Source organism: Engraulis encrasicolus, chromosome 3 (genome assembly GCF_034702125.1).
Source record: "Engraulis encrasicolus isolate BLACKSEA-1 chromosome 3, IST_EnEncr_1.0, whole genome shotgun sequence".
In the NCBI taxonomy this organism is placed as follows: domain Eukaryota; kingdom Metazoa; phylum Chordata; class Actinopteri; order Clupeiformes; family Engraulidae; genus Engraulis; species Engraulis encrasicolus.
Window position 1 is genome coordinate 36,751,675 of NC_085859.1, and position 70,000 is coordinate 36,821,674.

At 44.1% G+C, this 70,000-nt stretch overlaps 6 protein-coding genes across 25 annotated transcripts in view; 3 read left to right on the forward strand and 3 right to left on the reverse strand.

The window, feature by feature from the left end:
* Positions 1-3,778: 3,778 nt before the first annotated feature.
* fam78aa (family with sequence similarity 78 member Aa) lies at positions 3,779-10,564 on the reverse strand. Its single transcript, XM_063195319.1, has 3 exons — positions 9,484-10,564; positions 5,516-5,864; positions 3,779-4,639 (listed from the first exon to the last, which is right to left on the reverse strand). Exons 1-3 carry the CDS (start codon positions 9,741-9,743, stop codon positions 4,445-4,447), a joined length of 804 nt encoding a protein of 267 aa, XP_063051389.1. The 5' UTR covers positions 9,744-10,564; the 3' UTR covers positions 3,779-4,444.
* A 371-nt stretch (positions 10,565-10,935) lies between these two features.
* Positions 10,936-20,314, forward strand: plpp7a (phospholipid phosphatase 7a (inactive)). The gene is made up of 2 exons (XM_063195318.1): positions 10,936-11,555; positions 16,947-20,314. The coding sequence occupies exons 1-2, from the start codon at positions 11,081-11,083 to the stop codon at positions 17,327-17,329; spliced, it is 858 nt and encodes a 285-aa protein (XP_063051388.1). The 5' UTR covers positions 10,936-11,080; the 3' UTR covers positions 17,330-20,314.
* A 2,048-nt stretch (positions 20,315-22,362) lies between these two features.
* On the forward strand, positions 22,363-25,944 carry edf1 (endothelial differentiation-related factor 1). Its single transcript, XM_063195326.1, has 5 exons — positions 22,363-22,633; positions 23,197-23,248; positions 23,927-24,087; positions 25,058-25,151; positions 25,461-25,944. The coding sequence occupies exons 1-5, from the start codon at positions 22,559-22,561 to the stop codon at positions 25,520-25,522; spliced, it is 444 nt and encodes a 147-aa protein (XP_063051396.1). The 5' UTR covers positions 22,363-22,558; the 3' UTR covers positions 25,523-25,944.
* A 1,262-nt stretch (positions 25,945-27,206) lies between these two features.
* Positions 27,207-28,236, forward strand: LOC134446071 (putative uncharacterized protein BRD3OS). The gene has a single exon (XM_063195328.1). It carries the CDS (start codon positions 27,810-27,812, stop codon positions 28,062-28,064), a length of 255 nt encoding a protein of 84 aa, XP_063051398.1. The 5' UTR covers positions 27,207-27,809; the 3' UTR covers positions 28,065-28,236.
* Positions 28,237-28,242: 6 nt separating this feature from the next.
* brd3b (bromodomain containing 3b) lies at positions 28,243-52,970 on the reverse strand. Of its 19 annotated transcripts, none has more exons than XM_063195297.1 (14): positions 52,637-52,970; positions 51,028-51,443; positions 50,483-50,620; positions 48,195-48,354; positions 47,566-47,762; positions 46,765-47,046; positions 45,302-45,427; positions 44,546-44,674; positions 44,033-44,251; positions 40,515-40,583; positions 38,018-38,274; positions 36,816-37,093; positions 34,230-34,358; positions 28,243-31,498 (listed from the first exon to the last, which is right to left on the reverse strand). In XM_063195297.1, exons 2-14 carry the CDS (start codon positions 51,226-51,228, stop codon positions 31,383-31,385), a joined length of 2,301 nt encoding a protein of 766 aa, XP_063051367.1. In that variant the 5' UTR covers positions 51,229-51,443; positions 52,637-52,970; the 3' UTR covers positions 28,243-31,382. The 19 variants fall into 19 exon arrangements, with proteins under 19 accessions (XP_063051367.1, XP_063051381.1, XP_063051375.1 ...); XM_063195311.1 differs by having other exon boundaries at positions 34,230-34,355; positions 47,566-47,759; positions 48,210-48,354; positions 52,629-52,970; XM_063195305.1 differs by having other exon boundaries at positions 47,566-47,759; positions 48,210-48,354; positions 52,629-52,970.
* A 6,017-nt stretch (positions 52,971-58,987) lies between these two features.
* The window catches only part of LOC134446073 (retinoic acid receptor RXR-alpha-B-like), a 116,213-nt gene continuing 105,200 nt past the window's right edge, over positions 58,988-70,000 (reverse strand). For both annotated transcript variants that reach the window (XM_063195330.1, XM_063195329.1), the window contains exons 8-10: positions 67,859-67,950; positions 63,319-63,424; positions 58,988-62,595 (exon numbers count right to left, since the gene is read on the reverse strand). In XM_063195330.1, coding sequence (XP_063051400.1) covers positions 62,448-62,595; positions 63,319-63,424; positions 67,859-67,950 — 346 coding nt within the window. In that variant the 3' untranslated portion in view covers positions 58,988-62,447. The remainder of the gene's footprint in view (positions 62,596-63,318; positions 63,425-67,858; positions 67,951-70,000) is intronic.

Consider the following 70,000-nt stretch of genomic DNA (forward strand, 5'->3'; position numbering starts at 1 on the left):
AGCATAGCAGGCATTTCCCGGTGGGCCCCACACCCTTGTGGGTCCCTATTTTCAGATATGTGAAAAAATGATATATTTTTGTTATATTTCTGAAAATAGGGACCCACGAGGGTGCGGGGCCCAGCAGTGAGTCAGTTCTGTGCCACTATTTACGAGGGGCCCCTTTAAGTCAAAAGTGCCCGGGCCCCATTTCTCCCCCTGTCCAGCCCTGATAGTGTTGCCCTACCCTCATCCGACAACCCTATGCCAGCCTCTGGTCCCGTGCTGGCCCGGGCAGGTGCGTTTGATATGACACGCACCGATCAATACATGGGGGGTATAAGGTGGCATTCGCTCTATGCGAGTCGGCAGGTTTGGATTTCTTGGTCCTTGGTATTTATTTTTTCATCCTTAGACTCGGGTTGCCCAAGCCTGGCAAATACAAAATGCCTCTCTATTTATCATGCCGGTAAGGCAGCAGCTCATTGGAAAGCAAAGCAGCGAAAAACTGGGGAGTGAATTGAACTGAATTGAAATGGATACCCTTGAGTGTCTCAGCACATCACAAAAACTATTTAGCACAGGCAGCTAAATTCAGTGAAGTCATCTCAGAGTTTTGACTGCGTATGTGACTTTGGTTTTAATCAGAGCAACTTGATAGCTATGAATGTGGTAAATTACTAATTGTACTTATGGGATTGCCATCCTCCTCCATGACTGAGGTACACTGAGCATGGCACCATCCCGAAGCACTGCTCCCTTGGGGCGCCATTAGGGGCTGCCACCTTTCACGGGGGAGGCATAAATGCACTTTTGTTGTGTGCAGTGTGCAGTAAACACTTGTGTGCTGTGGAGTGCTGTGTCACAATGACAATGGGAGTTGGAGTTTCCCAGTTGGGCTTTCACTTTCACTTCACTTTCACATGATGCCATGCTATATGCGTTTCTGCATGAAATCTTAAATTGCTGGCCAATCTGCCAACACAAGCAAAGCCTGTTAAAACAAATTGATTTTAGTTGAATTCACCCAAAGTACACAAGTGACAGGGATCTTGGCTTTTAACTAAGCCTACTGACAATGTATTTAGCACAGAAAATTGAATGCAGTCAAGTCACGTAATTGCTTTCAGGGGTTGCACTGGTGGTAACATCAGCTTTTTTTGCAACTAGTAATAACTTGTCAAAATGTTTCACGCTTAGAATCAAACTGAATATAACCCAAAAAAACGAGAGGCATATTAGCAAAGACTGTTATAAACTTGACATTTTATATTTTATTCCATATCTTCTTGCAGCGTTCCATGTAACACATACACAAAGTAATTGGATCCTATGAGGAAAAACTTCCTTGTGAGTCACCCACTCGTACCACACACTGTACACACAGTTAAACTCAAACTGCAGTCACTGCATAATTGTCTAGCCACTTTTAGCTCACAGACACAGACAGACGCATGGAGCCCCATTGGCACTCAGTGACACTGCTAAATGTGAGCTCCCAGTCCTCCATTTGTCACTGTGTATGAACCATGTCCAGGCTGACTGGCTACAAATAAGTGGTGAATTTGTAAGGTGTGTGTGTGTGTCAGTGTTTGTGTGTGTGTGTGTGTGTGTGTGTGTGTGTGTGTGTGTGTGTGTGTGTGTGTGTGTGTGTGTGTGTGTGTGTGTGTGTGTGTGTGTGTGTGTGCGTGTGTGTGTGTGTGTGTGTGCGTGTGTGTTTGTGTTTGAGAGAGAGAGAGAGAGAGAGAGAGAGAGAGAGAGACATGCAGAGAGAGAAGGAGAGAGAGAGAGACGTGCAGAGAGAGAGAGAGAGAGAGAGAGAGAGAGAGAGAGAGAGAGAGAGAGAGAGAGAGAGAGAGAGAGAGAGAGAGAGAGAGAGAGAGAGAGAGAGAGAGAGAGAGAGAGAGAGAGAGAGAGAGAGAAAGTGCTGACAGGTGCAGGAACGGAAAGCACCTCTTGAGGTAAAAAGTGGAGCGGTGCGGTGCGGAGCGGGCTATTTCAGAAGCAGGCCATTGTGCTCCCCAGTGTGGCATGGGTGGGGATGAGGATGAGGATGGGGATGCAAGTGAGCATGACCAGGGTCTACCTTGTATGATTTCTATTCCCCGTATAGCTCAGATGTCTAAAAAGGCAAACAACAGAGATGCCAGCTAGGGGGAGTATATACAGTATATGCATGTTTAATGTACCTTTCTTATGCCCCCGTTAACTTACTATGTATGAAAAAAATGCATGTGTTTCCGTGGTAAGAATATTTTGCTATTCAAGCAACACTGTGTAATCTCTTAAAACTACAAGAATCATTTCCCAAAACAGTTTCAATGGTTCTTCATATTTCAAGATGGTAAAAGGCTCTTCTGAATTTACTTTGCTGACATCTTTCAGCCATACTAAGTAAGTTTGGAACTTGGAATAAGAGGCATTTCCGCCTACAACCTTTAGAGCGAAGAAAATAACTTCTTAGCTTTGCCGCATTAAAAACAATCTCCAGAGAAGCCCACATCTAGGTGCACACAGAGACTAATGCCATGGCATTATCAGTGTACAATGAATTTCAGCATGATTTGTTTTCTGTGTTATGTCTTCAGCAAGTGAGTGGCTTTGTGAGTAGACATAATTACTTTGTTGTGTGCACAGTCCTGTGATGTCCTGCCTCTTATCTCACCAGACAAAACAAATGACGGAGAAAGTAAATTAACACAGTATTTATTAAACAAAGACATGAAGATCACTCATTCACATGAACAAATTTCCCCAGGCAAGAAAACATCATAATGGGGGGGGGGGGGTTGTAACACTTTCAGACTCCAGGATGTTCTGGAGTTGCGTGACAAATCTGATGGACTTGTTGCAGCATTGCTTCTCATTAGGAAGATGCAACACTGACCCATCCAAAAGTCAAACACATCTGCGATAGGCCTGAGGCAGTTTTGGGAAAGACTATAGGCTGAATCTCAATTGGTGCACTTGTGCACTTCAGTGTCCATGTTTCAGTGTGTATGCCGTATTAGTTACGCACTGAAACATAGTGCCTGAAGTGCACAAGTGCGCCATTTGAGATCCAGCCATAGTCATATTTGAGCATTCTCAGCTGCATCTTTTTGTTAGAAATCAAATAATAAATAGTGTAAATTACGTTGTAGTAGAATACTGTATTTGCATTTTTCAAGTAGTCTGAACCAGACATAGATTATGATTTCACAGTTTTCTTTGCGAGGGTTGTTTTTGTTTAGCATGGTTTAGCGTCTGAAATGTAAACACTGGTTTAGTCTTCAAGAATTCTGCAGCACCATCTTGTTTCATTGCATGTATGCGTACATGGTTGACAGTGCTGTTGCATAGGTTACAGTAATACTGAACAGATATAAGGCAGACATATCTTTAGTGAGATTAATTCCAGGCATTTAGGTTCCAAAATACTTTGTTCAAGGCTCATTCAAGGCTTGCATTTAAATAATGTACAATGTACAAAAAAAATAAATTACAGGAAAAAAATAATCTAGGTCCTTCAGTTGACATAGTTGTTGCAAAGGACTTGCAAATAAACCTGTTTCATGACAAACCATAACATTTGAGGTACTCTTCATGATATACTAAAGGTAAGTATTATAAAACTCTTATAAACAGTCTTAATATCGTATGCACTTTTTCTTATACATTTCAACAGCTGCCTCTGTCTATGTGCAAAAGTGAAACATCACTCACACACACACACACACAGACACAACGCACGCACACAAACACAAACACACACACACACACACACACACACACACACACACACACACACACACACACACACACACACACACACACACACACACACACACACACACACACACATGTACAGCTGCAGTGAAAAGCAGTACAGCTGCAGACATTATTGCAATCAGGTACAAAGAACCTCAGAAGGGGCAATGTCCTCCACAGTTCACATTTGGCTTTCAAACTGAAAATGAAATAGTAAACATGATGACAGCAACCACTGAAATGGTGATGTAATTGGCAGGGCATATTTCTGTAGTCTGTAAGGAGAATGTGTACTTGCATTTTGTACCTTTCTTTAGTCCAGGGGTAGGGAACCTTTTCCATTCGAAGGACCACTTCAAATTCCTCCAAGGGCCATATAAGTCCTCCAAGGGCCGTACTATGACCACAAACCAGAATTTCTCCCTACAATTTAGGCCTATATTGTAGGTGGCCACCTTTACAACAGACCCCACCACCTTCTCTAGGTCCCCTGAAATATAACTAAATTGTATTGCAAATTTCCATTCCATTTGAAGCTGCACTGAAATTATATCGGGGGCCGGATGAGACGGCCCTCGAGTTATAGGTTTCCCACCCCGGCAGTAGGATGAGCCATGGCTGGTTAAGGAGCTGGCATGTGCCTGGCCGGCATGAAGAGTCTTCATTGGCTAAGGACCAGGCATGTAGTACGTCCAGTATGATGAGCCAGGATTGGCTAAGGAGTGGGCGTGTACTTGGGCGGTATGACCATGATAGGCTGGGCGTTGCTGGGCCTCCAGATGAGCATCTGTGCGTCGTTGGCGTTGGGCTTGTCCAGGGCGGTGGGAGGGATGGCCACTTCGTTCTTGGGCAGCACCTGAGGCTGCTCCTGAAGCAGGGGCTCCAGCAGCGTGGCTCTCCGACCCAGCGGCTGTGGCCATGGCAGAGGAGGACATTAAATAACATTCAACTCTATTGTCATTACACAAGTAACTTACTGTAAGTATTCAGAGTGATAAAACACAATGTGAGTCCGTTCATTTCTAGTAGCCTCTTACTGCAGATGGGGTCGCCGGCGGGCCTACTCACACCTATACCAACATTGCTATGACATTACTGAGAGCCTGAAGTAACATATTAAGACGTAGCCGGTACAATTTTGGTGACAGTAAGGTTATAACATAGGCTCTGCACTAAGGACCATGTCCTATTTCACTCTGTGACCTTTGACCTCTACCACAACACAAGGGTTTAGCACCAAATTTTGAGACCTATGTACAACCAGCTCTATGGGATATGAATAATAGTAGAATATTTGTGCAAATGGGTTCGCCAGGCCTGTCACCCGCCCAATCACTCTTTGCTAAAAGGACTCAACTACATCATAACAACGTAGAATGCAATTGCATTCCTTAGAGAGCCTTAAGGAACAGAGTGAGACTTGATCACAAAATTTTTGGTGACAAGAAGGTTATAATAGATGCTCTCCGCAAAGGGGTTAATATGATTTTAAAAAGCTGACTCCCCGGCTCATATGTGAGGCCCCCTTTTCACGTATGGAAAGTGCGAATTCCCCAGTCATAATGAATACTTAGAATTTGATGGTGGTGGTGAGTATTCATGAAAAAGGTAACATTTGTGAATGGTCAGTATGGATTCTGGAAATAAACAACTAAAAATATTACACAGTGCACCTTCAACATAAAGTCTAACCAATGTTTGCTGTAGCTGTGCGCTAAGTAACACATGTGCCTCCATCCATACTGTATATTGGAAACACACAACAGCATGCAAGGGTGTAGACTACCTGAAAGGGGTCGACGTCGATGCGGACGCGCATCCTCCAGTGCAGCGTGCGCAGCAGCGTGACCTCGCCCGTGCCCTCGTTACGCGCCACCAGCCAGGTGGTGAAGCGCTGGTCCCGTCGGATGCCCGTCAGCTGGGCGGGGCTGCCCACCGTGGCGATGGGCACACTCCAGGTCACGCTGGGGTGGAAGTTGTCGTTCATGGAGACGGTGAGCCGCGTCTCGCGCCGGGTGGGGCCCACCACCGTGAAGATCTCGCTGGTGCTGCCGTACCACGGGTAGCTGACGCCGTCCGAGTCACTCATGGCGGTCACGCGGCCCGCACGCAGGTCGGCGAGCTCCCAGCTGGACCTGGTGAGAGGGCAGTGGGAACAACAGGGGAATGTACGGTATGAGAGAAAGGGAGCATGGGTATACTATACAGGTAAAGGCAAACACACAAAAACATACAGTGTAAAATGCAGTGTCCATTCAATAGTTAGAGTCAATTTAACATATTCTAGAGTAGTGTTTATCAACGGAAACATTGTGGAGCTCTACGGGGCGTTGAGAATGAAAAGGCTGGGGGGGTTACTCAGTTGCATTAGTCTGTTTTATATTTTTAATCTTAAGAGGGGCGTTGGCAGGTTTATGATGAGGTCAAGGGGGCATTTGTTCAAAAAAGGTGAGAACTACTTGTTCTAGAGTGTATTTTCTCCCAGAGTTGTGGCACGCTAGGGGAAGATGTAAGGGGGTTTGGGGCATGCATGTGTAAGAGTAGGCATGCTCGTACTCACTGCCCACCCCCCATTTCCACACACATTCTCTACCTGACCTTAACATAAAGTGTAACCATTGAGCCCGTTTATATGCACATCAATAAGCCGGTTTATTCAAGTGCTCATGTAAACTGAATAAACAGTTTTAATAATGGGTTTATTGCCGTTATCGGTTTATGAGAAATCAGATTTGCAAAGGTAGGTTTTTGGCTGATAAACTGATTTCTCAAGACATGTATCCGGCATAATTGGGTTATTATCAGGTTATTGACATTCTAGAATGATAAGTAGCCAATCACAAGCCTTGAATTCTAGCTTCGTGTCACACACTTAAGTGGAACACATGCAACCGACCGACTGCATGTAAACGACAATAAACCGTTCACTCCAATAACCTGTTTCATTAGTTCACACTGAAATTTGGATTAAACATCTATGCATACATCTTCGTTCTCGCTGGAGAACGGACTACTCATAATCGTGCCAATCTCGCAGGAGAGTGGCTGTCCACGCGGTGGACCGATCATCGAAGTGCTTCACGGGGTCCGCAGGGACCACTCCACTCAAGAAGTTGAGATAGAGTATGTGGCGTATTGGGCAAGGTCACTGGCCGTGGTGCTGAAGTACTGCCACAGCTGAGATGTGTCTGTGCAGTAAACATTCTCGAGCTCGGGAGTACCAATCCAGATACATGTCTGCACTTGTTCACAATGTTACACTATGGTATGATGTCATGGGTGAGCGGTTAGAGCGTCAGACTTGCAGCCCAAAGGTTGCCGGTTCAACTCCCAACCCGCCAGGTTGGTGGGGGGAGTAATCAACCAGTGCTCTCCCCCATCCTCCTCCATGACTGAGGTACCCTGAGTATGGTACCGTCCCACTGCACTGCTCCCTAGGGGCGCCATTGAGGGCTGCCCCCTTGCACGGGTGAAGCATAAATGCAATTTCGTTGTGTGCAGTGTGCAGTGAACACTTGTGTGCTGTGAAGTGCTGTGTCACAATGACAATGGGAGTTGGAGTTTCCCAATGGGCTTTCACTTCAAAACCCAAGTGTCTCTGTTGAAGTTCGTAAGTTCAAATGCTTCTTCATTAGCATGTGAATGTTGATGGTCCTGATCTTCTGGGTGCTTATCTGCCAATTCCCCCCATTTCCTGAGAGACCTCACACCTCAACCCCGTTATGGTTGTATGTGTACTGTAGCACGTCTCCTTTCTCCTTCCCCCCAGCTGAACTACAAGCCACATTTCTTTGTGACTTTTAAGACCAGGGCCGCCGCTAGGCATAAGAAGAGTAAGCAGAGCGCTTAGGGCCTCAACCACTTTGCCCCCAAAATTGGGGCCTCCAAATCTGGGAGGGATTGACTAAAAAACTTATTATTATTTCTTTAATTATGAGGTGGGCCTCCTGGCCAGTTAGGCTTAGGACTTAGCAGCGGCCCTGATCGCGACTGATCTTTATCTACCATATGACTATGAATCTAAACTCACACACTTAGTCGCACAGTGCAAAAATCTCCCTACCTGATCAACAGGTCTAACTGGCAGTGCAAGCTACTGCTGATTAGGCTGTTGCTATGTGTAGCATTGCAACCTTGCAAGCATATCGTCTCCACTCTGAAATAAACACAAAAATGTCTGACAGGGGGGTCTACTGACCCATTGCAATATTTTTGGCATGAAAATGACTCATCAGTTCGTGCGCGCGCACACACACACACACACACACACACACACACACACACACACACACACACACACACACACACACACACACACACACACACACACACACACACACACACGTCTATGCATAGGCTAACTACACAAAAACAAAGTAAATTTGTGTGGAGGCACTAACAAATACACACATAAATCCAAACCAACATTTTATCTCAAATACTACAAACCAATGTGCTTTACTGAAGCCAAATACTACAAAATCTCTATGTATCTATGAAATAAGGCTAACGAATGCCTTTAAAATGGCATTGTCGCTTTTGGAAGTGACAGTGTCTTCATATGGAGGACAGAAGGGTAGTGTGTGTGTGCGTGCGTGCGTATGTGTGTGACTTGTGTGTATCTAAGTGATTCATAAGTGTTTACGTGTGTGTGTGTGTGTGTATGTGTGTGTGTGTGTGTGTGTGTGTGTGTGTGTGTGTGTGTGTGTGTGTGTGTGTGTGTGTGTGTGTGTATGTGTGTGTGTGTGTGTGTGCGTGTGCGTGCGCACATCCATTTATCTGTAATTCACAAAGGTGAGATAGGCAAACCATGCCCGTATATACTGTGTGATTGTTTTGAGTGTGTTTGGTTTGGTGCCATGGAGGAAACAATCCCAGGACGCGAGAGGATAAACATCAGCGCGCAGTATCCTGCGGCATGCAGCTAGCTTCATTCTTAAAAGACTCCCTGCGTTCGACTCCACCCCAGCCAGTGTTGTGTCAATATGAGCTACGTATCGAGCAGAACTACCAAGCCATTACTACACTACAGTAGCAATTGACTTGGGCAATGTAGCCTATTGGGAGCTCATCTCAACTTAGTAGTCTATTTCGACAGAACATCCCCTTGCCCTTGCCTGGGCCCTCTGATGGTTCCCACTGTAAACACATAGCCGCCAGGCTTCCCACAGAGGCCCACTTGTAAGGACGGATGAGGCTCAGACGTGGCTCAGGTCTGGCCCAGGTCCAATGCCTGCCTTCCAGGGACAGGAGTCACAGGACGCGTCCCCAAGTCCTTGCTGGGGTTTTTGCATTCCTTTACTTCCTCTCTCTCTCTCTCTCTTTCTCTCTCTCTGTGTGTGCGTGTGTGTGTGTGTGTGTGTGTGTGAGAGAGAGAGAGAGAGAGAGAGAGAGAATCTCTGTGGCTGTTGAAGCCTGAATGTGTGTGTGTGTGTGTGTGTGTGTGTGTGTGTGTGTGTGTGTGTGTGTGTGTGTGTGTGTGTGTGTGTGTGTGTGTGTGTGTGTGCGTGCGTGTTTGCGTGCGTGCGTGTGTGTGCGTGCACGTGCGAGCGTGTGTTTTTATAGTTTGAAAAGAATGCACCAATAACAGTGACAACGCAATCTCAGCATGGCCTTGGGGTAGCAGGATACTAATACAAGATCAGTCTCTCTCCCTAACATGCACCTAATAATTTTCACACACTCTGAAGTTCACATACTCTCACTGGCAGCTCAGTCCATGCCACTGTACAAACTCACTCCAGTCATACTTACAGCCCCTCATTCCCATAGTGGTTGTAGAAGTCCATTTGATTGCAGGCTTGGATCCATCCCACGGTCCAGATCTCTTTCTTCGTCACAGGCGGAACCAGAACCTGAGCGGAGGCCCGGAAATAGGGGGTCCGGTAGCGCAGGACCACGTCTGACGTCTCATCGACGGTTGTCGGGTTCGGGTCGATTGAGGCGCTCAGTTCGAGCACCGAGATAGAGTCACAGAAACGCGGTTTGCAGCTCCCACTCTGGACACACCCCATGTCATCTGCGTGTAACTAATGGCACGCACTACACGACCATCCATGAACCGCGGAGGGGAGAGCAGGGCCCTCACCATTTTACAGATGCCAGAGCGCCATTGTGGGGACTCAAGGACATTGTCACCTATCTGTTACTGAAAATCAGCACCTTTCACCTAAATACTATCTAAATGCCAAGTGCCTCTTAGGCCTAGTGCCTAAGGAATGAAAATGAATAGAAAGTCCTAGTCACGTTTTTAATCTATAGCAGAAAATTACTTTACATTACTTCCAGTAATAAAAAAAACTTAAGTGACACCAGCAAAGCGCGAGTAAAAGTCACTACAGTGTTGCCATGAGTGTGATTTTGAGGAGCCTTGTTCATGTATAACTCAGTAATAACAACGCTCAATCTTTAGTTGGGGAATACCACCGAGTCAAGTGCGTTCTTTTCTCCAAGACAACTCAAGACCGCATGCAAGGAGTCACAAGTACCTGTTGATTAAGTCAAAATCCAGTAGGCAAACATGCATGTGGGACCGGCCACAGACAGAAACCCTTCCGCGATAGATGCACTCTGCGCCAAACAGACTAACTACCGACCTCTGTTAAAATCGTAAATCAAATACTGCATCCTTAAGACAATGTTCAGTGTCAAGTGCGATAATCATAGCGGTACAATCTTTTAACGCGCCAGGCCAGCGCAGCTGAATCATTTACCTAATTTAATCATAGAGGCTCCCCTTCTCTCGCATGTTGGGTAGGCTACAATGAGGAGAAGTCAAATCCTTTGCAGTTCTATTTTATTCCGTCCTTGTCCCAATAAAGACTGAGCAGGTTCCCTAGCGTGTAATGGTATACCTCAGCTGTTGCGCCCAGCTTTTTTTAACCAAGCGGCTTTGCACTGACACCGAGATGAGCGATTGGCTGATGGGAAATGTAGTCTAAACACTCACTTGGTGGTTGCAGATAACATATTTTGCTGGTCAATACGTCTGTTAAATTATTGGTTGTAAATATTGTCGACGATCCTAATAATAGATCGATGTTTGGAAATACACTCTCTTTCGCCACAAACAACATTTTCGACGAGGCGATACTTTGGGTTCTCATTGGTTGTAGAAGATGCCAGTTGCTCTCATCCGCTACTCGGGGTGCAGTGCGCGCATTGCCATGTGGTTGCGTTTCGGAAGAAAGCCAGTTGGCCTGGCTATTTATAGGACAAGTGGCGAAGAAGTCGCAGGAGTTAGTCCGTCTATTTCTGACTGGGTAATGGACATTTTGGAATATTTGCAGTTCTCGTGTGCACGGTAAAGACTACTTGGACGGTCCATATCCCACTGGTGATTACAGTCAATATGCCAGTGACGCAAGGTCGATCCAGGAGGGATCGGAACAATGTTCTGAACCGACCGGAGTTCATGTCACTCAACCAGCCGCTGAAGACCAACAATGCCGAAGTTCGAGGGTCTGGTCGCCGGCCCTCTCAAAGACACCCGCAATGCCAATGCGCGCCCGAGAGCGCGTCTCAGGATGGTCCGGAGAATAACAAAGAACGGCGGGAATCTACCAAACTACCAGAGGAAGACTGCATGCAGCTCAACCCTTCCTTCAAAGGGATCGCCAAAAACTCTCTTCTCGCCATTGATATATCGTTGTCCAAGAGACTAGCAGTGTGTGCGCGCGCCTCCTCCTCGATGGGCAGCATGCGCTCCATAGTAAATATGCTGGCCCTGACCGGTCATGCCATCCCTTGGCTTATCGGCACGGTCTGGTCCCTCACCAGGAGCAACACGCATGCGGGTCAGGAGGTGCTCATTAACCTGTTGCTGGGTAAGAGTTGTAGCCTACTCCTGGCTGTCATGAAAACATTTTCTGTAAATGTGTCTCTTCTGTGAAGAATCTCATTCAGGCCATCTTAGTCAAAATGGTTGTGGAAACTGGATTTCTTTTTGGGCTATAAATGTGATTAAATGTGTCACTTGAGCAGTATACACATTACCTCTCTCAACTGAGTCAAATATTAATGAAGAAACTGGTGATCCAGAATATCACAGGTGGTTTTCATGCACGCATTCAAATGCAGTGTATTCAATACTTAGAAAGTCAATTTAACATCTTCTAGATTGTTTTTGGTCCCAGAGTAGGCCTATACTGTAGCCTAAGTGTTGCGTAAAACAGATTTTTTTTTGGACTGTACAGACAAGGACTCCAGGGATACGCTGAGTGCCTCTTGTCAGCTGGCCTCTGTGATCGACACAGGTGGGGGTGGTGAGGAAACACACCGGTGATTACAGCGGTACAGCCTCTGGGATGGTGGAGCAAGTGTAAAATCACACCATCATCATTGCAGTGCGCGTTAATTTAGACTGTGTGCAATGCAGGATACATGATATTGTAATCACCAGAGCGCCATGGAGGGGCCAAGAGTTTCCTATAGCTCAATGTGGACGAGCGGGCACTCTGGCTTAATAGTGATTAGTTGTGCCTGTTAAGTTTGGTAGAAATGGAGGGAGAGCAACTGCAACTTGCTGGTAGTGATGGAGGGAGGGCAACTTTATTGACGTGATGCAGACAGACAGATAGACAGCTGTGGTGACTGGCTCCTGTTGTGATGGCTCCAAGGCAGCATCTGTCAGATCAATGGCCTTCACTGTATGCATGTTCCCACATTTCTAAGAATTTATTCACATTTAGGCTCTATCTCCCATGGCGGGTTAGTTTACTCGGAAACGTGGGAACATGGAGTTATGGAACATACATAGGGCCTATATTTGAATAATTTCTTTAAACTGTGGGAACATGGAGCAGCAAGAATAAGCTGCGGGACCAATGGGCTCTAGGAACATAGAACTGACCCTGTTAAGCGTGTGTACTACTGACATTTAACTGTAACAAGTAGTAGTCTTGGAGGATGTTCACATGTTGTATTATTGATGTAAAGTAAAAAAAACGTGCTGTGCAGGTGATCATGGACTTTGACGGTGTAATAGTTGGTATGTACGTAATCTTCAGACAATTTGCATCCAGCTAGGTGGTGACACTGTGTGCGTGTGTGTGTGTGTGTGTGTGTGTGTGTGTGTGTGTGTGTGTGTGTGTGTGTGTGTGTGTGTGTGTGTGTGTGTGTGTGTGTGTGTGTGTGAGAGAGTGAGAGAGAGAGAGAGAGAGAGAGAGAGAGAGAGAGAGAGAGAGAGAGAGAGAGAGAGAGAGAGAGAATCTGAATCAGCTTCATTGGCCAACTCGCGCATAAGAAATTTGTCCTCAGCAGGTGTTGGCTCCCTAAAACATAAAGCAATAAACAAAAGAAGAGCCAGTGATTTTGTTAAAGGCAGCAGATGCTCATGTGGCCTGGTTGGTAAATGTGTCAGTAGCCTACAATTGACACCTACCATACCAAAAGACAAAAGACAATACATAAGGTAGAAGTATGCAGTACAAGTCTGTATAGTGTTTGTGTGCGTTTGTGTGAGATTGTTCCTTTGAAATGCTGCGTTGGAGGATGCCTTTGGGTTTGTGGGTCAGTGGCTATGGGAGTAGGGAGTACTAGTAGGGAGCTGCGGATGGGATGAAGCGCTTTGTCATGGGTTGGTTGCCTGGCACGTGCTTAACCCCTTAGCGCAGCACTATGGCTCTCTATAATGTCATGGCAATGTTGTTATGATGTAGTTAAGCATTTTCAGCAAGTGAATAGGGTCGCCGGCGACCCCTCCTGCAGTAAGAGGCTACATAGTCAAGGCAGCACCAGCACTACTCGGGGTCCGCCCTAGCGGTGACACAACATCTTCGGCTCAGCTACACACAATAGGGCCAGGAGTTTGTGTATGAGGATTCCGTTCCCTCCACAGCGGGAAACTCCACCCACTTTGTCTGGAACCAATCAACTAAGCATTTCCAACCGTTCTGGGTTCTATTGGGACTAAGAAATGTTTGGTTTAAACTTCGGCACAGCCCTCAACCAGTAGCAAGCCGAGGGAGGCGGGTTAACCAGGTCATTTGGAAACACTAATCGTTATCCTGGTCAGACCAGAATCGCGGTACGTGATCTGAAGTCTATGAAAATCAGGCAAGCCGGTTTGACTCCCGACCTGTCAGGTTGGTGGTGGGAGTAATTAACCAGTGCTCTCCCCTATCCTCCTCCATGACTGAGGTACCCTGAGCATGGTACTGTCCCGCCGCACTGCTCCCTTTCGGGCGCCATTGAGGGATGCCCATTTGCACGGGTGAGGCATAAATGCAATTTCGTTATGTGCAGTGAACACTTGTGTGCTGTGGAGTGCTGCGTCACAATGACAATGGGAGTTGGAGTTTCCCAGTTGGGGTACTGTGATAAGAACGGCTCCGGGTCAACCAGCTACTAGAGCCTGACACTACCTGTCACATTTGATGTAGAAACCAGAAATCTTAACTATCCTAACAGCAGTGCTATGACAAAAATATTTAATAATACAGACAGTTGAAGGTAACAAAATCAGGCAGAGTCATTACCATATTGGTAACGACAAGTTTATTGTAGAGGCTCTACATGGAACAGGAACAGCTGCCTCACAAATCCATTACACTACCTGTCATGTCCGATGTAGAAAATGAAATAAATTAAGTACATCTAAGCAACATTGCTTTAACAATGCAGACAGTCTTAAGTAACACGTACGCTCTGAAGAAGGTCGTAAGGGCCGAAACGCTTAGGCAAATAAAAAAGTAAAAACAAATTGCAACCTTGAGTGCCTCAGCATTTGTCTACCTGGACCAAGTTTGAGAGCCCCTACACTGATGAGCACCAAGGGAAAAAGGTGAAGACCCAGAAGCACGCCAATTACCTGCTTGTGTTTGAGTCTTAAGTAACAGTTTAAGACAGGGTCATTACCATTTTTGTCACAACAAGCGTATAATAGAGGCTCAACATTAGTGTTTCCCAACGGGAGCTCTACCCCAAGGGGGCGTTAGGGAGTCCTTCGGGGTCGATGAGAAGAGACAGCGAGGGGGCAGGAGGCGGGTTTGGGATCGCAGTTGCAAATGGGTGGCATTGGTCTATTGTATTTTTTAATGCTAAGGGGAGCATTGGCAGGCTTACTGTGAGGTCAAGGGTATTGGCAGGCTTATGATGAGGTAAAGGGGGCGTTTGTTCCAAAAAGGTCGAGATCCAGTAGGGAAGTGTTTCTCAGCAGGGACTTTTCAGTCCCCAAGGGGGCGTTAGGGACCCCTCGGGGGGAGTTGAGAAGCATACAGCTGAGAGGGGGTGTGCTCAATCGCCATTGGGGTTCATATGTCAACTTTTTTTTATTGAGGTCAACGTGGCGTTGGGAGGCTTATGACAAGGGGGCATTTGTTAAAAAAAAGGTTGAGAATCACTGCTTTACATTAAAGGGACAGTTTGGTCAATTTCAACATACAGTTGTATTGCTCACGCTACCCTTGACTTGTCAGTACCTGGTGATGCCACATTTTTCGGCTCAGCCTTTTCCGAGATATGAGCAATTCTAATGGGGGCAGCGTTTGTTTACATTTTTAAAAAATGAAACATAGGCCAACTCCAAATATTTTTCCAAAAGGTACTGCTGTTTGCTAGTTGTCTGCTGATGTTTTATAACCTTTTGGATGTTTTTGGGAATAAATAAAAATGTTTTTTTGAAATGTAAACAAAGAGCTGCCCCCATTACAATGACCAGGATCTCGGAAACGACTGAAGAAGAAGAAAAAAAAATCTCAGGCAGTGACAAATCCAGGGTAGTGTGAGCATTACAACTGCATGTTGAAATTGACCAAACTGTCCCTTTAAGGGTTAAGGAACAGCTGCTTCCCAAAGCCATTACACTACCTGACACAGAATGTAGAAATGTTCAATTCACTGTTATTGCCGAGGGCCTGTTGCATCTATTCCTCTATTTTATGTTATTCAATCAGCAGTGAGTTTTTTTGTTTAAAATGAATAGGTTACCTAACAGGCACGGTACAGTACATCTGGTACTGTTAAATTGGTTAAACATATATTTTGGTCATGTTGAATTTGTGCTGTCATGGACTATTGAAGCAAGTGTAAACTAGGTCCGACTGCCTACTCTCCTGATATCTCCTGTATAACTGTACAAAGGTGGTAAAAGCGTTGAAAGCAGCTTATAGGAAATTGATGTGGATGTGGCAAAATTTGGGAGTGGTATCTAGCGCATCAAAAAAGAAGTTGAACTTCAGCAAACAAGTTCGACAGGTGGACAGCGATGCGTCCAAACGTTCAAGAATAGCAAAAACGTTTGTAGTTAATCGTATTTCAGTTGTTTGTTATCATTTTGAAGCAGTTTTCAATGATTGGGAAAACGCGTCACGGCGGACGGACAAAGCCTCATATAGAGATGCGTGGATGCATCTAAAAATATATATTGGTCTATGATGCGGTTTGATGGTAGCCACAGGAATGCTACATTTTCTTAAACACAAGCTTCAGTTGGTCATCCCTGATTGAACATTTAAGGTCGAATCTATTGCCGCTTTTGCTCTCTCTAGTCTGTTTAGTCTGCTGGCAGTCTGTTTTATAGTAAAAGAAAATTTGTCACTTATAATTTGCTTGTGAAAACATATAGCAATTGAGATTTGCAGCTATTATTGAGTATTCATCTGCTTCTTTTCTTATTCATTAGATTCATTAAATCAGGGGTGTCAAACTCAAATTGACAGAGGAACTAAATCGAAATCTGGAACTAAATGGATTAAATTTGTGCGTGCATGCACTCAACACTCATAGTTTAACTCACTGACTTGTGGTTTAACTTCACACATGCAGTCTTTCCCATCATATACGGAAGTTCAAATGTGCCTGCACATATTGTGTGACATAAGTTAGCTGTTTCATTGGCCTGGGTCCACTCGTGTTCCTTTGACCACTCCAAATAACATAAAATGGCTTAATATGATTTATTCTCAAGGCCAAAAGGGGGTCCCCACTGAAAAAGTTTTGGAATTACTGCACTATACAATAATGACGTATGTGAAATGATCTCGCAGGCCAAATAAAAGGACTCCACGGGCCAGAGTTTGACATCCCTGCATTAAGATTTCCCTCTGCTCCCCTCATGTTCCTCTCGATGCACTGCAGCTGTTAACCTTCTAAAACTGTCATTTGACTCACTGAGCACGTCTTTGTCCACAAACAAATTACCCCACGTGCTGTGTTCTGGCCTGCTTTCTTTTTTTACCCCGCCTCCCCCCCCTCTTCCCTCCCTCCCTCCCGTACAGTCCTGCTGCTGGACATCATGACGGTGGCGGGCGTGCAGAAGCTGGTGAAGCGCAAGGGCCCGCTGGAGATGACGCCCAGCTTCCTGGACTACCTGGCCATGGACGTGTACTCCTTCCCTGCCGCGCACGCCAGCCGGACGGCCATGGTCTCCAACTTCCTGCTGGCGCACCTGGTGCTGGCCGTGCCGCTGCGCATCCTGCTGGTGCTCTGGGCCTTCCTGGTGGGCATGTCGCGCATCCTGCTGGGCCGCCACCACCTGTCGGACGTGCTGTTCGGCCTGGCGCTGGGCTACCTGCACTACACGCTGGTGGAGATGGTCTGGCTCTCCTCCAACACCTGCCAGATGATCATCGACGTGATCAGCTGGGTGCCGCTCATCTAAGTTCAACAAGTCTCGTCTGTCTGTCCTCTCTTGTCTCATCTCTCCTCGTCGCATCTTGTTTCGTCTCTCTCTCCTCGTCTCATCTATTCTCGTCTCATCTTGTCTCGTCTCATCTACCCTGTCCCCCGTCCTTTCTTTCTTTCCTTCCTTTTCCGTCTTGTACCTCAGCACCAGGCAATCCCCATCCATCTCCCATCTGACGTCCCAGTGACTGTTTGGTTATGTATTTGTTTTTTGGTGTTTGTTTGTGAGAACGTACGAGGGATTATGCCCTATTATGTCTGTTACTGTGTTATAACCACAGTTTATACCGACTGACATGACTTCAAATGTCTTTTCATTTTCTTGTTAAGTCTGAGCAATGGAAGTTCTCCATTAAGCAACGGTGCGCTGCATTGTAAAGGTCCTCTCACACTGCCTGTGATGGGTTAGAGTATTAGACCTTGATGTGTGCTAAGCAGTGCATCTTTCTGCCATTGGCAGTTTGGGTGTGGAACCAGTGGTGTAGTCTATGTAGAACACGGGTATACGGAGTATACCCACCTCTAAATTTCAGGGATTTCAGTATACCCACTTAAAATTGATTTATCCATTCTTTTGAATAGCACAAATATATACAGTATACCCACTTCAAAAAATGCTCGAATATACAGTATACCCACCATAAAAAAGTAGACTACACCACGGGTGGAACCTATTTGTGCCACTATTGCATAAGCAGTAAGTTGTCGGTGGTAAAGCTGCAGATGCTGAGTATAACATTGGTGTTTGTGAGGCCATGTAAATTAGGCTAGGTGAAGTTACCACAGTGTAAGTGGTAGCCCTCTGAATAAAGGGAATATAAGGTGCATTGTCCTAAAAACAAACCCACAGTGCTCTACTTTATTTGGGGGTTTAAAATGATTACCATTCCTGGGCTGAAATACCAAGGGTACTCGACTAAGGTACGTCAGTATTGCAGTTTCTAGCTGCTCAAGGTTAATTAGATACACAACCAAGGTACTCTACCATTCTGTTTTTTGGAATACATCCTTTAGCTTCTAAGATGCACGCTATGTATAACGATTCTTTGCAATGTATCCATGCATCACAGGTAGTGAGAAGAGGGCCTAACATTTAGGGTTGCCAGATTGGGCGGTTTCCCACCTAAATGGACTGTTTAGGATGCCCACCGGCAGGTAAAAGCAATGTTTTGGACGGGCTTTTTTGTAGAATTTAGTTCAAATTGGGGGCAGGGTTTACTGTCTCCAGGCGTAGCATTTGTAGCATTTATTGGGTTGAAAAACATCAGTCACATCTGGCAACCCTGATGGTCCTAAGCATGGGTCCTTCAACAGCTACGCATGGAAAGGATTCTGTGCTTGTGTGTTGGTCCACATTAATCGTGTCCCATAACAATGTGTTAAACCCTGGTTCTGTATTTACTGTATTTCTTTTTATTTCACAAGATTTGTTCTCTGCTCGTGATAAAAGCACATCTTTGATGGCTGTTCCTACAATTTTGCCTTCTCAGAGGCCAACAGGATGTAACATTTTCATAGGTGAGTGGCTGTGATGGATGCGTTTGTCTGATTCGTGTAGGGGAGATTTTACGAGTGAATGTGAAACTATACTCAGGGACTTTCACTGCTGAAAACATTTTAACACATTTAATTGAATCCTTTGTTTTCATTCAAAGTGTGCTTCATATATGGATTTATAAAAACGAACTACACAGTGTAAATAGAGGGACCGGAATGCCTTTCTTACATTTGTGAAATGAAATCCTCCATATTTTATATGAGCATATATTGTACATCTCTCTTAAGTGTTGCCAGTGTAATGTCAGTGTTTGCGGTCCCTGTCTATGTAAAATGCAATAGCCACGCTGCAGGTTTTGTACATGGTATTTGAAGAAAGAGTTATATAGAATGCGTTGGGTTGTAACCATTCCTTGTTGGAGTTCTGTGCCAAAGTAATCAGCCTCACGTAATGACTGAATCATCTATGCAAGCATTTCAGGACAACTGAAGAACATGCTACTTTTATTGGACTGCTGGACTATACAAGATGCAATAATGGGAACCAGGATATTTTGTTGACTTTTGCCTCAAGACAGACAGACTGAAACACATACACATTGACAATCAAATTGGAGCCTTTTTGATATACTGACTTTCTCAAGGGGCTATTGACCTATAATATTAAGCAGCAAAAAGTAGTAAAGATGGTGATAGCCTACTTGCACATGTTATATTTTGTAGCACTACACCTGTAGTGTGATAATTTTAGCACCACATATTACATTATCTGCTGCCTTTGTTTTCAGAATTTGAATCTAAATAATAATAATAATAACAATATGAATGTGAATAATAATAATAATAAACAAGACACCAAATCACACTTTAATCATGGAACTGATGTTCAAATGAAGATTAATTGAACAGCGGGGTGAAAAGCTGAAGCAGAATTCCGGCCAAGTTCAAGAACTGTGTTGTAAAGTGTCTGCTGATGTGGCATGACTTTTGGAATGCTATTTGGAATATGTGAAGAAGTTTCAAGCAACATTTAAACAGATCCATGCCACCATTAGCTGGCCAGGATCGCGGAAAGCGCTGAATGAAAAAGCATTCGTCTTCAGGTAACAAGCCATTCGTTTGATCAGTACAACTACATGATGATATTGGCCGGATTTTTTTTGGGGGGGAATGGCACTTATTGTATGGGCAATTTAAAATGCTGAATTGTTTTGTATTGGATAATACACAAAGCTGGCAATTGGTATTTAAGAGAAGAATCCTAAATGTTCCTCTCCTCCCCCCACCCCTTCTCTCTCACTCTCTCACTCTCTCTATCCTTTTGTCTCTCCCTGTCTCTGTCTGTCTTCAATGTGTCTTCTATGTTTGGGGTTGTATTTTTTGGCTGTTGGAAGTGTAAGTTTCCATAAGAACTAAGCTGCATTGAACCTCACTATAAAGTACCTTTGACAGAATCGGAACAGTTTATTTTTGTTCATGCGTTATTTTCCCTCTGATCCACATTAGCAAGCACTCGGCAGTACAATGCCAGCAACTCCAACCATCATCACATGCTCATTTTCAGCTCACAGTCTGTGAACATGCTCACAAGATTCAATATTTTTTAGTGTATAGTTGACGGAACAATTACAAGTCATATAATAGGAGGAGGAATATCTCTCTTATCATGGACTATACAGTATAAATTTATTTGACAACTTGATCACTAATCAGCTCTGCTTTTGGCATTTGTCTATTAACCAGTAATGCTGCACTGTTTTGGGGTTGACGAGAAAGGAAAGTCACAATAGAAGCTGTACTGCACTGATTAATGTATCCTAGAGTAACTTCTAGCACTGTCCCCCTGGGTATGATTTGCAGTGATGCATGTTCTATTCTTCCATATCAACTTGCAGTATGTATCATGGTCTGAATGTCCACTGTCCAGTTCCAGAGGGTAGAACAGTGGTGAGATCCCATCCATGCCTCCGAAGTTTCCTCCTTTTTTGCGGGATGGCCAGCAGGGGCAATGCAGCAAGAGAGGCCGGCTGGCCGACCATCCAGCAAGTGAATGCCAGTGTGTGGCCCATGCCCCACAGCTGTCCGTGTCACTCCCCCCTCTCCGCCAGCCCAGTTTGTGCCTGAGTCTGCCTGCCGGCCTGCCTGGCCTTCTCGCGATCAGGTAACTGTTCTGTGGCTGTGCCACCTGACTCAGCAGACTATAAATACCATCTGGGCTGGGCACGAGCAGGCTGTAACACATTTGGTGCAGAGACCAGACCAGCACTATCAAAATATCAAAGCCTCCACAGTGGCGGACTAATTGCACATAGGGCCCGAGGGCAAGACACTTATAGGGCCCTCCATACGACTTGCCATGGTCACCAGGGCCGGTGACAGCTTTTGCTGGGCCCGGGACAAGGACATTTGAAAGGGCCCCTGATTCAATGAATACTATGTAATGAGGACCCAATGATGGGCCCCTTCTTTCCCTGGGCCCAGGGGCAAATGCCCTGCTTGCCAACCCACCCCATATGTGCCCCTGAGCCTCGATCAATGCCCTACAATGTCCTGTATAGCCTGAGACAGTGGAAAGGGAACCTAGACAATCTTTGGTACAACTTAAAAATAAAAATGCCGGGTGGGACTGGACAATCCAGATTGGCACTCTTCATTTTGTTCAATTGAGTGCAGAGGGGGGCAGGTCTCATTCATATGCCTACTGCGGTGTGGCATGCATAGTTGAAGGTGAATTCCTGTGTGCACAGCTGACACAAAGGGTATGTTCCAGACACACACCATCATATGACTACCAACGGACCTTGGCTAGATCACTCACTCGTCTGTGTTTCAACAAATTAGCAACAAGATTCACACTAAAGTCAAAATGCAACATGCTTCATGGTATTGTTTTATCTGCCATTCCAGGGAATGTATAGAATGGGGACTGGTGGTTGCTGGATCATTTTAACACATTGCAATTCTTTTAAATTGTTACTAAAGGGTGCACTTGAGGGCTATTAAGGAAGACAAAACACATCAAAAGTGGATGAAAGATAATCTCTCACCAAAGGTCACAGACCATTCAAAGAGAGACAACCTTCAATTGTTTCAAACGTTTATCTTTACTTTCATTTCAAGTACTTGTTGTGCGTAGCTTGAATGGGCCCGTTGTGGCCATGCAGTCATTGTTTCTGAGGGGTCTTAAATAGTTTACAGTTGATGTCTGTAGGAGCCAAGCTGATCCAGACTGGCAAACTGTGTGTACAGTAGATCATGTTCAGCCTATAGGTCATGCAAGCATAAATAGACAGGGCTATAATACCAAGGGAAAAAATAACCCCCATAATAAAAACATCCATCTTTTTCTTTAATCAAAAATGACATTTCATGTAGCATATTCTTAAATTATCCTGTTTAACAATTTGTATTATTATTTTTATTTCTGTCCACACTCGTTTCAAAGTTGTCTGGTTGAGGCTTCTGTGCGCAAGTTTGCAGATTTTTTGGCATTTTGGCACTGTGCGCAATGCGACGTTTCCAGCGTGCGTGCGCAGTGACGCACACATGTCCATCCGCTTCCGTGTTTAGCAACGTGGATATCTACCTAGCTAGCTAGCTGTTTAGGGACTGTTATTAAGACACTGCTGGTTGACTCTGAGTTGCTGCTCGGGGCCAACTGTACTTATTTTTGTATTACTTATAAACAATTATATTCTAGTCAGGAAACATGGCCGAATGCGACTGGGATACAGTTACTGTCCTGAGAAAGAAGGGTTCTGCTGCACAGGCCAAGTCCAAAACGGTACTTTGCTTTATGTTAGCCAGATAGCTTTATTTTTAGCTGGTTAGCCATCGATGAAAACAACATCATTTTCATTAGCTTGTTGTATGGTTTATCGACACAAAATCCATCGCTATTTTGGGTGCCCCTCAAAAATACTAAATTGTTTCTTTCTTATAATTGTAGTTTCGCCATAATTCTGTTACTGTAATGAAAGCAACGTGCTCAAATTCATGAAGCAAGGACAAGTTGGCTAACCGCGAGGCTAACCATCGAAAGTGAAGTTGTTATGGTTGTTTGTTTATGATTCCTTTTTCCTCAGAAGCACTTCAGTGTCTAAAACTCTGTAAAGTGTTAGTATTTAGATGGTCAAAGGTATATGTTAAGGTAACATTGTATCGGATGGATTATTTGGGTAGTGAAATTAATGGGGTTGTTACTGCGACGAAGCAGATGGCTGATTTGAAGTTACTTGGGTATTACATCAGAAACCTACAGATTGGCATACCGAAACTAACAACGTAACTGCGGCTGAGCTTATGGTTATTGAATTGAATTCATTGTCCTCTTTTCTTCACTATTAGGCTGTGCGCTCTGCTATGAGAAAGGGCGAAGAAGTTGAGACCTCAAAGAAATGTAAGTTCTTGGAATGAAGCACAGTTTATTTCTCAAGCTCGATTGCTCTCATCATTTCCCTACTTTTGTCCCTGACAGTCTCAATACAATTCCTATTTGAGACAGCGGGGTCATTAACCTTTTAAATGTGATTTCTACCACTAAACAAACAACACCACATGATTAAACGAAGTTAGGAAAACATCAAACATGACCCAATTCCAGATCACACAGAAATACCTTTAGGAGGGGGACAGCCAATCGCAACACACTCGGTGCTGTATTCAATCATTTACAGAGTTATTAAGGCTAGCTATTAGTGAATAGATTACCACACGTGTGTATGCGTCTGACTGGGGTGTCTATTTTCCCACAGCCCATTCCCCCATTTCCCACACATCACTAAGACTTTAAACATTCATTTTTAGGCCCATTGGTCCCACAGCTTATACCTACTGGCCAATGCTCCCACATTTCTAAGAATTTATTTAAACGTAGGCCATATGTCCCATTGCAGGGAGAAAGGCATGTTCTCATAGTTTACTCGGCAATGTGGGAACGTGGAGTTATACAGCCTATATTTGAATAATTTCTCTAAAATGTGGGAACATGGAGCAGCAAGAATAAGCTGTGGGACCAATGGGCTGAGCTGACCCCTCTGACTGAATGTGTGTGGTGTGTTGCTTTGTGCTGTAACAGGGGCAGCTGGGCAAAACAAACAGCATCTGGTGACAAAGAACACGGCCAAGCTGGACCGGGAGACGGAGGAGTTGCACCACGATAGGGTCCCTCTGGAGGTGGGCAAGGTCATCCAACTGGGCCGCCAGAATAAAGGCCTCACACAGAAGGACCTTGCCACCGTGAGTGCACACACACGTACACTTAAGCCTCAGGTGATGATGCAGAGAACGACTTTTGAGCAATGATTGTGGGCAGCGATACAATAATACAGTCATTGTGAAAACATGGGCCACAAAGGTATTCCAAGTGGGCCCTGAAATCATTCTCTAAATGTCAAAATAAAATTAGTTGCAGTGGACTATTGTTGAGTTGTTTGTTGGGCCAGAGATTGGCCCTGGACATTTCTGGAACTTTCAAGTGGGCCCCAATTTGGAAAATGTTAGCAAGCCCTGCCATAAGATTGGACTGTTCAATCATTACTCTAGTCAAACACTTTATCAAGAGACTTTGGACCAGCAGCAGAGTTTTTTTAAATCGAATATATTATTAATTAGGAGTAAATTATGTTGCTGTGTAGCAACATTACTCAAAAATGTCCAATGTGTATAATCGCCTTTATGGTCCTTACATGGTCAGTGTGTAAGTCATGTAAGGCCCCTTGGTTCTTCACTCTCTTGCGTCCTCACACTCCTGTCATATGTTTTAAAATGTCTGCCACTCCCTTCTCATTCTCAGACCATTCTTTGATTGCACAATCATCCACTCAGTCATGCACTCACCCTATCTTTATCACCTAATCTTTCAAATTTCTCTGGCTTTCATTGTCATTGTTAACTTTCCATCTAACTTGCACTTAACTCTATGCAACTATAACTTGCCATCGACATCCAACTTATACTCACTCCCTAACTCATTGTCTTTTCAAGTGCAACTCTGTCCTGCTGGATTAACACTTCCTGTCTATTTTAAAAATTACAATTATAATGCCGTTTCTTTTCCCCCTTTCCCCCTTACTGTCATTCTCCTCTTCGCATCTTATTCTCTTGCGGCCCTCCTCTCTGCTTCCTCCTTTTTCTGCCACGCTAAATAGTTTTTGTGCCTGTCTGAATTACACAGCTCAGATTTGTATGTCCTAAATTTTTGTTTCAGAAAATTAACGAGAAGCCTCAGATTATTGGCGACTATGAGGCAGGAAGGGCCATCCCAAACAACCAGATCATGGGGAAAATTGAGCGTGCCATCGGTAAGCATTTATTTGTTTATTTTGAATTATGGAGGCCAAAAAAACAAAGTAATCAACTGCCTTCATGGAAGTTAGATCTGTCCATCAATCTATGTGCATATCAGCCTGCCCCGTTGTCATCAATTTTCCACTTTCCTTGGGTTATCAAATAACAGTAAATAAGGACAAAATCATAGTATGGCTAGTTTGTGTGCGATTTAAACAGTGACACCTGTGCACCGTTACTATTAATGTTCTTGTGATGAGTTTTTGCTCATCATCTTCTTTCTTTTAATGCCTGCTGATGATTTTGTCCTTTTTTGACATCAGGTCTAAAGCTGCGCGGAAGGGAGATTGGACAGCCCATGGAGCCCGGCCCCAAGAACAAATGAGGATAAAATCCTCGAAAAAGGCATTCTTCACTTTCGCCTTTACAGTTTCATCCGGAAAAAAAAGTCCTGACCAAAGAAGGAGTGACAGTGGCTCAGGCATCCCAAGCTTACATCATCACAAGAAGAGATAGGTTATGGTTTTGGAAAAACGCACTGCATTATCAATCACACATACCCTGCAAAGACCCTGTCTATCTTTAATTTAAAGTGTTTAGTCACTTCACTTTGGATGAGAAGAAACTTTTGCTGATTCAACGCAAGTAACTACACCGCAGGGAATGATGAACTTATTGCTCATTTATGCTACGCAGCGGACCTAGGTGAAAGTCACAGAATGTCTTTTAACACAATAAACGCAGCATTTTGATTACCAATGCTGTACCACTTGATTTAGTCAAATAAACGCCAAGCATGGAACTTCAGTTGCCTTCATGAAACAATCACTATTTGATGAATAGATTTTTATGGTGACAAAGTTTTGTGAGAGCCCGCACACCTCGAAGGCTTCTTTTTCAGCGGGTGCAGCTGTTCAGGGTACTTCAGTCATCAGTTTACACAAGGAACAGCGTGACACCAAAGAATCGTAGTAGGTAAAACCCGCCCATCCAATGCAAAGGAGTGTGCTCAAAATTTGGTTTCTTTAGGGGGCGTGGTCCCTCCTTCTCCTATTTTCGTGGTGTTTGCACAAGACGTGCACTACCACCATCTACAGCGCTAAGGGGACTCCATTTATTCTCAACCTCAAGACTTCAAAGGGCTCCTAATCGAAGGTCTCCTAAAGGGGCGTTCACCCGACGTAAAGTGGATACCGGAAAAGAGCCCACCTGATTTATCACTTTCTCATATACTATTCCCTGGTGACACTGCTTCCTCACCGTTCACCACTTTTTAATTTTTCTTGGTGCTGATTTTTCGGCACTTAGGCCTGAAGGCTTAAGTGCCGAAACGTCAGCATCAAGAGAAATAAAAAGTGGTGAACCGTGAAGAAGCAGTGTCGCGCTCTTCCTTGTGTAAAGTAATAACTTTTATGGTGACATTAATCGCTGAATTTGAAATGTGTTGTGCCATTGCTACTGAATTGGCAACCTGGTGGAAAAAATACAAATGAACTTCCATTAAGAGGAAATGTTGATAATAAAAGCCAAACATTTGATTAGTTGAAAGAATTTAGTTGAAGTCATCTGGATTTAGTGGTAGGAAGTGCAGTTGTCTACAACTTATCTCTTTTGACTAAAAATGGCCTGGTTGAATGAGAATATTTATCTGTCTTACCTGCCCAGTGACTGCAGATGGAAAATTAGCTTTTAGTCTGATATCAGTCATCTTACTTTTGTAGCCACTGAATTTAGCCATGAAACTTCCCACACCAAAATGGCAGATGTTTCAGTTTCACTGTCCAACCCCTGTATTTGCACAGCTCATGGCATCTAAGAAGACCTATTGTTTGCACCTGTTATGACCCAGCATACCAACTGAAAGTGTACGTTTTGATTCTGAAATAGACACTGGGTTTCATGTTTCGCGCAGGCGCGCATCTTAAGTGTGTGGTTGATTTGGAGAACAGATAAAAGAGGGACAAACTTGTCCCAGAAACAATGGTTTCAGTTGAATTAAGTATTGATGACATTTTATTGATGGGTTGCACTATGCAGTTATTGCCAACCCTGTCGTCATTTCTTATCATTGGCACTGCAGTAGACTTCTTTTTCTGCTCTACGTCGGAACGTTTTAACATCGTAACCGTGCGCAGTGGACGGAGTAAAATAGAGATGCACCGCGTTGCCATAGCAGATGAAGCTAACGTGCAGGAACCGAGCGATAGCAGCAGCAAAACAAGCATTTCCACGGATGATTTCTGCCTGTAAAGGCAACTGTTCTCACGGCCTTCCGAGCGTGCCAGCATAGGATTTTGTCGAATATCTCGGAGCGTTTGTCTCTGTAACATCGAAGCCATGGATTAGCCACTTGTTTGCTGGCTACGGACGAGACGGGGGCGATCGGACTGCTGGAAAAATAGTGACTGTCAGCTGTGTTGTCTAACAAAAAATAACAAGGAATAGCAACATCTGACTCCAATACTTCCCATCAGTTGACTTGTGTCAGAGAGGATTTTCCTCTCTGCTTGTGCTTTGAGAACCACGGGCAGTCACTTATTGAGGGAGCTATGCAAATGATACTCGCAGGGAGCCACGTTTGGAATACAGTGGCAGTGGAGGCATGGGATAGAGTGGCTGAAGTCGGGTTCTCTGAAAGGCTTTAATGTCTGACATAATCCAACGTCGGCAAGATGACCGAGAGATATCCACTTGCAGAGAAGGCAATGTCAGAGGGCTATGCCCGGCTCAGGTACAAGGACACGTCGCTGCTCATTTGGCAGCAGCAACAGTTGGAGCTGGAGAAAGCGCCCCCCACCAACTACCTCAGCCGGAGCCAGAGCAGCCGATACTGTCGGTACGGAAACCAATCCGTGGTGGTACGGGACAAGAACAAACTAGAGGGAACTGCCAACTCTGGACGCTCCACAATATGTCTAATTATGTAATCCTATTTGCCATTTTTCAGTGTTCATTACCAGCAGCGTTATGACAGCTACAATCTCTCATGTAAACAAAGCGCGTTGTGGTGACTAATCTGCACGAGGATTTTGTCCCTGAAAATTCCATAGTGTTAAAAGATTTTTTTTTTCAAAAGCCATAAAGGTGAAAGCGAACAGACAGTGGTATTTTTTCTTGGTTTATTTACGAAAAACAAGAGGGCTCAGTGAGTCAAAATTCCAGGTTAGCTTTTACATCAAACATTAGCTCTGTAAGTCTGCCCGGCAACCCCTTCTTAAACGTCCATCATACACTTGTAATGATAACCATTTGGAGAACTATGAATCTGAAGATTAAGACGGACATTTACATAATATAAACAGTTCAAAAAAGTTTAAGAAAGATACTGTAAATTGGCATGCAATACACAAAAAGTTTTGTTTTTATCATATAAAATAAACTAATATATCTCGACCCAGGACTAAAACAAACTAATATGTGGTGAATATACATTTAGATTTTATAGCATATATTTAGAGCTCAGTCTTTCAACTCTACTGACATCACTCAGGAAAACTCAACTTTATTATTCCAGAAGACACTGCTTCAAAAAGATACATGGGTAGAAAAGTGTGGGATATATATATGTATATATCACAGTAATTGTCTGTCATCTTTTTTTCTTCTTTGATTAATCCTCTTATTTGGACATAGGGTCAAACACAAATGAAGTAGTGGTAATCAGGTTAACACAGAACAAACATAAAAATCATCCTGTAATCGCAAGGAAGACTAGATTGTGTTACCCAGAATACACAAATCCAGAATAGCTTCAATGGTTTAAAAAATTCCCAATGTAACATATTATTCTGGCAAGGTTTGCCCTGTTCTTTGATAACCACTATTGACAGTCCCCACCCCACCCCCTTTTTTGTCAGTTTCGGGATTCTGTTCAGTTGAAGAATGTTTAATGTTTACCATTGACACTTAAGGCAACAATAACACATACACTGATAACTCAAGAAAGAAAAACATTATTCAATGTGTTGTGTACTGTATATAGAAGTTATATAATGCAACCCACTGGAAATCCTCGGCATCATCTAATGAGAATGCAACACTTGAGACATTACTACATTCATCAGTATGGGTTGGGACTAAATATGGCACATGCCAAATAAGAGACCTGGGGGGATAAAGATACAGGAGAGTTGCGAGTATGAAAACAAACTGTTCTATGATGCTGAAGATCAAATTGTCAAGATAATCAGAACCCATCAGCCCAGTAACGAGTGCTCACATGGACAGTTTTCAGAGTCGGGGTGCGTTCCAACCACCTGCTGTGGGTGACCACCTTGCATCCTGCACTTGTGCTTGTGGCCTTGTACCAGGAAGTAATAGGTCATGATGACATCACTGACAACAGTATTACATTTCAATATCTTGCAAAAGCTCAATTAAGTTATTTTCTCATTTGCAAACTGGATGGTGAATGAAGAATAGTCCCCCAAAAATGGTTTTGGCTAGGCTGACAGCAGGGTAACTTAAGTTTCCTCCACGGAGGAGGGGCCAGAAGGCGGGGCGAGGCCACAAGCACAAGTGGAAGACGCAAGGTCGCATATTGGAAAGCACCCTCTGAGAACCTAAGGGGCAAGGCTACTCGAGTTGTCATGGCAGTACCACACTAATGGCATAGGGTACTTGTAAAAATATATATCACTAGATGGGAGAGTTCTGATTGGTTAGAAAAAAAATGGAACAAAGTCACTTAATGACGTGTACAGGAAGCACAAAATTCGTCCACTGTTCAGGTAAGCAGTCATTACAAACTTCCTTTCCCATCTGAGAAGCAATGCTGAGGCCCCGTTAACAATCATGGGCAGATGGCTCCCAATTTAGCAATACATACTCATTTGATTGTACCATTACTGAACTACAGGAGTTAAAAGGATTTCAAACAAAGTCAGGCCGAACAACTACATATGCCATCATCAGACTTGGAAGAAAAAAAAATCAGATATTTTAAACAGACAAATCAAATATAAAAATCAAAACAAACAAAAAAGACGACTGTAATATTATGTGATATACTTTTGAAAAAAAGAGAAAAAGATTTGACAAAATTATACATCAAATACTGACAAACATGACACACAATCACCGGAAGAATTTTACAATCGGTGGAGTTTAAAAAATAAAAACAAAAACAAAATGACAAAAAAAGATCAGTGTTGAAACATGTTGTCGTAACTTCGCTACAGTTGCAGAGACAGTCCATTCTCTGGCAGACAAAGATAGAGCAAGAACACGCGAAGAGGGGCTCTTCCATTCCCCACACCAGAACTATTGAGTCAACAGTCTGGGGGAGAGAGAGAGAAAGAGAGAGAGAGAGGAGGAGGCTTGGGGAGGGAGGAAAAAGGTTGTGGAGTTGGGGGAGAGGGCGGGGAAGTGGGCAGTCTTCCCCTCAAACTGAAACGAACGTTCACAGCTGTAACAGCTTTTAGAGTCATGTTTCTTTCAGAAATGTCCCAAAGAAGTCATACGAGTCTGTAGGTACTGTCTGTAGAAGCACATAGGTAAGGAATGTGTGGTGTTGAAGTATGGGGGGTAGGTTAGAGCTGGGGGGGTGGGAGAGGGAGGGTGTTTGACAGGTTTGAAAGTCCACTCGGCATGGGGAGCACTTGGTCGTGCAGTCTGTCCAACCGAGCTAGATGCTTTCCCAGGACTGATCCAGACACAGACGCAAACTAAAAAGAGCTCTTTGTTATGTATAGCTTCTTGGACTATATGTACGAGTGTGTTTTAACTACTCAACAAGCAGCAACTCTTCTTTTTTTGCTTTCATCTCTACAACTAAAATAATTCAAAAATATTTTTTTTTTCTGGTGATACCAGGCATTTCCCTTTGAGGGCCAGCAAGATAAACCCTGACACGGCTTGAGTCAGCTATATTTTTTCATACATATTCTTCTTCTTACCTCTGTGTATGGAAACTTTTTTTTTTAAACACATTTTTAAAATATCTTGCCATAGCGATGCTTCTTCTTCTCAGCTGAAACAACCATGACCACACACTACTTTTAACTCCTTTTTAAAAAAAGAAATGAAAAAGGGACAAAAAACGGGATTGGGAGATGTAGTCTGAAATACATAAGAGGTTGCGGGCAGGCACGCACACGGACACACACACACACACGGTTACACTTGCTCACGTAGGTTTTTGCACACCTTTGCACAGACATACACTTGCTCGTTTCCCCTTTCTCTCTCTCACTCTCTGACACACACACACACACAGACACACACTCGGGTGGGTTTGGGGGGGTTTAGTCGGAGTCGCTGCTGTCGGAGCTGGATCCGCTGGAGCTGGAGCTGGAGTCCGAGGAGCTGCTGCTGGCGCTCAAACGGGACGGACCGCCAGCCGGAACAGAGCCCCCCTTCTCTGCTAGGGCAAGGAGGAAGGAAGAGGGGGGGACACAATTCAGCGTTACACACGTGCAGTTATGGTTCATAGAGGAGGCACACACATTGACATTAGCAAGTTATTTTCAAACACGTCTGCTACCTTAGTTGGCACACATTGAGGAAAAACACCAATGTCAACCAATGTGTTAAGATACCAGATCACGTTAAACACACCAAGCATACAGTCGTGGAGATATGGTCCCAATGGGGAAAGAGCCTGGAATGGTGCATTGTGGGTGAACAACACTTCTTTTACTGAAAAAAAGAGCCTCATCTCATCTGAAGCACAGAATCCTACATGGGCTTACATTCATAGGCCACACACGGCATACTGGCAAAATCAGCTTTGAAATGAAGCAGCCAAGCTGTGCCATTGTCACCTGTGCAATTACTAAAATTACGTAATGGGCCATGCAAGCCTTAAAAAATAAATAAATAAAAAAAATCACAGGTTGAGATTTGAATATAAGGTCTCCACAAGGTAGGTCCGATCCGTGAATTGTAGTCACCCACAATTCACCTGCAAGGATGCAGGCTGCTCATTCTCACACCTCTCAAACACCAACCCTGTTGTAACCATACGACCACCACAGTCGCTTTGGTCTCTCCATGCAAAACAGCGCAGAGATAACCACAAGGCGTGGGTCAGTGACAGCCTAAAGAGCCTGAATGCACATGTCTGCTGTGGGAGTCCTTTTTTCCCCCCAATGAGCCTGTTTTTTTGTTTTGTTTTGTTTTTTAAATCAGACTATTTTCAAACCCTACTCATTGGGCAAGAGCACGACAGTATCTGAGCATCTATGGCACCTGGAATGAAACTGGTAACTGCACATACCATCGTAAATGAGCGCATAAAGAGGGTTCAATATAATGGGATGGTAGATGCTGATGAGAAGTGCTGATGTGATGCATTATTGCAGTGTGAGGTTAAGTAAGGTGAGGTGATGATGTGCCATGCAACAATGAGCTCAAGCACTCTGAGCCTTTGAAGACCCGAAAACCAGAAAGCTGCCCGATTGCTGCTGCAAACCCCTGCCCCCTGCAAACCGTAACCGTGGATGTGTGTGGAGAATGTAGCGAAGGGAGGAAAGGAGAAAAAAGCATGCATAGGAAAGAGTATGGAAGAAGAGCGTAACGCACAACAAAACAGAACCGATCCAGCCTTATCCAGCCTACAGAAGTAGTCATGCAACGTGAAGGACCAAAATATTCTTCTCGTCTTCCTCTACATACTAAGTGAAGCCCTTATACATCTATAAGTGGAGCCCCCATTGTTAAATTGGTCAAGAACACAGCATGGCAGGGTTCTTCCAAACATTTTCTCTTGCTGTGACAGGCTGGGCAAGCTGGCATCCAATGTTCCCGTGTTACAGAGGACTATAGCATCTAACAGGAAGGGTGAAAAGGATTATATAAATATGACGCCAAGTGGAGAATGTGGGGGATTAAAACAATGGTGTCTCTTAAAGGTGGGATAGACGACATAATAGAACTGCGAACAATGATGCCTCCAATTAACATCCAGAAAGCTGTGCATACATACATAAGTGCATCTCTCACGAAAGAGCAGGAAAGTGTCTAGAACGGTCCAAAATCCCTACCCAACAACTTTCTTTAAATAGAGGTCCACCACTAGTTGACCACGACAGTCTATTATGTTCTTGCTTCATGATTGGTCTTAGATGCATTCAGCTTGGAAGCATGGCCTCGCCCATTGTCGCCCATCCTACCTACTTGTGATGCTGGCAAATGTTTAGCAGAAGATAGCCTACTTTTTCTAGAAAGAAAGGTCTGGACTGAGGTGCTGTTTCCATGTAGCAGGACATTTTTTTTAGCACAGCATTTTTTTTCTCCTGTTTAGGTGTAAACGCAACATGTGGATAAAAAAAAATCCTCCATCGTAACAAATACGTTTCACCCGCCTAAATGGGATATTTTTTTCTACTGCTGTGTTATATCTGGATTTTAAATATCTGCTACATGGAAACGGAAGGCCAAAACCAATGTAACCAGGAGAAAAAAAATATCCACATATAAAAATATCCAGCTACGTGGAAACAGCACCTGAGTAGGACTAGATGCAAGGACGGGGGGAATCAGAGCGCACCTCTAGTGAGCCTCTGAGAAACGGTGTAGAACGTTAGAGGGACATATCACATTCCCTCAGTTGCATAAAATTCAAACAGCTAATGATTCACTGATTGTTGTTGTCACCACATATAACAAAAGTTAGTTCGAAATCGCTGATGGCCCCTTAAATGACAATTATTGATGAAAAGATGGTTCCACAATGCTGACAAAATGACATAATGCCTTGCCCCGAAACACGCATTCCCATAATCCGACAATCGAACTACACGTTATGTTACTATAGCTACGTGCTGCGCTACACTACCACGCTTTAAGTACTACTACGTTATCCCCAAAACGGATTGTATCGTGCCTTATCCGGCAGTCACGTGATGTCAAACACCTTCGATTCAATTTATCTTCGACCGCACTCTGCTTGAGACCTGTAGTTGTAAAAACGCATCTTGCTTCTCTTCGAAACAAAGCTTGTTTGACACCAAAGCGAAAAAAAGGTTAATTCTTGTGTTCTGCACCCAGCCCTGGTTGCGCTTCACCCTGCATCGCCCCGGCCTTCGTCCTGCCCTTACCCCCATCTTCGCCCCCCCTACCCCTACTTCCCCAAACACAGGTACTGGTACCTTTTTTGGGCGGTTTCTTGTTGTGGTTGAGCTGGCCGCTGACGTCCTGCAGCCGCTTTTCTAACTCTCTCTTCTTTTCCTGCACCAGTTCCTCTTTAGACTTGGCACCCTTTTTCCCAGTGCCCGCTGCTGCAGGAGCAGAGACACACAGTGGCCGTGTGGTCAGACAGGGAGGGCAGGGCACCCATGCGCGCCCCATACATTCATACCCACGCATACAAGGAAGGGTCTCAGGGTCTACGACTCTATTTGACGCTTACATACACACACACACACCACTGTGTCAGGGACTACCTACTTGGAAACACGCATGCATTCACCAATGATTATACAAATAACTACATTTAAACACACTCACACGCACAGAATAGTATCCCCGTAGCACTCCAGTGTTTCCCATACATTGAGGAAACTATGGCGGCCCGCCATAGTTAAAATTTGGCCGCCATAGTTTCCGAAAATGTAAAAAAAAAAGAAAAAATAAAAAAATAAAAAAAAACTTTTTTTTTTTTTTTTTTTACGATTTCCGTGTTTGTTAAAAGCGATTTCAATTACGATTTCCTTCGCATTTTCCTCCTGGAGTAAATACATCCTATAGAGAAAACCACAAGTGCTTGAAAGAGAGAGGGATCAAAAGCCTTGTCAAGTTGTTGTAGTTAACTTGGGTTTGGGAGCAATAAAAAAAAAAAAACCTTCCGAGAAGGGACAGTTGGGATGAGTTTACTAACACTCTCCAGGCTTTGTTTTACAGTTGTAATGAGTTAGGCGACGGGCCTTCATTGACAAGGCAGAGGAGACATCTGGCTGCATATACTATAGAAATGAATGTGTAATGAATGTGAATATAGACATAAATGTGTAATATGTTGTTCAGCCCTTTTAATGGGAGGAATTTTGAAAAACTGGCCCTGTGACCAGCACCCCTCATGTAGAATGTGTGTGTGGGGAAAAGGCATAGCCTTCCCTCTTAGACCCTTTTTGTTTATACGTTAACAATTTCACAGCAATCTTAAATTCTTATGTCTGCTCCTATTTTGTTTTATTATTTTTTTCATTACATAGACCCCTGCATGTGTATTATGTAGCCTTATTTCTCAAAATATAAATGGCTGAAATGTAGGCGTAGGCCTATAGTTTCTCCATGCGCCAATGTCATACTGTACTCATTGTTTTGCCATTTTGCATTTACACTGCGTGAATACCCCCCCCACCCCCCACCCCAAAAGGCCCGTAAAAAGCCCCCCCCGACCCCCCCGACCAAAAAAAAACCCCGGCTGCCCCCATAGTTTCCAAAATTTCTGTGGGAAACACTGCACTCTGATGCTCACACTGCTGTGAAATAGCACACGTCTCACACACACACCATGTCAAGTCAACTATTCACACTCAGATAAAAAGGTGAATCGTCCCAGAAAAGTGGTAATGACCTCTGGGAGTCATACTTGGCGTGTTCAGGCCGACAGAGAACTGTGCCGGTTCCTGTTCCCACACCTAATCTCAAATTGAAAATCGCAGGATTTGGGCACCGGACGACAATGCAGATATCTGCAGGTTCATTTGGCTTAAGACATTCTCCCAAGCGATTAGGTGTACAAGCCGGTATGAACATGGATGGTTTCCACTTTGGTACTGAATGCAACCTACATGCGGGAACAGGCGAAAGCATCGTTGTGGCCGGCCTGAAAACAGCAACAGATTGTGACATCTACACAAACACTCAAAAAACCATGCCAACAGCACTCACTACTCTAGACACACCGTTCTTGACCATCATACAATCCACGGTGGCTCTCATCCAATCAAAAACGTCTCCTCTGGGTCCAACTCCGCCCAAGTGCTGGGACTGCTGGTAATACATGCGACCAGCGGCAGGAGCAGGTGTGTCTGTCTACTTGCTACGCAGACGTCTACTCGACCACACAGCAACAATACAGCCTCTAGCAGGCCGACTACGCAGGCAAGACACTATAGAGACCTCCGCACACCGGAACACACACGAGGTGAATTTAGTGCACCGCGTGCACTGTTCTAACACATTTTGCTTCCTTGCCTTGCAGCTGCAGTGGAAAAGCCTTTGTTTGATATGCGTTGGGTGACGGTAAAATGGACCCAACTGAGATGGTGGAGGTCGGAGACGTTTGGTGGGCAAAAACAACAATGAGGAGAGAAAAAAAAGTGATCAAAAGTCAGGAAAAGCAGTGTGGCGTTGCACTTGTGTCGGAGCTGGTGTGCGGAGGCCTTAAGAAGCACAAAACCCCTAACACATCCAGGTGGTTACAATATGGCATACTAAGGTGGGAAGTGAAAAATAGAGGCTACCACAGCAGTGGAGACAGATAGGAGTAATAAGAGAGGAAAGAGCACAAATCAAACCACATCACCAAAAAGGACATGCAGAGAGTGAGGACAGGGGACCAAATCAGCACAGCCATTCAGAAGCCGGTTGAAGCGCTCGCAGCCAGAGACAGAAAGTGATAGAGAGAGAGAGAGACAGAGAGAGAGAGAGAGAGAGAAAGAGAGAGAGAGAGAGAGAGAAAGAGAGAGAGAGAGGTGGTGTCACTACGTGTGTGGAGAAAGGCGACTCACGTAAGGGTTTGCGCTGCTTCTTCTGTAAACAGGACTTGACGTAGCGCTCCAGCTCGCGCAGCGTGGACGGCTTGAGCGTCTCAAAGTCGATCTCGATCTCGTCTGGGTTGGAGTCACGCAGCGAGGGCTCACGCGATTGGATGATGTGCACCACGCGGCCCAGCTTCTCACCCGGCAGCCGGTTGATGTCCAGGCTAAGCTGCCGCTTCTCGTCGTACGTCATCGGCAGCGACTCCTCCTCGTCCGACTTGTAGTTCTTGCCGCCTTTCTTGCCCTGCCTGGATAAAGACCGGTATGCTACTCGTCAGCACTGCGTACTGCTGAGGTATAGGAGAGCGTGCTTTCTCAAAAACATACTTGCTAACTACATTAGCTACTTTGTTGTTGGTTGTAAAGGAGTAACCAATTAGCAACTTACAAAGTTCCTGACTGAATAGCGAAAGGGCTTTGGAGCAAAACAACCCTGAACCCAGGTCTCCAAAGTGTTGTTGATAGCTACTTGGCAACTTTGTTGGGTAAATACTATGCAACACAAAATAGCGAACGTGATAAACAACCATCTCGACAGTGTCGTTGCTAACGAAGTTGGCAACTTACTTGCTTGTAATGCAATTTCCCATTGGTACCTCACTAAGTTGCTAATCGATTAGCAACGACACTGTCGAGAAATGGAGTCCAGGATGGTGAGGTGCGTAAACAACGGCCAAAAATCTGAGGCTAAATCTGCCTAGACAAACCGGCCCCAGTATGTACTGTTTGGTTGGCATTTTATAATGCAAACATATGCTGTACTGGACACTATTCAATATGGCTGAAACATGAGGTACTTAAGCAATATGACACGAGTGGGAGTGAGGTTGTTCTGGGATAACCTCACGGGTGTGATTCGCTGCAGGCACAAAGCCGCAGGAAAAATTGCACTTTTCATGCATGAAAAGGGGATCTTCTCCATGGTCTGCCATTTTTAATTTCCAGAAATAGACACTTTTAGCTGCAAAACTTACTGTGTTTTGGTCATACTAGTGAATATTGGTTTATTATTTCCAAAAATATTCATGAAAAGATCAAATTTGGCAAAAGCAGCACAATTCAATGAGCTGCATAGTTGCAATACCTACTCTGGCCACCGTGTGCCACCATCTTGCACGGTGCACCCTTAAGTTGCCTACACCCCTGACCAGGAGAAGACCTGAACACGTTACCTGGAGCTGGAGGAGGTGCTGTTGGGCTTGCTGCGTGCCGTGGTCTTCTTCTGCGGGCTGGGCTTGGCCGACTGCTGGCTGGGCTTGGGCTTCTTGTCGTCCGCCTCAGCCTTCACCTTGTTCTTGTCTTTGTCTTTGTCCTTGTCCTTCTCTTTCTTCTTTTTCTCCTTCTCTTTCTCCTTCTTCTCTTTCTTCTTCTTTGGTTTGCTCACAGGACCCTGTGACAGAGCAGCCAGCTGTTCATGGACTGCCTTGAGCTGGGGAGGAAGGCAGAAGAGGGTCAGCCGGCCTGAGGGGTGGGTGGGACGGGGGTGTGGGGTGAGGTTGGTGAAATGGGAGGTTTGGGGGTTGCCGCTGAATGGGGTGGTGATGAGGTCAGGGGCCAAGGAGGGGTTAGGAGAGGGGCATGGAGGGCATTTCTCAAAACTTTAGTGCGCGCACTTACAATTGTATCAGCCTAATTAGTCACGCCCAGTGATTGGATACTCTTTGGTGAACTCAGCAGAGTATCCAATCACTGGGCGTGACTAATAAAGAGTATCCAATCACTAGGCGTGACTAATTAGGCTGATACTCATGAACGGTGTGACGTTTTCCATGTGCGTTACGCCCATTTGTGGGGGAAAACAGGCGATGCAAGTCAATTGGTGATGTTGGGGTTTAATTAACAACAGATACGGACCTGTAGACTAGCGTTGTTCACGCACAACATGCCTAAAACGTGTTCAAATAATATAGCCAAACAGCCGTGGAGAAGCATGGAATGTGTTCATTTAGGCTAGCCGATGTAGCATGTAAGTCAATGAGACATTCGGTTTGTTTTCACCCATATAGGGGCGTAACGCAAATTTAAGAGCAAAGTACCCGGATGGCCGTTCATGAGTATACACTTGGAAGTGCATGCACTACAGTTTTGAGAAATGACCAGAGTATGGTTTTGCGGGGTATGCAGCTACTCCCAATATAGGGTGCAGGTCAATCTCCATCCTCTATTCCTTTCCTAGTGGCCTCCAGCCTTATGATGATGCAAGGCTTGATATCGTAGATGATGTCGAGATCATAGTTTTTAATTTAATATCTTGCAAAAACACAATTCAAAATTCAGAGAGAATAACACAATCATTCTCTCATTTGAAAATGGGATGTTGAAGTGGGCTGACACTGGGGCAAGAGGCTGAAGGTCACAGGAAAGGACAAAAAAAGGACAAAAAATGACTTGTAACCATAGAAAGTCTAAGCCATGCCCCTGCAATGCACCCAAGATCGATAAAATTAAACACAAAATTAGTCAATGAGGTGGACAGGACTCCCCACTTGTTCTTTGATGTTGGGTTCCATTTCCTACATTTACATGATGGTTTTAATTCCAAATTCACTCCATTTAATTCTGAATTAAAGCTTGAATTCCGCTTTGAAAACGTGTAAACACTTCTTAATTCAGAATTAAACGAAATATCAAAGTAAAATCGACTGAACTATTTCATTCGGAATTAAAACCGTCATGTAAACGTAGCAATTGAGAGGCAGTGACTTCAGGCTTTCTATTTGTTACATCGTAAATTAGCCAGTGGAGGGGTGAGGGAGTAGTAGGGGACACGAGTGTCGTTTTCAAACCCGTTTAGTACCGCAAAGTCATTCTCGAGGGATTATCAGTGATCTCGCTTCATGAAGGACTGACCAGCCACCTAATCAGGCTAACAGCCTCATGAAATTGGCTGCTGACACAAAACCGGTAGTCACCTTGACAGTTAACACAGATTAAGTTAGTATGGATGCATAACAGACACATGTGGATACAATTACTCTAAAGCTGAGATGCATTCAATAAGGATGAACATCATCCTTATTGATGCAGTTTAAGGAAAAAAAAACATTAAAAAGGACAGATAAGAACAATTCTAAAAAAAAACAATTAATATGAAACCACAAGCATTGTGACCAACGTCTAATTTAACCACCAAAAATTGATCCAATAATAATAAAAGCAAACAAAACACAGACACACACGCAAAATTAATGTATACCATTACTAGGGGGGTCAATAGGACACAAAAGCCCACTAAAAAATGGAGGAGGATAACACACACTGATGCCACTACAAGCCTGCTCGCTGCCAGCTCTGTGAGAAACGCTTGGCCCTGGTCCGGCACCACACAGCACGGACCTGGGCCGGAAAAGAGCCAGATCTGAGCCAAAAGCAGGGTCCAGGCAGGGTCGGCAGCGGTTGAGCCAATAATAACAACAAACATGACAATAATAATTAATCCTTAAACTCTACCACCCATGCCAGTCAGCAACCACCACCTGCTGCTACGAAGCAAGCCATCACCATGCCGGTTTGGGGCGTCTCGCTCTCTGCCCACCTCCATCTCAGTCACTCAACCTTTCACCTTTCACCCCCCACCTTAGCTTTAACCCTCAAAGTCAAAAAATAAAAAATACAAAAATAATAATGTGAGGAACAAGTGGGGGGAGCGGGAAGGAGAAAGTCAATCACCTGAAAACGTTTGGCACACCCGTTTTTTTTCCCCGCCCTGTTACCATTGGGGTGCTCCACAGTGAATCGCTGGTAAGAAAGCCAAAGGGTGTGTGATCAGGGTATATAGTCATACTCAAAAACGTCAAAGTTAGAGCAATACTTAACATACTGTACAGCAACAACAACTACTAACAGCATCAATGTAAGTCAAACAACTACCTGTCATCACAAGTTAAGCTAATAAGGTTGAAAATGAACTCTAGCTTAACTTAACAACTAAAAGAAAAAGAAAAAATCACAGCATGCAACCCATGTACCAAGATGCCAACACAAATCACAGTAGGTGGTAGAGGGTTAACTTCCACTCCTATGTGTTGGGATGCGTGGGGGTGTGTGTAAGCCATATTCAAAGTCTTTCGTAGGACAAAAAAACTATGAAAGAGAATTGAAGTGTGTCTGGACGTCATAATAATGTGCGCTACAAAGAGAGAGGAGGACTGTACAAGAGCCTAAAAGAAGTGATTGCGATGTGTACATGAAGTCAGTGGAAAAAGTGTGTGAAAGACAACTGTGTGTTTGTGCGCGTTTGTGTATCTAGGGAGGAAGGGCCGGTTTGGTGCGGCCTCAGCTCTCTTCATCCCTCATCCTTTGAATGGATCTTGGTCGATTGCAAATAAATTTGAAAAACAAAAGTTGAAAAAAAATGACAAAATAGGGCGTGTGTGTGTGTACCCGTATGATTTTTTGATTACTCAGCATGCATGCATAGTTCATGTGTTCACATCTATTCATGTGTTGTGTTTGTATGAGTGCCTGTCTTTCTGGTTTTATATGCATTTGAATTTGCTCATGCAAATAAGATCTGGGGAGAGAGGATGTGTCTGTTGAAAAGGATGACCTCTGCTAAGCTGTGCCCTTGTCTCTGTTGCCCTTTTCTGAGAAATTGGATCTTGATGGGTGGGTTGTATGTGTGTAACCTGTCAATATGGCAACATGTACACGTGTAAATGTGTATCTTCATGTATGTAGCTCTATGTATCTGGGGAGAGGAGGGGACCACTGCTCAGATCGTCCCTATCCCTCCTTCTCCCCTCTCTTGAGTTTAACATTGAGCCCGTTTATATGCACATCAGTAAGCCGTTTATAATCAGGTTTGTGGAGTAATCGGTTCATGACAAATCCTATTTGCACAGGTAGGTTTTTGGCTAATTAACTGATTTCTCAAGACACCTTACACAGGTTATTATCGAGTTATTGAAATTCTAGGATAGTACGTAGTCAATCACAACCTTTAAATTCCTGGCTAGTGCAGGGCTCTAGACTAACTTTTTGCACTGGTTGCACTGGTGCGCCTAACTTTTTTTCTTGGGTGCACCAGCACAAAAGTTAGGTGCACCCAAATTTCCGACCACGTTCCATCGCAGTTTAAAGGTTTTAAAATGCCTTTTGTTATTATTATGATTATTATTTTAAATAGCTGTCTGTCTATGTTCATTGGTTAATAACAACAGAATGCAGTCCTTAAAGAAATAAAAAGATAGTTTTAAACTTATTTTTCTGATGCAATACAGTCTACTTTTGCATTTTGGATTCAATTGTATTCATCTTTCATTTCAGTAGTCTAATAAGATAAAATAGGCAAATTATTGACACAAAGTCAAAATTACATGCTTAACTTGGGCATGGTGCTTCACCTCCATGTGCCCTATGTATAGCCTACACACTGGTCTTCCTGTCTCTCAGCAAGATAGTAACATGACGACGCAATTGTCTATTAGGGGGGATATTAGCGCTCTGTTATTTCCACAGACGTCTTCAGCTTTTAAGTGTCTGCTATGACACCTATACATTGGGCACACGCCACATCATTGCTGTAGGTCTTTCATGGACAATTATTTTATTTCTGACTTCAGCTTCGTGAATGAAATCTCCTCATTCTCAATGTTGTAAGCTACATTGAACTTAATTATCACCGCGGCCTCCTCTGAGGTCCTGTTTGATGCTGGCTGCCTGCCGCAGTGGGGAGAGGGAACACTTTATCACGACACGGCATGTCGAGCGTTTTCTTTATGCGAGTGCTTTTCCAACGTTTCAATGCGAGATGTTTGGCAGGCAGTGGCAAACGAACTGTTACAAGCCATCCCATCTCTGCACTTTGCAATATGCAGTGCATCACGTTTTCGCCCTTGTCATATCGTAGCCTGGGAAACTGGCCTAGCCAGTCTCCCAACAGGAATACCGATACTTTCGCCTTTTTGGCTACGAGTTGTCGCTCAGTGTTTGCCACATTCTCCGATTTATTCACCGAGCATTGGCCCGGATATTCAGATTATTTTGTTGGTTTTAACTTCACGAAAAGTTGTCCAAAGTTCAATCATTCTGACTCAACAAATGTTAAATATAGCACTAGCTCAACTATGCTCTCTCTCTCTCGGCTAATTGTTTATCTTTTGTGCTGGACCACGACCAACCAAATAAAGGCTCCGCCCTTCCTTAATTCTGATTTGTTTAAACCTCGATATGGGGCGCAGACAGAACCCAAGTAGACTTTCAGAGTTGCATTATCCATATTCTTTGGTTGCATATTTTTCCCCCCGAAACGCTGGTCGCACCGGTGCGACCTCCGTTTTTTTTTCACAAAAATAGGGTGAATATGCGACCAAATTGGTCGCACTCTAGAGCCCTGGTTAGTGTCACACACTTGAGTGGAACACGTGCAACTGACAGACTGCATGTTAAGGACAATAACCCGATTATTGCGGTAATGTAAACGGGCTCATTGTAGCTCTTATTTAGATATTGGGTGCTGATTGGATCTCGATTGGTGGGTGGGTTGTCTTTGGGTACCTATCTACATGGTGTCATATGCATGTGTAGTGTATATCTGAGGAGGGGGGCGTTCTCGTGATCCGGAGGAGGGTGAGCACTGCACAGATCATCCCTGTCCCCCCCCCCTTAGGGCGCATTCAGGCCGACTGAGAACTGTGCCGGTGCTCGTTCCCGAAACTTTTTGCGAACTGGCCGTCGTGTTCACGCCAACAAACTTAGCGTTAGCGAACCAGAAAGTTGGTTCGCAGTGCGAACCGCAAAATACTCATCCGGGTAACACAGTCACGTGCAGGAAAGGTTCAGAGCCCAGTATGTCGGTTCGCAGGTAAGCACTTTAGTGCCGAACGTAACTGGCACGAGCACCGGTACCGGCTCCGTTCTGGTCGGCCTGAAACCCCTATTAGAGAACTTAGATCTTTATTGGTGGGTGGGTTGTATTTGAGCGAATCTGTCTATATGGTTTCATGTGCGTCTGTAGGTGTATCTATTCATGAAAGTATGCTGGGATCTGGGAAGGTGGGCTGCTCGGAGGAGGGCGACCACTGCGCAGATCTTCCCTCTTCTCCTTCTTCCCTTTGTTGATTGGTTGGTTGGACGTTTGCCTTTTTGTGCTGTTGAGGAGGATCTCGATTGGGTTGGTCGGTTGGGTTGACTGTGTTCTGTTGTTGAGGCTTCTTGGTTGGTTCGGTCGGGGATGGGGAACCCACCTGTTGGGCACCCACCTGTTCCTGGAGCTCGGCGAGACGCGTGGCGCGCTCCTCCTCGGAGTCCGACTCGGAGCTGGACGAGTCGCCGCCCCCGCTGCTGTCGCTGCTGGCCGTGCTCTTGCTGACCACCGCCGCCCCGCCCCCCGACGACAGGCCGCTCGGCGACGTGGGTTCCGGAGGCTCGTCCGGCATCTTGGCGTAGCGCATCTCAAACACGTCCTGGAGAAAGACCGAAACACACACACACACACACAAACGGGCGCACACACACAAACGGGCACACACACACACCGAAAAAAAAAACACATACACCCAGGGGCACAGGTTCTGTATGAACTTTCTAAAGGTCTGAACATGTCTAAGGCACACAATCCAAATTAGTTATTCATTGTATCATGTTCACATGGAAGGCCCATGGTTAAATATACTGTATACTGGAATTCTGTAAAGGTTTTCTTGCAGTGATGGTTAACATGGCAACCAAAAATGCATTAATTTATGTGTTTTCTTTACCTGGAGTTTCCTTGCCATTGCTACAACTTCATGATCGGGTGGGTTGTATTTGTAGCAGTTGGAAAACATTAACCGAATGTCGGCGGCAAAACTTAGGGCGTCTTGGTAGTCCCGTGCATCCATCTTTTTCTGCGCAGTGGAATAGAAGTAAAATACAATAAAGAAGAAAAGGAAAGACACAAAAATTATTTCTCCCAACAAAAAATGTTAGCAGTGTTGGCTTATTTTTATTTCATGCGATGATGTGATTTAAAAAAAGTGTCAGCTAAGTGTACTGTAATGAAATTTAGCCACAAATGTGAGTGTGTGTCAGGACTTGACACTGGCACCTGCCAACCGGCCAAATGCTGGTAAAACTTGGCTGTGGCTAGTAATACTTTCAGTATCACTAGCCAATTTGGCTGGCAGCTTATTCCTTGGTATGACTTATATATCGTAGTAGCCTATATTATGTTGTTTGCCCCTTCAATTGTTTGTATTTAAGTTCAAGAAAAAGCTCAGTAACTCAGTTTCTATTTGCTTGGTATACTTCCATGTTGAAAGCTATACACTCTACTTGCTTTAGCACCTCATCTTCTGAGGTTAGATGTACACTATCATGATAAAGGAAAAAAAAACAATATAAAATATTTGGCTAGTAGAATACCTGAATGGCTAGTGACTCGGGAAAACCACTAGCCACAGTGGCCGGTGGGTGAAAAGTTAATGTCAAGCACTGGTGTGTGTGTGTGTGTGTGTGTGTGTGTGTGTGTGTACTTTGACGGTGCTGAGGTCCATGGGCTGCTTGATGATGTCATGGTAGTCGTGCAGCTCCAGGGCCTCGGCGTCCACCGGCTTGTAGAAGGGCCAGGCGTAGGCGGCGTGTTTCTTTGACAGCATCTCCTTCAGGACGGAGTGGGAATGGCCAAATAAGTCCACATACGATACGCACCACAACACACGTCACAATATAATGCTATCATGCTGTATTGCGATACATGTTTTATTGCGATATTCAACATACTTCAGCACCCAGAAAGTGTAAGAGCCTAATTAGCAGTTGTGGTTTACAATGGAATCTTAATCTCTTCAACACTGAATGAAAACAAATAGGACTGGAGTTTGTATGTAATTTAATCGCATTAACTCTGTGACTTTCTGTGATTAATCATGATTAATTGCATGGTATGCGTGAAACCCAGAAATGAATTCAAAGGCCGCTTCAAAAGCACCGTTTTATTTGAAACTTAGAGATGCATCGATCAGCTTTTTTGGCCTTAGTTACCCATCATCAAATCTCCCCGTCAAAGAGCGCGGAGTTACAGACTACTCTCCTACCCCCTCTCTGTCTCATCTAGACTGAAGCCATTATTTAAGGTGTTTCCTCGACTAAAAACTAATCGAATGGCTGTTGTCGATTGCAATTAGGCCTGTAACTTTCAAAACAATAACGTTGACATAAAACAATAATGTTAACACAGTTGCTGCATGCTTACCTGACAAGTCATTCAAAAATCATAAATCATAAATCATGTTCATGTGACTACGAAATCAGACCATGATGATGCAGATATGAATGGTGAATAAAAAGGGCAGAAGTAAAGATGCTTTTTAAAGCGGCATTATTTTTAAACTGTGTCCTGAGTCAGTGTACTTCCACTACTATACGCAGCACCAGATGTTGGTCTTAATGCAAAACAAAAAAGTTGCGTGAGGAATTTAATATCTCGCCATCGGTTTTTTGATCTGCGCTTCATTCCGATTGTGCCGTCACTCTGCATGTCGTTATTGACAGCTGATAGCCGGTTAGCATATTAACAAGATAATATTTATTTTATAACCTTGCGAGCTGCCAAGGCAAGCCACATGCTGCTCGAGAGCAGCTCAATGAGAGCAGTAGAACTTTGTAAAGAAAATGTCCATTCAGAAGCTGACGTCTTTCTGAATTTGGTTTTAACTGGTTTAGATCGTGATGTTGTTTTCTGTGTGAACTCTGTGAGCTATCAAAATAAAAAGGAACGAACAACAGCTATAAAAACCCGCAGCTATAAACGCTAACAAAATTGTCGACCGATAATGACTTCAATAGCTAACGCACCGTTATGTTGCCCAGCCCTAGTTTTTACTTCACTTTTTTAACGTTACTATTTTCTGTTAGTATTGAAATATTTTGATGATTGTATCATGCTGGGATACCCCAGCTCCCCCTGTTAAAAAGTACTTCACGCGGCCGTGCCTACCTTCAGGATAGTGTCGCAGTACTTGAGCTGCTCCGTCAGCTTGCTCTTCCGGCTGCCGTGCTGGTGCTGCTGCTGCAGCTCTCCGTCCTCCAGGTCCTTGCGTGGAGGCTTGATGGGCCGGCCCGTGCTCTCCCGCCGGGAAATGACTTTGCCCAGCTTGGCGTCGGGGCTTCCGTCCGTCGTCCCTTTACCACCGGTGGGCGACTCGCTGAGGCTGGCCGTGATGGCGCAGGTGGTGGGGGTGGTGGTGTCCGCTTTCCGCTTCACGCCCTTCTTCTGCAGCTGAGGGGCGTAAATGAAAAGGTTACATTATTGTCTTCTAGTGAATTCGGCAATGGGCGAAACCGGCCAAACTTTATTTGTCTTCTCCCAAGTAAAATGGCTTATTTTAATTATATTATCTTGCCTAACAGGTATACCCATTTTGAAGGTCATAATTAAACCCTGGATGAGGTCTACATGTACACCTCATTGCTTTCCTAAAAGACATTGTACACAAGAGCCCTTTTTAAAGGATTGGCTGGGCTATTCTCTCCCACCTCCATTGTTAAAATGACCATTCTGATTAAGCCTGGTTTAGACTCGTCCTTCAGTTGGGGGACCCGCACTGTCAGTGGGGAGTAGCGGCAGATCAAGTACCCAAATAACCACTACGCCCCCTCTTTTAGCGCTGAAAACACCCCTTTCTGCGATCAACGTTATTTCTCCCAGGCTGAATCGTCTGCGATCTGCCGCTGCCCCCCCGCTGACAGTACGCCAACTGTCTAAACCAGGCTTTAGTTATGGCGCTGTGCCACTCACCTTGACGGGCTGTGCCGGGGGGACGACGGGCATCACGGCGGGCGGTGCGGGGGGCGGCGGCGTGGCCTTGATGTTGGAGGTGATGGTGGGCACGGGCACGGGCGTCGCGGTGGAGATCACCGGCGTCTGGGAGGTCTGGGAGGGTGAGGAGGACGAGGAGGGAGACCCAGACGACACGCCCACCGCTGGACTCTCTGCTGCAACACAACATTGGACAAAATACGGAAACTTGCACATTTCTTTTTGACGCCAATGTCAGCTGCGTTTATGATTGTCTGGTAATGCTCATTATGTGCACTATGTGTATTATGTGTAAGCTGTTTGACACCTGAATTTCCTCCTAGGGTCAACAAAGTAACTCTACTACTACTAGTACTAACATAACACACACACACACACACACACAGAAACAGTCAGACACACAGATAAAACTACAATCACTGAGACGTGATGGAGCAGATCTGCAGAGGCGCTGATCTCTACAAGAAAATGTTGGAAAAATCACAGATCTGCCAAGTCTGGCATGAAGACGACATCTCTCTCTCTCTCTCTCTCTCTCTCTCTCTCTCTCTCTCTCTCTCTCTCTCTCTCTCTCCATCTCCTCCAACAACGTCATCCATCCAACTAACCTGTCTCAGGCTCACCTGAGCTAGCCGGTGCTCCGGGCTTGCGGCCCTTGCCCTTGGGTGGAGGGGGCAGCAGCTCCACCTCCTCCTGGGGCATGGAGGCCACCTTCTGCAGGAAGATCTTCTCCAGTGCCTGGGCCATCAGCACGATGTCATCTGCAGGCTTTGGAGAGAGAAGAAACGAGGAGGCACACACAGGCATGAAAACGGGTCAGGGGTGAAAAAGGTGAGAAAGGTGCGGCGTGGCGCGGTGGCACGGAGCGGCGCGTGTGCTGCAGCGGTGCGCGCGAATGTGTGGTGTGCAGTGGCGTTTTTGGGGGATAGTGTTGAGTCATACTAGGGGGGTCTGGGGGCATGGTCTCCCATGGGAGAAAATTTTGCTAAAACCGTCTTTAAACTATGAATTTTGAGCATATAGCGACACAGGGACAGTGAACATAAGAAGAACTGCCAACCATCTTCGTTACTTCATGATTGTCATGCTGTCATGTCTGATGAGGGGGGCAGATAGACAGACAGACAGACAGACAGACAGACAGATAGATAGATAGATAGAATGGGTTTTGGTTCTCAGGCTTTTTAAAAAAAATAAATTCCCCCTTGACCTCATCAAAACCCTGCCAATGCCCCCCTTAAAAATAAAATAGACTAATGCCCCCCAATGGCAACTAAGCACCCCCTCCTCTCAACACTATCCAATGTCCCCTCAACGCTTGCCTGGTTGTGATCTCGTTTGAACAGTTAATCATCATATTTCAGACAACTTGTAATACAAAAAATCTTTGACACAGTTTGGATAAACTACTGAATTTTTTGTCCATTCACCTAGTATATCTGTTTCCCTATAAAAAAAAGAATAGGAAAGCTCCAACTTTGACCGTGAAAAAAACTATTTGACCGTGTTCCACTAGATTTTTACCAAGGGATTACAAAAAACTTGGCATGATTCCTAAATCAATTTGTCCCGTGTGTCAAACGATTGACTAAGTTAGGCTTCGCTCTTTCTCCCTCTCCCTCTCTCTCGTGCGTGCTATAAGAAGCCGCAGCATTCGAAGCATGACGTTGAATGCCTCGCGTAGATATGCGCTTCTTCCCCGGCCGTAGCGCATACTATTTCGCCATTCCGTAGCGCACAGACCCGTTAAAATAGCCGTCAGGAAAACGTGCCGTAAGCCTACCCAAGCTTTCATTAAGGGAGCTCTTTTGAGAATAAATACTTTTTCACGTGGGCAGGGCAAATGCGGTTTCAAATTATTAGGAAAACAGCTTAACTTCTGTGGCTAACTACATCCACATCCTTCTCATCGAAAAATTGCGTCTTGATGTTCTCATAACAAGAATCATGATCTCAAATAGCTACCTCTCTGGGAAACGTGTAGACTATCTGTGACAGATCGTTTGGACATTTTCTTATAATCAGAGATGTTCTATAACTATAAAGAAAGATATTTGATACAACCACGCCAGCCCCGCAGACCAAAGCTTCACCTGTTTAAAACGCTTTCAAAGATAAGTATGAAGGGCGGGACTTAGATTGAGCTGGTTCACGTTATTGGCTGTGCCGACAGCAACAAATGCTGTGATTGGTCAAACGTCATTGTCAGTTGTGGAAAGTTTTCTGCGGTAGAGCGCTACACAATGATACAGTAACTTGGCGCTACACTTTTCTCCTCGCTCGACACCCCCCCCCCCCCCCCCCTAAAATTTTCTCCTCGGATCTACACGATTCACAGAAATTACCCATTTTGATTTCAAAACGGCGAAATTCGCCGAAAGGTGAGGGATTTCCATGCCTGCACACATCATCACATTACATTCAGCAGCTGCTTTCAGTGTGGGGATACAGAGTATATCCCTACAAGTAGTTGAAAAGGTCGCCCGATTGAGGGTGTATGACTAAGGCCCGAAACACCCAGTGATCTTGGGAGAGTCACTGAAGATGTGTCCAGGTTGCACCACTAGGTGTATTGCAAGTCTACATTACATTTTGCTGTGTAGGGGAATACATAGCATATCCATACAGGTAGTAGAAAAGAAAACAAAAGTGCAGTAGATATGCTAACTACACAGACTTGATAAACCTTGTAAAGCATGCCCATGTACATGTCACACATTGTCAAGCATTTACCAAATGTCAAATGAATAACAAACCATTAATGTCAAAACTGAGTTTATGCATTATATATACAGGTATTGTGATGAATTTATGATCCAGAAGAATACACATCTCAGGACACCTCAGAACATAACGATAACGCGATAACATATTGGAAACCAAAACCTTACTGTACCTTATTATAAATGTAACAGTTGGTAAACATAGTGTTGAAGTCCTGCATGCACTCCCCTGCCGTCCAGTAGTAGTTGTTTTCTAGTCGCTTCTTAATCGTTCCCATGTCCATTGGGGTTTTAATGACCGAGTGGTAGTCCTGTCGTAATAGAGTAGAAGAAACAGGACGATGAAAAGTGGAAGAACCAGTGTGCGTGTGGTACCATTTTGTTTCTCCTGACCCCCAAAGCCAGTGCTTTCACCATATGCATGTCCATCACACGAACACAACCACCTCTGGCGGTCACCCAAAAATCAAATAACCGTTATTTATGCATAAACCCTGTATACTTGGTCGACTATGACTAGTGGGGACCCGCATCTACTCAGAAGGACTGAACTCTCACTCTCACACTCACTCACTCACTCACTCACTCACACACACTCTCACACACAATCTCACACTCTCATACTCTCTCTCTCTCTCTCTCTCGTAAAAAATAAAGTAAAGTTATTTTTAAATGTGCATCATAATAGACATAAGGCCACTTGAACACTTGGACTCACTGCCAGGTTGAGCTTGATGGCGTCCACCGGCGTGTAGAAGGGCCAGGCGAACTGGTGCTTCCACAGAGTCTTGACCACCACATTCTGCATGTACTGCAGCTGGTTGGTCTTGCGTCCAGGCTTGGTGGTGTTGACCACCTCGGGGGGCGGAGGATTCGTTATCGGGGGAGGCGTTTGGGCGGCGGGGGCCTCGCCCGACATGTTGTCCGGGGACAGGACAGGACGGACAGCACGGTTCCTTTGGAGGAGGCTGAAGTAAAGATGGGGTGGTGGGAAGAGAGGGCCAACGGAGGGGTTGGTGGTGGGGAGGTCAGTCAGTCGTCAATGGGTGATGCAGTGGTGTGGTCCTGACTGCTCCTTAGTGGCTTCTTCTGCATGCACACATCCCATCTCAGAGATGGGTGGTCTGCGCTCTACTGCAAACACAGATGCAATAAACAAAAAAAGATAAAAGAGAAAGTTGGATTAACAATACAGGTGCAAACACAGATGCAAAATCACAGACAACAAATTGAACTGACAACTGATCAAAGCCTTGTGTGCACTTTGCAAACAACCTGATCCCCCAATTCATAGGCTACAGTAGTCCAATGTACTAGGTTTGGTACCACACACTTTAGGGCATGCAAGTACCTTGCCAATAATCAGCATGGAATGGCATCAATAGCAAACAGCACATATTGTAAGCACCGAACGCACATATCAGACATGATTTCATTAAACAACAATCAACTCCTTGATGCAACCAACACATCTGTCTCCCCATCACATCCTCAACAAGCAGAACACACCTTGTAGTGCAAGAAAGCAACAGCTTGCACAACTTTAGGAGTTGCTATCTACCTCGGTGGTGTTTACCACGCTGCACTAAATGGACATTTGCACCGATTTTGCCCAAAATGTCTAGCTGTTTAGCACTTGTGTTTTACGCTACGTACAGCCACGTGAATGCAAGACGTCGTTTGCTACTTGCTCGGAGTTCCACCAACTCGTTTAGATGCATCGTTAGCCAACTTGGTAGCAAGGAGATTGGCGATATATATCCAGAGCCGATACCGCGAACAATATCTAGGTTAAATGCTTGACATAGGCACGCACCTATTCAGAATTTACTTCTTTAAAAGATGGCGGGCAGTGAACAGATAGGACCTCCAGTCTGGAATGCAGTCGACCTCACAGGCTAGTTAGCTGGCTAGTAATACTGGCTACTATTAGCTGGCTAACTAGCTAACGCGGTCTTGGAGCCAGCAAGCCTCTCTATATCGCTCTCAAATGAGAGCCATTGTGTGCATGCCGACCAGCTAGCTACTTAGCGGGCTAATTTGAAATCCTTGACCGTAGAACACACATTCGAGCTCGACCAGGCGATACAGTGTATCTGTGAACATGTATGCTTCCTTTAAACGCAGCATTATTGCAGCTAATGGGAGAAAGTACGCTTTGTTACATTGTTGCATGGCACCGAACATCAGACCGACTCAGTGAGCGGCTATCTTCTTAGTGCAGGTTGCTGTGTTAGCTAAGTGTACATCTAACCCCCTCTGAGGTGGAACGCTTAAAATTGAAACCAAAAGCATGAATCAGAAATATATACGTTTTACTTTATTACTTTCCCCCGAAGTGGTTCCGGTAGCGTTTTGCTTGAAGTCTTTCAGGAAGCTTTTATTGCAGCGAAGAAGCATAATAGATGGTTGGGTCGACTGTAGTTGAATAGTCCCATGCCCATGCGCAGATGTCGCACGGTATCATGGTCATTGTTGTGCAGATAAATGGTTCGCGTGCCCATACCCCAACGCTGCATTTTTGGAATACTCCCTTCTCTGTATCATAGAGTCTTCCATATCGCTTTAATTAATGTGAAAAAGCATAATGTATGAGTAATGCATAATTGGCCGTATTGATGATGACAGTAGCTACATGATGCGTGAAGCACAGAGCATTCCCCCTTGTGCTGCTGCTCGGTCGTCGGCTGTGGCTGGGCTGCTCCACTGTAAAATAAGACTTCAATTCCCAAAATGCACTTTACCTCGAGTAAACAGCTTTGAGAATTCGACGGCAACTCATTACGAGGTTGTGATGTCAGGGATGTAGGTTAGCAGAATGTGCAACTGTATTTTAGGCAAAATACTCGGTAAGGACAAGTGACTTATATTACTGGCCCTCTCTGGGTTTAATTACGGTCTTTTCCAGGTGACGCGTGGCTGCATTGTGTAGAAATAGCTTATTTTCAGGTCTTTTTCGATCGCCATCTGAATATTAGGCCATATCTCGTGCGATAGGCTACCTCGGCCCACCCTGGTTGGCAGCAGACACACGAAAAATTGACCTGAACATTTGCAACTAGAACACAATGTTTCCCCCATCGATACGTTTATGTTAGCTGCATTTAATGTTAATGTGTCATCTTTCTAGTTTCTGTCTTGCTGAACATAGGATAGGCTATGTAGGCTACCTCCTATTAGTGAATAGGCTATTGCACCCAATACCATTTTTCACCACACACATTTTATTTTGTTTTTTTTCTTTGTTTTTGTTGTTGTTGGAAGTCCCATTCTAATGCAGAGTATTGAAGGCACCTCGTAATACAGAGTAGGCCTATAGTAGATTAATTTCTTTCCATCTTCAACTCCAAAGCAAACCTTCATGGCAGTCATAGGTAAGCGATAAGGGCATCAGACTTGTAGCCCAAATGTTGCTGGTTCAACTCCCGATACGCCAGGTTGATGGGGGGAGTAATGAACCAGTGCTTTCCCCCATCCTCCTCCATGACTGAGGTATCCTGAGCATGGTACCCGCCGCACTTCTCCCTTGGCGTGCCATTGAGGGCTGCCCCCTTGCAAGGGTGAGGCATAAATGCAATTTCGTTGTGTACACTGTGCAGTGTTCACTTGTGTGCACGGTGCAGTGTTCACTTGTGTGCTGTGGAGTGCTGGGTCCCAATGACAATGGGAGTTGGAGTTTCCCAATTGGGCTTTCACTTTGCTTTCAAACCCTCAACTCTTGTCTATTCATTGCGCTTCAACTGATATGTAGCCTAAGCATAACAGAGTCATCATCTTAAAACACTGCATCAGGGTCACATTTCATGTGAAATCAGACAGGTTGGGGCCTTGCACACATATTTGAATACAACTTAGTTTGCCTTTTTAGTGGCAAAGAACTCAGAACTGCATTTGCATAAACCTGGCATAGGCATTAAGGTAGAAATGGACTTAAGGTTTTAATTAAGAAGGTATAGCACTAGCCTATAGGCTACATTCATTCTTATTTGTGTCAGTCCGTTAAAGCTAGGGGTGGACCGATACAGGTTTTTTAATGGACGGTGTGATAACGATTTTTTTTCATCACCCTTGGCCGATACCCGATTTCCGATACCCGATATTTGGGGCCGATATGGGTTAAAAAAAAGGTTAAAAAATGACAATTATTCCAGGTCTCAAGTTAAAAATAAACATTCCTTTAACATTATCAAATTGAGGTAGAACTTGTAACATTTAAACACCCACTCTAACAATCAAGTAATGTCTCACAATCAAGTAATTAAAAAGTGTCTGGGTGCTTTTAAAAAAACCCGAATGACATAAAATAATAAATATTGCGTATCGGCCAAAACCACACGCGTATCGGCCGATACCGATACACTTAAAAAATGTTTTTTGACAATGCTTTTTGACCATATTGTCTTTTTTTATGCATATTTTCCAACAACAATCTATATGAACATGAAAACCTATTGGATTTAAGCATTCCAGGTCATGCATATTTGTATAATAAGATGGGGTTGTGGTCGTGTGCCCAACACCTTATATCTGGTGTGCATAATTATTAGGCAAATTTGTTTCTTCTGGGGAAAATGGGCCACAAAATACATCTAACCCACTCTGAAATGTCAAAATAAACAATTCTGAAGTGTTCTAGAGGGATGTGGCTGTCTTGAAATTAGCAAGGTGTTGGTCACGTTCGTACAGAACCATCAGATGCACCGTCCGTTACAAAGTCATCAGTCTCTTAAGAAATGTCACTGCCACATTCAGAAGAATTTAACATGAAACTACAAAAAAATATTACCCTGCAGTCCTATCATATTCCAGAACAGAAACCAACACAGAGTGTCCAGAAGAACAGGGTATTGAGCGCTCAGAGACATGGCCAAGGTAAGAAGGGATGACACCAGACAACCATTCAACAAGTTAATAAGTCAAGAATGGGTCAAAAATACCTAAGGACAGAGTTTTCAAAGGTATTATGGACCTGGGAAAGTGACTCTTGACAGACAGGGTGGATGAACCCATGGCTGGATCTTTTAGAGGGAGAAAATTGCATCTTTTACGAAGACAATGGTATTCATGCAGTAATCTGCTGGTATTTGAGTGGAACTCAGGAACTGATCTGAGTGTGCACATTACTGATCTAGCCATAGGCTCATCAACCTGGTCCATTAACAGTCACTTTCACTAGTTCATCAAACCATTGAAAAAACTGTCTAAAGACATTTCTTGACCCAGTCTTGACTTAAGTTTCTTGTTGAGTGGTCTTCAGGTTTCAGCCTGTTTTACCTTGGCCATGTCTCTGAGTGCTGAATACAATGTTCTTGTGGACACTCAATGTAGGTTTCAGTTCTGGAATATAACAACACTGCAGGGTAATAGTTTTGTGGTAGTTTCATCTTCAATTCTTCTCAATCTGGCAGTTACTTTGTGAGCACATGTCATGTGACACTGATGGCTTGTAATGGTGCATTAGATGGATGTGACCAATATTTCAAGACAGCCACACCCCTCTAGAAGACTTCAAAATTGTTTATAGTCTTTACAGAGTTTGTTAGATCTCTTTTGTGGATCATTTTCCCAGAGGAAAACAAAGTTGCCTAATATTTATGCACACTAATTTTGCCCTGATTCAGGGTATTGGGCTCCTTTGATCACACAGTCTCTTATTATACCAATATGCATGACCTGGAATGCTTAAATCCAATAGGTGCTCATGTCCATAAAGGGTGGTGGCGGACAATATACATAAAATGGAAAATATTGTCAAAAAACTTGTTTGCCTAATAATTCTGCACACAGTTTATATCGGTCTATCCTTAGTTAAAGCCACAAAGAGATTTGATGGTTGAATGAGCTCTTCATTATCTGTGAAATGACTAAAGAACCAAACACCGAAATTTCAGGTGATGTTTGGACACGATATTGGCCATTTTAAAATATAGCTTTTTATATTCAAATATTATATTATATTATATTATATTATATTATATTATATTATGCCTATGTCTTCCACACAGTATACACAATATACACTATTGATAATTATATTGTATATTTCACAATTCATACTCAGATAACGGTTGTGTTCCATGTTGTTTGTTTGTAGAGGAGATTACCCCACCTGACTTGTTACTCCACCTGACACTGGTCAAATTAGCATCCACATCTTGGGTCGAGTGTCAGATGGAGTACTCCTCACACTACTCTATTACTACTTTATTACAACTCATTTCAACATTATCTATGAAATGATAATGAAGAATGAAGAACCAAACACCAGAATTCATTTTCAGGTGATGTTCATGATATTGTAGGCTAGGTTTGGACAAGATATTGGCCAATGACCATTTAAAAATATGGCTTTTCGGGGGGCTTAAGTTTGACACTACATGAGTGGGGAGAGAGAGACAGGGAAGGATCAGCAAATGACCTGGGCGGAAATGGAACCCAGGTCGCCTGTATTAACCCAATGTCCTACAGTTAGGCCACGACAGTTTGAAAGCTCTTTGCTGGCACTACAAATTACACAATTAAACATAGAACACAAGTTATCAGAGTATGAATTGTGATAATTCATAATACTGTATAAATGAGTTAGTATAAGGAATTAGAGCTATTGAAAATTGACCATATTAAGAATGCTTAATGCATGAAAATGATACAGGGGTGTAACATTCTCCTAAGCACCTGAGCTCACTTGAAATAGACCCAGAAGACATGGGAAACTGTCCTTTGCTTACAGAAGTCAGCAGAAGTTGTAGAAGTCCATTCTTTTTGACAATAATAGAGCATTGCACATCCTGTGCTACAGTGAAAATGGACCATCCAACTTGTGTTAGTGCTAGCTTCAAAAGTCAGCCTCCATGATGGCATGCGGGTGCAGTAGTGCATCGGTTAAGATGTTCTCACTCATCTGTAGAGTTAAATACAGTGTTGAATGGTATACATGGGTTTTAAACAGCATGAAAAGCCACTCATGCATTATATTTTGAAGGGAGATCTTCGATTACTGCCACATAGTAATGTCAAATTGCATTCTCTACTATGTTTTAACAGTTTGGCTCCATCATAAGGACCAGCAGGTGATAAAATGGTGGGTTTTTGGTCAAGACCTGTCACATTGTAAGCACTACAGAAAGGAAAACATTGCAAAACATGACAAGGAATACACCCCCCATTTAAGCTGGTGAAATCATGTCCAAGATAGGAATTAACACTGTTTTTTATATTAAAATCATCTCATCGGTTAATGTATTTAACTGTTAAGTGTTGTCTTTTGTTTTGTCTTTAGTCTTCCTCGACATTTGCTGCCATTTATTGTCCCCGTCCCAACTCTTTTGAGACGTGTTGGATTTATCAATTTAGAAATGAGTACATATGTCCCCCAAAACAATATTTTTTCTCGGTTTTAACACTTAATATGTTGTCTTTTCACTATTCTCCATCTAATGAATAGATTGAATGTTTTTAAAATGATAGCATTTTGATTTTATTCACTGTTTACCAAACGTCCCAACTTCATCGGAGTTGGGGTTTGTAAATTGACGGACATGAAGGATGAATTTATAGTGTCCTACCCTCTTAAGAAACACTTTTTAGTCCGTTTCTCCTGTAGCCCCTTAATGCACACCGTATCTCCAGTGGCACGCTATGTAAAGCCATTGAAAAGTTAATACCAGTACTACAATACTGTGACATAACACAGGGCATTTAGTAAGGCACTAAGACTTGGTCATTGCCATTCTGGTAACTTCAAATGTATAACACAGTATCTTAAAGGGTTAACAGTAGTGTCAGTCATGAAAACACAGTTCTGGGGTTCTACCTTGCCACTAAAAAGGCACACTAGAGGGAAAGCAGGGTTCCTTTCAGTGTTGCCAAATGGAAAATGCTGAACTATCATAGCAAAACCCAAAAAGTTATCATTTTTGGGGTTTTTTTTGGGAGGACATTTTCATACACGAACCAAATGGCTGTTCAAGGAAACTGAAAGAAAACTCTGAAATTATCATACATCATCATGAGTTTTTGATCATAAAGAGGACGAAATTATGTTACAAATATAATAATTATCGCACATCTGACATTACACCGTCTGTGTAATTTGTAGAGCCAGAAAATAGCTTTCAAACAACACCTCAGACATCTTTTTGTGACTTAAACTGACTGATATAATCAAGGCTGAATGCATAGTGTCCTACCCTCAGCAAGTATGATTGAAATCCGTGCCGGTCGGGTCCCAAAGTGTCTGATTTCACGTGAAATGACCCACATGTTTCAAGTGCACCGTTCCAAATGGGCAACTTGCCCATGGGGAGACCCAGGTTCGAGTCCAGCCTGACCATCTCTCCCCCACACTGTCTGTGTCCAATAAAGTCCAGAAAATATGTTTAAAAAGTTTTGAGTTTAGGCTGTTTCCCAAAACAACAATAGGAGAAAGAAACTTGAGGCTTTATTTATTTCCCAAGGACTTTTCAACTGACTGTCTATTGATTAATTCCAGTGGAATACAATTTAAAAATCCTTTGCCTGCCGTCCCTAGGCCATATTAGATGTTTAGGATTTTTAAGAAACTACAGCTTAAGGAGTCCAATACAGTTTCATCCAGACTACGTCTGCTTTTCTAACCTCAAAGGTCCTTTATACCAGAACAGGAATGAAGAATACAAGACTCTGGCACGTCCTTATGGCATCACTCCCAAAGTTTATTTTTTGTTTTGTTCCGGAAATCAGCATTTACACAAATTATACAACATTTCAAAGGAGGAAGGACATACTACATAGGAACAAAGGGATAAAATTACATTTGTACAAAAATATATTCTTTCTTTTTCATTCCTCTTTTATGATTCCATCACAAAGTCAGTTTGAGTGTTGTTTTGGGTGTTGAAATCCAAACAGATGGACTAGTAAATTAACAAGCCCCACTCTTTTACCAGTAAGCAGTAAACCTATGGACATGGGCTTTGGGGAGTTTGTAGCAAGACAAAACCAGGGCTCTTCAAATTGTAGATCCACCACTTGCCATTGATTAAGGCTCATGGATTTTTCCATCTTGGAACATTTCAATATCTTATGTTTGGTCATACAGAACATTGAAATCTAGGAGATCCCAGGAACAGTATCCAAAAGAGTTCAGTTGTAAGCAACCACAGTCTTTCATTGAGCTGGAAAGACGTTGGTTCCTCAACTGAGGACCTTCAGGAGTTTCTGGTTGCTGTAAGGGGGGAAGTTCAAGAAGTCCAGTTGTTTAGAACTGAGCTCAATTAGGTGACATAGCCTGTATGAATGAGAATCTTCACAGACCCTATGTGTATGTAGGTTGCTCTATTCTGCACTGCACTGTTGAACACTGGATGACCTCCGTAACCTTTGCGGAGATCCCTGCGTCATGAACCCGCACAACTGGTCCAACATGGCCAGTTCCAATTCAGGCATAGTCTGCTGAAGCTAAAGATTGTCACCCCTGCGAAACTGCCAGGGAGGCGTGCATTTATTCTCTGTAAAAGGCCTGAGACTCCTCTTCAGCTGGTGTGGTGAGATACGGTTGAATGAGACTTTCTGACATCTTTTCCACATTTTTTTAAGTTATTTTTTAAAAATTGAAATCTTCATAATGCAGTACGTAGTGTAGCGTGCAAGTTTACATTTACAACAACCGAACATCCTCCAACATTTCTGTGTTGGTTTGAAGCTTGCTTGTTCATTTTTTTTGTTCTGTTTTGATCTGTTCAGGAACCAGGAAACGAATGGAGAAAAATATTCCTTTAGGATTTTAATCAATCCGTAGGCTACATTTACCATGAGGTTCTGTGAGAGACGAGATACTCTAGCACCGCCTTTTGGTAGTCATTGAAGTACAAAGCCTGATCATGATTGTTTTTTTGGTAAGTCCTCTGTAATACACTACACAAACATATTGTGTGTTGCAATGCACACATATGAGAAACATCTGAGAGTCAGCGGTTGATTGACTGATTGTGTCTATAGGAAGCCAGTCACAGCTGGCTGGACAGAGGATCTCAAAACAGCATCTCTGAAACTGTGCTGACATCAGACGTGTAATACTATGACCCGGCACTCCAGAGGGAATACTGTTTGGCTAACAACGGCTCAGTATGCAATACTTGGTATGTAAATCATATTACACCAAAAATCATAAATCCGTATGAAAAATGTGTGTTATTGCTTTGTTGTTAACAAATGCATACACATGTGGTCCAAAAGTTGTACTTCTGCTAAGGAAATAAAAACACAAGAGATGTATGATGTGAGTATAGATCCTGAGGTCAGAGAATGGTTGTATATTTCCAGGGCGAAACACACTGTTGCATGCATGCCCCATCCTGCTGTGCACGGTGTTGTCCTTGATATAATAAAGATGCAGTGTTGTCTTCCGTCCACCAGATGGCGGTGTAAGCTCTCTGTATGTCCACAGTGTTCCTGAGGTGAGTTTTTGGATCCTGGGTTATGTTTGTTTGTGTATAAGTTCTACTGCTTTGCCACCCACTGAGGGAACTCCAGTGCCAAGTTGGCTCGAAACTCTTATCACCATCTTTGGACATGCAGCAGTACAGAAAACAAAAATAAAACAAACATTCAGAATTTAAAAAAAATATACAGAAACAAAAATATGTTTGAAGTCTGAAAAACATTTCTATGCTGTTATTTATTTATTTTTTTTAAAAAGAAAAGAAAAATGGCGCCCTTGATTCTGGAATCTCTCTGGCACAAACAGGTAAGTTCTGAGGTGACCTTTCATGGCCTGGGCAGGAGCTAAGCTTATAGCCACACCTTAACAAAACCCGCAAGGTCAGAGCCTCCCAAATGTTGACTTTTGGCTAGTGCCATCACTGCCTGACAAAAGAGCTAAGTGCCAAGAATAAAAAGGGGTTGTTTTCTCTCCTTCACCTTACTTTTTTTTCTTTCCCAGAGGTAAAGGAGCGCAAACATCTGTGTCTTCTGCATCCAGGGTCGCTGACAGCTTTTGCTGGGCCCAGGACAAAGTCATCTGAATGGGGGCCCCCCACTCAATACATACAATGTAATAAGGACCCAATTCTGGGCCCCTTGTTTACCTGGGCCTGGGGCAACTGAACCCCTTTGCCCCCCACCCCCCAGTCGGCTCATCTGTCTGCATCTGCCTCGGTGAGTGCTCCCAGAGACGGCGTGGCCGTCAGCCATGTTCTCAGTTCAACTCCAGCACAAGGGGACTCTTTTTAGTACAATGTCTGTTTTAACCAGAGTGGAGAGCCCACAATGACGCCATGAAAAGTCACTGGATGAGGTACAGAAGAGCAGAGAGACCTTCCTATGACGTGAATACATCCATCCATCAGCCCCATGCATAGGAGGGAGAGTGGACAAGGACATCGGCAGAACGAGAACGAGAGAGAAAGAAAGAAAGAGAATCGGATTTAATCCTGTTTGGTGAGAAAAATCCTATACTGTACTCCCAATCGAGGCTGTATGTACTCAATACAGACAGACAGCCCAGCACTGCAAACACTGAGAGGTAGACCTCAAAGAGGACATAGGGCGGCATAGAGACACACTGATCTCAGGTCAGATGTGTGACGGCAGATATGCGCCAGACAGACAGGGTGATTCTGGCGTCTGGCGGTTAAGCAGGTTTCCCCCGTGAGTCACTCGTGTCTTGTCCCCAGTGTGTGAGGAGGAGGAGCCTGTGTCACTGGTGTTGTAGTGTCTTGTGACATGAGCGTCTGTTAATCCACTGTTGCGTTTCTTTTATACACACTGGAGAGAAAAAAAAAGAAATCCCATTGCGACTAGATGACATGGCACATGTAGTCGCAGCTCGCAACGTACAGACGAGTCGAGAGGATATGAATGAACCACAGTCAAGAATAGAGAGAGAGAGAGAGAGAGAGAGAGAGAGACAGAAAGACAGAAAAATAGATAGCACAATGCGCTTGTGATGTCGGTTACAAAAAATAGTTCTCGAAGTGGCGTGGAGACATTCATCCCTGTGTGGCGGTACGGTGCACTGTGTGTGTGTGTGTGTGTGTCTGTGTGTGTGTCTGTGTGTGTGTGTGTGTGTGTGTCTGTGTGTGTGTCTGTGTGTCTGTGTGTCTTTGTGAGAAGTTCTGTGTGACATGGGGGTCGGGTCCCGGGTTCCGTCCGGTCAGGTTACGTCATCTGGTGTGGCGTCTCCAGCATCTCCATGAGGAAAGTGTCTATGGGCGTGTCACCAATCAGCTTGAAGAAGAACAGGTGCTCCAGGCACTTCAGGCCAATCGAGCGCAGGGCCGGCAGACGCAGCAGAAGCTTCGCAAACCTGAAACGATTTTAAGAACAAACAAACAACATAATTAGATTTTTTTTGGTCTTTTTGACTTTATTTATGATAGGATAGTAAAGGTGGTGACAGGAAGTGAGTGGGGAGAGAGAGACGGGGAAGGGCCGGCAAAGGACCCGGGCCGGGAATCGAACCCGGGTCAGCCGCATGGTAGACGAGTTTGGCCACGGCAGGGCCTCAAACAACAAAATTAAATGGTTATGTTGGGACTCTATGCACCATACCTCAGCTTGCAGGTGCATGGGACAAATTTCAAATGTCACCTAATGAATGGTAAACTTTGAGCCGCCGAGTGCTTCAGTTTTCTCTATAATTAATGGCAATCCTTCAACTTGGAAAACCCACACAGTTGGTCCAAAATTGTCTACAAATCTATCATACAACAAAATTCTATACACAGTCAAAAATAGCAACTTAAAATATCTTTGAACAAAACAATTTGTAAAAAAAAATATTTTTTAAGCCAAAACCACATCTTAATGAAAATGTGTAGCCGTTTGTGGCCTTTTTTCAGGGCATAGAACAAAACAGATACAGCTCAAGTAATAACACTGCAACACCACTTTAACGACCTAACCAAACACGAAACAAACAACATGAAATAGTACTATCAAGTGTAAGTCATTAATGTTTTAAACTGTACATGCTCCATAACAGCCTACTACATCAATAGAAGAAAAAGAGAAGCAGAAGTGTGCTTACCTCCCCGGTTGCTCAGGGTACCTCTGTTTGCAGTATGCCTCAAGGGAGGCATAGACCCTCTCTCTCAGTACCTCCACTTCTGCTGGGTTAGACAGGCCTTTCGAGTCTGAAACACACACACAGACACACACACACACACACACACACACACACACACACACACACACACACACACACACACACACACACACACACACAAACACAGAGAGAGAGAGAGAGAGAGAGAGAGAGAGAGAGAGAGAGAGAGAGAGAGAGAGAGAGAGAGAGAGAGAGAGAGAGGGAGAGATAATGGCATATATCAGCAAAAATCCAGGTGCTCCTCTTGCGTAGAAGCCGCAATAGCACACCACGAGTCCCCCAGACAGAAGGATAGTAGCTCTCTGATACATTATCGGTAATATAGAAGTCCACATGGCATCAGGAGCTGAGGCCAACATGTGGAAGGATGGATTGTACCAAGTTACAAAGTGCGTAACATTGCATCATAGAATATGTTCATTGGAAAAAAAAGTTTAATAACGGATGTGTCTGCTATATGCATAGGAAAAATCTACTGGACCACTTCAGATATATCTGTTAACCCATTGATGCCTGATGTTGCATTGCGCAACATTGGCCCTGGCGCCTGGAGCTGCATTACGCAACATTCAGGCTCATGAGATTTGAGACAACTTTATTAAAAATCTCTGTTTGTTTGAGATGAATGAACACATTCTAATGAAAGATGAGGGTCTTAGCATTTAAATGCAACTTAGTGCATATTTGTATGTGCTTCAGAAGCTGAGATATTTAGTTTTTTTATAGACTGAGGGCATCTTTTCTTAAAAAGGGCTCAGGCATTCAGCACCCTTTTTTGCAGGTGCCTTAGGCGTCAATGGGTTAATGTTGCTCTGTGTCCATTGAAAGCAACTTACGAGCACTTATCTTGGAGTTTTTTTTGTTTTGTTTGTATTTTTGCGTATCAGATTTAATTTCATGCCTCCGTTACTCACACACCAGAAAAAAAACAACATTAAACAGTGCAATTACAATAACAATCGCAGGCATGTGCATTTGCACTGGCCTAGTATTATCAGTGGACGTCTGAGTTCGGTGAAACACAGTCGATAATTTAGGGCAATTTGGGACATTCTCTGGAATTATTACAAATTACCAGAGGTAGACCTTACCTGTGCGAATCAGACTTAAGTTGACCAACTAACACACACACACACACACACACACACACACACACACACACACACACACACACACACACACACACACACACACACACACACACACACACACACACACACACACACACACACACACACACACACACACACACAATGACCAAAGTTCAAATGCATGCCAGAGACTCTTTATATAGGAGTCAAAGTGACTTGCCCTACTGTACTTTGCCCTATATTAGTTGGTAGCTCTTGTGGGACATACATGAACCCAAAAATGCCTAGTGCTGTGGATAGGTTGTGTCTGACTGCATTTGATTTTTCTCCAAGACATGGAAACAAAAAACCCTTATGGCCATTCAGACAGATGTCAGGTGTGTGTGTGTGTGTGTGTGTGTGTGTGTGTGTGTGTGTGTGTGTGTGTGTGTGTGTGTGTGTGTGTGTGTGTGTGTGTGTGTGTGTGAGTGTGAGTGTGTGTGTGATCTGAGAGAGAGAGAGAGAGAGAGAGAGAGAGAGAGAGAGAGATAGATAGAGAGAGAGAGAGAGAGAGAGAGAGAGAGAGAGGGAGAGAGAGAGAGAGAGAGAGAGAGAGAGAGAGAGAGAGAGAGAGAGAGAGACGGACAGCATTGTGTGTTTTGTGTGCACGGGCTCCTCTGACAGTGATGCCGTTTTAAACATGTTTGCATTTCCTGCCTCTGACACCTATTCATTATGAGCCATATTTCCATCCCCAGACGAGAAGAATACGTGTGTGTGTGTGTGTGTGTGTGTGTGTGTGTGTGTGTGTGTGTGTGTGTGTGTGTGTGTGTGTGTGTGTGTGTGTGTGTGTGTGTGTGTGTGTGTGTGTGTGTGTGTGTGTGTGGAGAAGAGTTGGTGTGGGTGTGGGTGTGGGTGGGTGTGTGTTGGGACTACCCTGTCAATCAAGTACTGTTCAGACATTCTTAAGAAAAACAAACAAGATGACTATTTCAATTTATTTCCCCAGCTGCAGTGTGTGCTAGTCATGGACGACTGTCTTACTGTCTGCGTCGGGTGACTGAAGCCTGGCTTTCATGTGACAGTCATGGACTGCACTGCCTGCAGGAATGAAAAAGGTTTGCTTTGGACGCCCTGTCACGTTGGGATTGGGGAGGTTCATCTGGCAGCAGGGCTGGTGGCATAGGTAGACAAGGCGGTCCGCTAGGCTAGGGCACCAAATGTCTTGGGGGTGCCACAGAATTAGAACGTCAAGCGAAATAAAACATTAAAGGGGTATGCCACTATTTTGGGGCTTAATACAGTTAAAATCGTTGGCTGGGCATGCTACAATGCTACACGGATCCATTGACTTTCACTAGCTTAGCGACATATTCCCTCTTTTAACTTGTCTTAAAACAAGACAACGGCTTACATGAAAAATAAGACACTTTACCACCTTTATAAACTCCAGCCAACGATTTTAACTGTATTAAGCCTCAAAATAGTGGCATACCCCTTTAAGCTTTGACAATTATTACGCCTCCTGGGGGACTCCTATGCAGGTATGTGCTGTGTGTACTGTAGGTAGGTACTAGAACAGTTGTGCTCGGTCTATGTTCAGTTGCTATATTTCCAGATGCCAATTCCTAGATGAATAAAAAGGAAAGGGGGTGCTCGCTAGGGGGGTCAGAAAGGGGGTGCTGGCACCAAACTGACTAGAACCGTCCCCGTTTCTGCACAGTTACATCATTAACTGCTTTTTACTATGCAGACTGAAGTGAGAATGGGACAAAGTCCTTTGTGTGTTATGGACACACAGGACACAATAATAGTGCATTTGGGTGGTGAACACGAGACGAGAAGTCGGCATTAAACTGAGTCCTTGAAATAATAAGATTGGCTGCATGACCAAACAGGAGGAAGAGTAAAAAATATCCTGGCACACGACCAAGGTACTACAACAACTATCAATTCATGAATCTAAAATGTAAATTAAACACAAAAATGACAACAGTAGTAATAAGAGGTTAAAAGCTAGGTCAAACCAATGGCACAATTGGGCAAATAAAACCAGAGATGTACTGTATAGATCCTGCAGATGTTAACAAAAAAAACATCACACAGAGTTTCTGTTTTAGGCAGCTGCAATGAAAAGCACTGAAGGTTCATTTGCAGGCTACTTCTCTCCTGTATTCAGGAGCTTCTGTAAGGAAGGCACTGCAGTAGTAGGAGGCTTACTTTGGAGACCACTGCACTGAAATAGCTTTGTTTGGAGAGTATTGCATTGCATTGAGTGTTTTTCCCCCACTTTAGCTTGATTAGACATGTTCGGCAGGTGTTTTTTTCTCCCTCCTCTTCAACATTCTTGCAATAGAGCGGTGAGTGGAAAAGTAAGGCCAGAAAAAAAGAATACACGCTACATTTACATGCCATTCATATGCCGCTGACGAGGAGAGGGAATGCAATCTATCACTAGCGCCTTTCACTGCCCACGCTAGCATATGCACCCAGTTTCGTCAAAATAAAATAGCGCTCATTCGTTCTTTTGGCAGGTTATACAGTATATTTCCAAATTATCCACCCAGTCAAAACACACCAAAAAAACTAATGCATGCATGCACACTGCACGCACACACACACACGCAGGCACGCACGCACGCACGCACGCACGCACACACACACACACACACACACACACACACACACACACACACACACACACACACACACACACACACACACACACACACACACACACACACACACACACGCACACACACGCACACATGTCTCGAAACATTTTTCTGTGCCGAAAGAACTTCTGTGCTGAAAGAACTTCTGCTTTGTGGGGGCGTTACCTCTGGAGCTGCCTGACGCTGCCTGACTGGGTGAGGGCTTTGTATTCTGTTATTATGCGGGTAAGTGTTTGGGTAAGAGCTGGGCTTCCCTAGTGGTGATGTGGGCTTGACCTCATGAGGTCAGGGCAATAGAGGTCAGGACAGTGGCGGAACAGTAGCACACAGGGCACCAGGCCAAAACACTGATAGCCAGCCCCCCCATACAGTCAGACAAGGTCAACATAGAGCCACCACCACCAATACAAAAGGGCCCTGGGCCCAGTGGCAAATGCCCTTTTTGCCCCTTCTTGGGTGAGGAGGTGTGACGTCACGTGGACAGGTGAGGGTGAAAACTTGCCGCCTGCATGGGCCTACATCAAAGTGGAGAACATTTTCTATGTGCTGGCTGCATATAGAAAAACTAACCTTGCAAGTGGCCAAGGCAAAAATAAGAATAATGTGTGATAGAGTAGCATACTGTACAAGGCCGACGCAGGACTAAACTTCAGGTACAGTAGGTACAGGTTGATGCCTGAAAGCAGGAGGAAAAGTACGGATATGTAAGAAACTCACCTGGGTTGAACAGGACAATAGCTCTTAGGCAGCCCAGCTCTGATTTGTCCATCTGCATGTCTCGCATCTTAGACACCAGTTCCGTCAACACCCTGGTAAGAAAAACCAACACACGTGGAAAAAACACACATTAGTCACTTTCCAGATATTTTAGGCCTACATACATTACACACCATCAGGCACCGGTACTTTCCTTCTTGCTGAAAAAAAACTACGCAAGTCTCTCTCTCTCTCTATGGCTTGGAAACTGGCAAGTAGCCATAACAGCATGGAGTTATGGATCTGCTCCTTATGTATTATTCTGCTGATGAAACAAAGGACATCATATATTGGCTCACAGGCTGCCAAGTTTGGAATTGATGCGTCATCAATTGCGGAATAAGAGGTCAGGAATAAGGACAAGGTTGAATTGGTCATTATTAGAATACTGTTCTTTAGTGCTTAGGTCTCCCTAGTTCATTCCGTTTCCATGGACACAACCAGAGGCAAGTTATAAACATACACTTGCACATAATTACTATTTTCTGTTTACCCAAAAGAAATGTCAAACACTGTGGGTGTGCATTCATTTACATGTATGTGTCCAAACCTTATCGGTTGGATGCATACGTATATGAAGAGAATCCGAAATCTTATAAGAGTCTTGATAGACATCACGCTTGAAGAGAATCCCAACTCTTTCGCAGTAAATTCTGCAGTGTTAATTCAACACTTTAGGGAATAGGATCAACTGAGAAGCCCGTTAGATTTGACTCTCTTCAGTGTTGAGTTAACACTTCAGTATTAGACAAGAGCGAGTGTCCAAGTACCATCTGCCAAGAGCGCAGCATGTAGCTCTTTCTTTTATGCAGCAGTTACAGTATTTTTTGAAATAGCCTTCCATTAAATATTAAAATGGCAGAAACTATTTTTTTTTCAACAAAGGGTTAGAGTTTTGTTGTGGAATAAAGTAGAGAACTAGAAATGTGACTTAGGAATGTGATGGTATACTTGTATATGTGATATTTGTTGCATGTGTTTGTATGTCTTCTCCTTTCCATCAGGTACCAAGTGTTTACACTTTAACATGTCGTCCCTTGGATGCCCATTGTCTTTGCTATTTCCATAAATGAACCAAACCAAATTATCGCAGTATGTACTGTGTACTGTACATAGTATCAGAGAGTAAGAGACAGATCCGAAGTGAAGCTGACAGATCCACGTCTGTCTCCCATCACAGCCAAGCCCCATTCATCTGTTGCTTAGCGCCCGAGAAACGGCCGTGACATACTCTCGCTCCGCACATCACCCCTGTGACTCATCACTTCTTCCTCCTCGGTGATTTATGAGAAACGTAACACACCAGGGTCACCAGGAGCCATTCATCTGGATAGGGAGAGGGGGGAGCGGCGGGGAAGGGAGGGGAGTGAAGGGCGTGGGTGGAGGAGGTAGGGTGGATGGGTGGGTGGAGGGTGGAGGAGGGTTGTCGCATTCCGGCTGTTAGCCGCAACGCTGACAGGTTTTCTGAGGCGATTTGATCCATGGATGCTCGGTGGGCATGTGAGAGCCTGAGGCTTAATGTGAAAACGCCATTCATCATATACTATGGGGATGGGCAGCAGGAGGAGGAGGAGGAGGAGGAGGAGGAAGTTGAGTGCAGTGCACGCATAGCAGAGCACAGCGGAGTGGACAGATCGGATGGACGGCTGGACACCACAGAGGAGGACTGTTTTACGAGGGTCATTCAGGTAGCAGAGTGTGTGTGTGTGTGCGTGCGTGCGTGCGTGTCAATGTGAAGGGCATCTGCAGAAAGGACAAAGAGGTGATGGGGTGGTTTGGGACTGCACTCAGCTCTGCACTCTTTAAATATAGTATATCTGTCTCTTCCTCTGCTTGTCTCTAATTTTACCAATCATTCTCTCTCTACTGTCTATCTGTAACTCTTTGACTAACTCCCAAACTCTCTCACAAAAGTCACACACTCACTGTCTGCCACCCAGATTGTCAGAGACCTTTTCACTCCCGACTTTCACTCGTTCTCGTTCTTGAGTGCCACTTCAAAACTATTTCGTTTGACTGCTCTCTGTACCAAAGGGCATGCCAACTTCAAGAGGGAGGTTCCTTAGGAGTCAGGACAGAGGGTAAGATGACTGGACTGATTTG

What these genes read in the sequence shown, in the direction of transcription:
- brd3b (XM_063195297.1), bottom strand. Translation starts at nt 51,228, where the DNA reads ATGTCGGGCGAGGCCCCCGCCGCCCAAACGCCTCCCCCGATAACGAAT. An exon ending in CTCAGGTGAGCCTGAGACAG is followed by an intron (nt 47,763 to 48,194) that starts GTTAGTTGGATG and finishes GTTGTGTTGCAG; the next exon opens with CAGAGAGTCCAGCGGTGGGC. An exon ending in CCCCGGCACAGCCCGTCAAG is followed by an intron (nt 47,047 to 47,565) that starts GTGAGTGGCACA and finishes TACGCCCCTCAG; the next exon opens with CTGCAGAAGAAGGGCGTGAA.
- plpp7a (XM_063195318.1), top strand. Translation starts at nt 11,081, where the DNA reads ATGCCAGTGACGCAAGGTCGATCCAGGAGGGATCGGAACAATGTTCTG. An exon ending in GCTCATTAACCTGTTGCTGG is followed by an intron (nt 11,556 to 16,946) that starts GTAAGAGTTGTA and finishes CCTCCCGTACAG; the next exon opens with TCCTGCTGCTGGACATCATG.
- LOC134446071 (XM_063195328.1), top strand. Translation starts at nt 27,810, where the DNA reads ATGACCGAGAGATATCCACTTGCAGAGAAGGCAATGTCAGAGGGCTAT.
- fam78aa (XM_063195319.1), bottom strand. Translation starts at nt 9,743, where the DNA reads ATGGGGTGTGTCCAGAGTGGGAGCTGCAAACCGCGTTTCTGTGACTCT. An exon ending in CACTATGGGAATGAGGGGCT is followed by an intron (nt 5,865 to 9,483) that starts GTAAGTATGACT and finishes CCCTCTCACCAG; the next exon opens with GTCCAGCTGGGAGCTCGCCG. An exon ending in TCGACGTCGACCCCTTTCAG is followed by an intron (nt 4,640 to 5,515) that starts GTAGTCTACACC and finishes CCATGGCCACAG; the next exon opens with CCGCTGGGTCGGAGAGCCAC.
- edf1 (XM_063195326.1), top strand. Translation starts at nt 22,559, where the DNA reads ATGGCCGAATGCGACTGGGATACAGTTACTGTCCTGAGAAAGAAGGGT. An exon ending in CACAGGCCAAGTCCAAAACG is followed by an intron (nt 22,634 to 23,196) that starts GTACTTTGCTTT and finishes CTTCACTATTAG; the next exon opens with GCTGTGCGCTCTGCTATGAG. An exon ending in GAAAATTGAGCGTGCCATCG is followed by an intron (nt 25,152 to 25,460) that starts GTAAGCATTTAT and finishes TTTTGACATCAG; the next exon opens with GTCTAAAGCTGCGCGGAAGG.